The sequence below is a fragment of the Sinohyriopsis cumingii genome, chromosome 8 (genome assembly GCF_028554795.1).
Source record: "Sinohyriopsis cumingii isolate HCF-2022 chromosome 8, ASM2855479v2, whole genome shotgun sequence".
Lineage (NCBI taxonomy): Eukaryota > Metazoa > Mollusca > Bivalvia > Unionida > Unionidae > Sinohyriopsis > Sinohyriopsis cumingii.
The window spans coordinates 9610073-9682161 of record NC_142968.1 but is presented as its reverse complement, the minus strand read 5'-3'; the positions used below and the strand labels follow the sequence as shown (position 1 = coordinate 9682161).

General features: G+C 35.2%; 1 protein-coding gene across 7 annotated transcripts; it reads right to left on the bottom strand.

Annotated features, from left to right (window-relative positions):
• Positions 1-40832: 40832 nt before the first annotated feature.
• LOC149792954 (uncharacterized) lies at positions 40833-60758 on the bottom strand. Of its 7 annotated transcripts, none has more exons than XR_016422679.1 (3): positions 58931-58998; positions 47838-49636; positions 40833-45652 (listed from the first exon to the last, which is right to left on the bottom strand). XR_016422679.1 is itself a non-coding variant. In XM_089966818.1 (3 exons), the coding sequence occupies exon 3, from the start codon at positions 49456-49458 to the stop codon at positions 47977-47979; it is 1482 nt and encodes a 493-aa protein (XP_089822944.1). In that variant the 5' UTR covers positions 49459-49636; positions 58209-58389; positions 60722-60758; the 3' UTR covers positions 47412-47976. The 7 variants fall into 7 exon arrangements, 6 of the variants coding, with proteins under 6 accessions (XP_089822944.1, XP_089822942.1, XP_089822943.1 ...); XM_089966818.1 differs by lacking the exons at positions 40833-45652; positions 58931-58998 and adding exons at positions 58209-58389; positions 60722-60758 and having other exon boundaries at positions 47412-49636; XM_089966816.1 differs by lacking the exons at positions 40833-45652; positions 58931-58998 and adding exons at positions 58291-58389; positions 60722-60758 and having other exon boundaries at positions 47412-49636.
• Between the last annotated feature and the right edge of the window lie 11331 nt (positions 60759-72089).

Genomic DNA, 72089 nt, shown 5'->3' with positions numbered 1-72089 from the left:
AACGGCATCGAATTTTCTTTGCAACGCTTAATAATGTTGAAGCAAGGGCAATGTTTGCCGTTACAACGATACATTTTACGGTTGCAACAGTATTTTGTTAACACTGGTATCGTTGCTACGATTTTCTTATACCATTGCAACGATACTCACCAGCCGTTGTAACGATACTGAAATACATGTGCGACTGCATTATGTGTTGTTGCAACGGAACTTGTAGCGTTTAGACGACAAAATTTACTTTCATAACGGTAATATTAATATTGTAACAGTTATGTATATTTTTAGCGTTGCGACAAATAAAACAATATCTTTTTAAAATTCCGCTACAGCGTTACTATTACCGTTACAACGATAAAATATTATGTTACAACATCAAACAAGCATGTGACACTTTTGAATGACTATCATTGTTATGCTTTTAAATATCACTGCAACCATACCAGTGTTAAAAGTAGCATTGCCACAGAAATTTGTATCGTTGAGTTTCAACAATAATTGGGTATCTTTGCAACGATATGTGGATAGGGTTGAAACGGTACCAGTAGTTTTGACCCTTTGGGTACCATATGTTCGAGGGAGGTTTTATTTAGTAGTAGTAGGAGCAGTAGTAGTAGTAGTAGTAGTAGTAGGGTAATGTGGTGATGCTTGAATGGGGTATATTACTGGTTATTGTTGTAATTGTCGCGTTCTTAAAGCAAATGTAGTGTTTGCGGCAGATTAACAGTAGTTGTAACCTTTCCATTTCAAAATACAAAACTGAGAAGGTTGTGTGTCTATGTGGAGTTTCCATAACATTTTGCGTTTCTTTCCTCGTTGCTTTTATTTTCACTCCAGTATGGATCTGTAGCATTGCCTCTGGCATTCCAAGGATTCAGTGTGCAATCGAAAATACGTTTTCATCCCAGATCTGGTTAAAGAGAAAATATACGCTTAGAAAAAAAAATACTAAAAGTGTGTCTATTTTTGCAAGCCGTGCTTTTTTAAAAATCATTTCGCTTAATCATAAATTAGTGGAGCAACGCTTTGCAGGAATCATATGTGGTTTAAATATGTATTCGCACACAATTGGCGCGATAGGCGCAATAATAAGATTACCTGGAAAACAATTATACGTACGCTTAAAGTTGATGGGAGCACGATCACTTGCACAACCTTTCAAAAATTCTAACATCAATTTTTATTAGAAGGTATATTTGGTCCTGTCACAAATGATATATTATCCTTATCCATTGCCATCTCACCTATGTCTGCGTGGGTTCTAGTCTCCGACTCAGCCAATGTGGGTATGTGGGTGGGTGGTTCATACTGAGATTTTTCCAGGTACTACTTCCGCCAGTTGTACTGGCTGTCATGTATAGCCAATCTTGCGCTGAGAAATGGCGTTAAACCCAAAACAACACCAAAAACATTTGTATATATACAGTTATGTCTGTTAGAGTCAGTGGATTCTTTAATTTTGTACCATCATTAATGTCACATCATCGATCAGCGGGCTTCATTGTCATGAAGTGTTTTGATTATAGCTTGTAAAATACGTAGTAAATGAGTCCTTAAAATCGAATAACATTATAAAAAAAGTTCCCCGACTTCAAAAAGAAACGATACATGGCATAACGTATATACAAATATTTTTGTCCAGAATCTGAACTTTTTAAGAATTTAATTTAATTTTGTCATAGACTTAAAGCGAAGTTGATCTTTCAAAAGTACAGATTTCACCGACACAATATAGTTTTCAGTTTAAAAAAAACCCCAAAGTTTGACAAGGTCGATTTCAGCCTAAAATGGTTCATGTTGTGTTATGAAATAAAAAATGAAGAACTGCCGATATATGGTAAGAACCAATTTAACTTTTAAAAAATGTGGTAAATATGGCGTTTCAAATTCACTCGGAACTGAAGACTGCTATGTAATTATCAAAGTGGATGATGAAAAAGAACAGACGCTAGAAGTAAAAATATTGATTTGAATTGGATTTTGTCTAGACATATATCCTTCAATTTTTGCAAACTAAGAAGCGTTGCCAAGAATTTAATTATACGCGGCCGCTAACTGCATGAAAATACATGTGTTATGACATATTGTATGACAACCGAAAGTCACGCAATATTTGTTTGGCAATTTTGCTTAATAAACTGGATTAGGATATCCATTTCAACGAGATATTTTATCACTGCTGTCATATTAGCAAAAACCGTATTTTTATTTTTTTTTATTTTGTTTTTTTCTAAAACCACTGAGCACATTATTATATGTTTCATGACGAAGGTATATGCGCTAAGTACATTTCCCAAGGACACATAGAGGTAACGGTAATAGTACTGCTGCGGTTCCCTGGCAACATATCACTCTTAGATTATTACAATAACTTGGTTTGTACGACGAGTTGGGGTCAGATTGGGGTGATAAAAATCACGATACCATGGGGAAGCGAATGGTATTTATCTATGATGCTGCATTATAAAAATGGTATACAGATAAATCACCGATTTTCCAGCAACGGCTGGTCCGGCACCTCTTTTAATCCGGGCAAAATTACGAGAGGGCGTTTGAAATTCCCGACACCGCCAAATTAGTTACCGTGCGCGCACTGACTTGGATTGTTTACACTGCAGTTGTTGGTGGTGATACTTGTATTATGTTCGATTCTTAGCTTATTTTACTTACATTTAACCCTAGCTATGGTTTCTAAGAAAGGTGCAAGTGTCAGTGGTGGTGCCCGCGTAAACCAGTCATTATCGATACAAGATAAAGTAGAACTGTTGAAGAACTGGACCCTGGTGTTTCCGTGCGAAAGCTGTGTGACACCAGTAGTATTGGTTCATAAACTGTTTACGATATAAAGAAGCACAGGGACAAAATATTGAAATTCCATTCAGACAGTGATTCCAAGAAGCGAATGAGTGGTAGAAAAACTATGAAAAATGGTAAGAGTACTGAGCATGACCGAGTGATGATGGAATGGTTTCGACAACGTCACAGTGACGGAGTGGACTTATGGGACTCGCGGTAACAGTTCAGTTCCCATAATAAACCTATGCAAACATCATGATATTAAAATTCAATAACTTATTTTTTTTTTATCAAACCTATATTTATCAGTATAGATGAAACCTGAATGTCAGCTTCTGTGTAGAGGAAAGATATGAGCCGCGGCATTTTCTGGACCTGATAGTGGTTGAAACATGTGCTTTCAATTTAGCACCAAAGAGTCAGGTGCTAATTTTGGTAATGAGTGTTCCAAACTCAAGACTGTTAAAGGACTGAAATTCCATCAATAAAACAATGTCTATATTCTTTTTTCACTTACAACTAGGATAAGCTCTCAAAAGAGTCTTTATCCTAAAACATAACTTACATTATTAACCAATCCTGGTCAGCCAGAATGGTTCCCATTTTTCGATATCGTTAGTACCGTGTGTCCTGTAGAGCAGGATGGTAATGGACCAGACTCAGTGGTTTCGTAATTTGGGGGAATTTGTAGCAACCTTCGTAAACAAGTTCTATTTTATTTTAAAATGATTGGTTATTTCCATGGTCACGATGGGACATTGTCTTTAAGATATAAACAATTTTTTATTTTTTTCATTTCTTAGAGTAAAAATGATTGGTTTTCGTCAAAGTCACACTAGGTAAACGTGATATGTAACAAGTATTTGATTCTATAAACTTCCAGAAGATGATCACGTGACCCTTGTGTATGTTTTAGAAAGCCCATATAACCCATGTTTTGGAGATTTAATCTCAGTGTAAGCTGGGCTGTTAAACTGTTGGTAGTATTTTGTGTTGTTTGTAGTTATTTCAAATTACTTGGTTTGGAGTTATTTCAAATTACTTGGATTCAAAAGGATTAATTCCATTATTTTTCTGAAAAATACGTGTGCTTATGTAATATTGTGGAACAATGACAGTTTTTTTTATATAAAAATTTATTCAGCTATCAGAAACCGCAGTGATAATTCTTATTTCTACAAGGAACTGAGGACTTCAACACTACATATTGTAGCATACGTCATCGTCTTCCATCTTGGATTCTTCGTCGAGATTCGAACGTGAAATCAGTAGAACATTTTGTTATTATGACTGCTAAAAATTTATTCTCGCATTATTTTTGGATTTGATTCCATAAAACAGTAAGTTCATATTTTTTTTTCATATTTTTTTCATATTTACAGAATTTTTCCAGGGAAATAAATTATTGTATGTTTTAGAAGCTTGTTGTTTTCACTCTTTCTTGTGTTACTGTTTATTCGAGCCTTAACAAGTGACATAACAATATATATATATATATATATATATATATATATATATATATATATATATATATATATATATATATATATATATATTTTTTTTTTTTTTTTCAACAGACATGAGACCAGTATGTTCGACGCTTGCGTATCGAATAGAGAAAGGCTTTATCAATGTAAGTATTGAATGGAGAAAGTTTAGTACCATTCAATACGTCCAGAGATAGAAAGTCAATAAATCATATTCAAGAAAGCTTTGAGGCATTGGATTTCGAAATCAAAAGATTTACAGATATGTACTGACTATTGAAAAGACAAATTTTATATCTCGTAAACCCATATCTCAGCTGAAGCACGGTGGTTGTATTTGGTGATCGTTATGGAGAATCCGCACAGTACATATAGTCGTGATGGAGGATCCACACAGTACATAGAGTGGTGATGGAGAATCCACATAGTACATATAGTCGTGGTGGAGGATCCATACAGTACATATAGTCGTGATGGAGGATCCACACAGTACATATAGTGGTGATGGAGAATCCACACAGTATATATAGTCGTGGTGGAGGATCCACACAGTACATATAGTCGTGATGGAGGATTCACACAGTACATATAGTGGTGATGGAGGTTTCACACAATACATATAGTCGTGATGGAGGATCAACACAGTACATATAGTCGTGATGGAGAATCCACAGAGTACATATAGTAGTGATAGAGAATCCACACAGTACAAATTGTCGTTCATAGATTTTTGATTTACAAAAAGGCAGGTAATTACTATCATGATTTATAAATAGTAGGTAAGTACTTTTCAAAGTAATAAGACCAACATACATGTCTCCTTTTCAAAGTGATTAAACCAACATACACGTATCCTTTTCAGTGTGATAAGACCACCATACACGTCTCTTTTCCAAAGTGATACGACCAATATACGTCTCCTTTTCAATGTGACAAGACAACATAAACGTCTACTTTTCAAAGTGAGAAGATAAACATAATGTCTCCTTTTCAAAGTGATAAGACCAACATACATGTATCCTTTTAAATGTGATAAGACCAACATACATGTATCCTTTTCAAAGTGATAAGACCAACATACATGTATCCTTTTAAATGTGATAAGACCAACATACATGTATCCTTTTAAATGTGATAAGACCAACATACATGTATCCTTTTAAATGTGATAAGACCAACATACATGTATCCTTTTAAATGTGGTAAGACCAACATACATGTATCCTTTTAAATGTGATAAGACCAACATACATGTATCCTTTTAAATGTGATAAGACCAACATACAAGTCTCCTTTGCAATGTGAAAAGACCAACATACACGTCTCCTTTTCAATGTGATAAGAGTCGTCTATGATCTTCAATATGTGCAACTGTTATTATTTTTTTAAAATGCACATTGGACAATTGGCGACTGGTTACTTTTTCCAATAAGTTTATATGTAATAACCCTTATTTTGAAATAGAGTGTTGCGCAAAGGTCTTGAACGCCAACGTGTAAATTATAAATAATTATAGATCGTTCTGATCCTGTGTAAACATGCAGCCTCGAGACCTTTACTCGGTGAGAGAAATTAAGTAAAAATTACTTTTTAATTTGTTTTCATTGTATATCTATGTTTAAAATCATTACTAATAGGTCAAACGCTCTCCGAATTACGTTCCATAACTAGCTTTGTCATTTCTAAGTTCAGTTCCGAAGAATAGAAAGACATGGAATACATGTTCTGGAAGACAGAAATCCGGAGAATTCCAACCATTTTAAATGTTTCCCCCCCCCCCAGTAGAGATGCAATAATATCTTAGTGAGAAATATTCAAACACTTTTACGTTCTCAGATGTGGATTAAATGTTGAGGAAGACATTAGAGCCAGAAAATTCAAATATTTTGTTAAACATAATTGTTTCCAATAGAGAAGTTATAACTATTCTAGACCTTTATGAATGCTTTCTACGTACAAACAACTGCTACAGTGTAATTTTGAAAAAGAAAGAACTGTACAGTTTATCTATTTTAATATGATAGATAACAGAGTCAGCATTTAATGTAATGAAAAATTTATGGACTCATTTATTTTTTTAACAATGGGTGTAGCAACATTAATAAATATTGTCAGCACAATCTTTGGTTTGCTTAAGTTTAACCTGGACATACCCCCTTTAATAAGCAGTCCCATCATACGGAGTCATCTAAAGACAAATATGACCTTCTACTTTATCGCAATCCCACGTTCTCGTTAAAACATTTTTGGTGTTGAGCTAGGTGCGTAATTGGTAAAAATGTTTGAATACATTTGCATCGTTTGAGATAGAAAGTGCCAAAACACATATTTCAAAACTAAATCAATAACACAAAGTTTTAAGAACGTGTCAAAACGTGTCAAAATTCAAGAACACAGTGTACAAATCACATACATTCGTTTACACTAATATATGTGCTGTTGTCGTCTCAAAGATAAATCAAGCTTTCGTACTTCCCTTTACATCTACCTACATAATTTAGCTGCATAAACGAGTCATTGTTTTCCATTCACAAGGACATTTAATTGAGTTCAGCTTTTGTTTTTCTGGACCTTTCTAACGTAAGAATCTGTGACTACAGGATTCTGCCCGTTCGCCCTTTCACGTTTGCATGTCCCGAGTGGTCTAAAGCGCGCGCCATAAACAGTGTATAAATGTGCACATTTCATGGCGATTCATTAAATGCAATTTATAATTTGATTATATAAAACTTATTGGATGAATGTTTCATACGTTGCGAGTTCAGGAAAAGCTGTTACTTTTGAATTTGCTGACGGAAGCAGAAAACCGTACCACATACTCCATATCAGTCAGATCCACCTGAAGAAAACAAAGACCCGGATGTGCCGTCCCATAAGGCACCAGCAGATCTGTCCCTGTGAAATTTGTCGGAACAAATCACTTGAAGACAAGTATTACACCGAACTTCTGGCGTCTTATGACATGGCAGGTCTATTTGTATGTGCAAGTGGTATTGCAATAGGGATGGTCTTATACACCGTGACTGCCTACAGATACGTACAGCATGCTGCGTATGTCGTGTGTGTGCGATATGCCTATTTTATTTCAGAAATATTTCTTTAATGTCTATGAAACGGAATTTAAGCGCTTCTATCAATTATACAAAAATGGATGACTATTGTGTAAAAGTAAAACCTACAACATTCAGCAGTAGTTTGTATGCACAAAAGTTCTATGTAACTTTACACCTCAATCATACACCTACGCTCATGTAAACTCCGAATGATTATACCTTAATTTGCAGTAATTATGGAAATAAAAGTTGGAAACCATTTTCTGAATAATTAACGTGTTTTTACAAGATTTCTTGCTGAAACATTACATATGGTAATTCTAACCAATTAAATCCTTGCCTGCTGATGTAATTTGTAACCCTTATAGTAAAATAACTTGGATATATTTGTCCTTCGTAAATCAACGTTATTTGATATCTGATATAGAATGGCACTGAGACTAATTACATGAACCCTTTTTACAGAAATTAACATTTTTACAGAAACATTACTTTCAATATATCAGAAATACACAGAACATATTTTTTAATTGTTTTATGTGTGTGCGTGTGTGGTCAATAGCAGGTCATCATTACTGATACAGGCATGTATGTTTGTGTGTGTGTGTGTGTGTGTGTTTGGTCAATAGCAGGCCATCAGATTGATACATGCATGTATGTGTTTGCTCAACAGTAGGTTATCATGCTGATGGATTTTTATCATAGCTTTAACAATCTTAGTCATACCGATATGACATCTGCAGTCTAGCAATTTATAGATGTCTATCACTGGGGCATCTTGCCGCATACATACTGCATCATGTCCCACGCAGTCACATTATCTTGACCCAGGCCTATCAGTCCTAACACTTAATGCTGAGCGTCAAGCTAGGCACCTGCGAGTAATATTTTGATGTCTTTCGAACCCGCGACCTTCTGCATCCGAGTTGGACTTCTATCCACTGAGGTCACCCGGTCGTGGTCTCATCAGGCTGATACAGGTGTGTGTGTGTGTGTGTGTGTGTGTGTGTGTGTGTAAAAAGAAGGTCATCAGGTGTATGCAGGTGTGTGTTTGTGTTATGGCAACATTAGGTCATCATGCTGATACAGCTCTGTGTGTGTGTGTGTGTGTTTTGGCAACCGTAGGTCATCAGGTTGATACAGGCATGTGTGTGTGTGTGTGTGTGTGTGTGTGTGTGTGTGTGTGTGTGTGTGTGTGTGTGTGTGTGTGTTTGGGCAACTGTAGGTCATCAGGCTGATACAGGCATGTGTGTGTGTGTGTTTGGGCAACAGTATGTCATCAGGTGATACAGGCGTGTGTGTATATGTGCGTGTGTTATGGCAACAGTAGGTCATCAGGCTGATACATGTTTGCGTGTGTATGTGTGTTTTGGGAACAGTAGGTCATCATGCTGATACAGGCTTGTGTGCGTGTGTGAGGTTTTTGGACAACAGTAGGTCATCAGGCTGATACAGGCGTTTGTGTGTGTTTGTGTGTGTGTGTGTGTCTTATTGGATCGCTAGGTCATCATCATTAGGCTGATACAGGCTTGTATTGCACTACAGTGTTAAATACATGTTAAACATATGCTTCATACCAGAAAATCTATCAGTCATGTATTGCATTATGCATTATTAGCAAACGAACAAAACAAAATCTAAATTAGATCAGGGGTTTTAACAAAATAATTTAATATATGTGTGACAAGGGCACGTTACCTTTTGTTACGACCTCTCCATTTACTATTTGCTTATATCTAGGTCTTTGTTTTTACCGAGGAACACGTATATAATTAACCAGACGATTGATTTTGACAAGGTGTCCAAAGACTGGTGGGATACTTTTGTATAATGCCGACACTCTATAATGGTTTTCATTGTGTCAGTGAAGAGACTAATAATGAAGACAGAAGGTTCCTTGACTTGACACTACCGCATTACATGCAGCAGTACTGAGACTCTTTGCATATATCATGTTTCCATGTGTCAGAACGATTTGATTAGTATCAGCTATCTATGTATCCATCGGTACGTATGCACGTACCTTCTACATACATACATACATACATACATACATATACATATACATATATATATATATATATATATATATATATATATATATATATATATATATACATACATACATAGACTTACATATTACTGTAAATGTGCATTTACATATTTTTACATTCTTCCATTTTCTAAAATATCCGTCGATGAGAGAGAGAGAGAGAGAGAGAGGGGGCTTTCGATTTAGTTCGATGTTGAAGGCCACTAACACAACGAGGTTAGAAATGTCTGCATTAAGATTTAAAATTTTTAGAATTGATCTTAAGTTAGCGGCTGATGAGTTGCAAAACTTTCATCTCATCGATGTTCAATCATCAGAGCTTGTCACACAATACTAAATTAAAGTTTAATGAAGGGAGTGTTTGATTAACTAGGTAACGCCAAGCCGTCAATTCCCTCTTGTTTTATCTGAAAGAGAGAGAACGGTAATTAAAATGGATTAGGTATCTTTATGTGGCGGATATTCCAATGAGTTATTTGCTTTCTGTCCTTTTAAGTCTGAGAGTGTTTTTCGGGTGTCTTTTTACATGAGAAAGCCAGCTTAGACGTATCAAGGATTTTATGCATTATTTATGACTGTCGAAAGCACTTTACTACGTCAATACGACCTTCTTGTTTTGAAAAGGGGTTTTAAATTTGAATGAATAATTTAGTTTTATTGCTTCTTTTACATAAAACGCCCCAGAAATGTCTGTCTTTAAGAGTGGGTTGATGCTATTTGTCATGGGATTCAAGAATAAATGAGATAAAAAGTAGCACTGCGTGTACGATGATAAATCAGCTGTCAAACGAAAACCAAAGCACAGAACGTCTCTGTGATTTCATGCTATTTAGGTTGGATAACTTCGTGTCATTTAAGTAATCAACGCGAAAATCAGCAATCTCCAAAATTCGTTATTTTTATGAAGCCCCTCTGTGCACGCTATCAGATCTATATGTATTCAGCCGACAAAATAAACAAATCTTCAAACGTCCTGCTTAAGTATTCGTATAATTGTGTGGTGGTTTGTTTTAGGTTTAGGTTTTGCTTACCGTTGAGTATTAAGAAAAACAAAAGCATCAACATAAAATGTCTCTATAAGTGTTGTTTTTTTTTTTCTTCTTACCAGTGCAAGCTTCTTGCGTGCCAAAGAAAATTTGAATCATGTCACTGTGTGAATCTGTTTGTGCCAAATGATATTATTGGTCCCAATTAAAATAAATTATGCTTATATTGATGTCATTTTCATTCCTGCTAAGCTAATTTTGCTTTACTTGCAATGCAAGCGTTGAACTTCAGTGTCTTTGTCGAATTTTGTTCTGTCAACTTCTCTTTTTCTGTGTATTTTCTGACAGGTAAGTAGATTTTAGAGTTGAGGTGGACGCTTCCGAACCCGTGCACCCCCACCCCCCACCCCCGCGTCCAAACAAACAAAGCAAACTTGGCATGGCCTAAGTTTATAAACCGACAGTCGGCGTATTTTACATCACTGCAGTTGCATAGTGATATTGGCGCTTGTACTGAAACCATCCTTGTGCTAAAAATAGACCTTGGCATCACTGTGCCCAGCTGACGCCATGTTGTTTTCGGACAAAGCACCGAGAGATGCTTCATAACACGTCGTAATTCACGACATAGAGGCAGAAATAAAGTTGTTTCTGTTTGCACTTACCTTACTATGTAATGTTTGATATATTCAGCTATAATATATGAGTGTGTACAGTAATAATTTTGTACATTTTATTTTTGTTACGTGTATAAACAGTAACGCAAGAAATAGTGAAAACAACAAGCTTTTAAAAAAAATAATAATTTATTTCCCTGGAAAGATTCTGTAAAAATGAAACAAATATGAACTTACGGTTTTAAGAATCAAATCCAAAAGTAATCCAACAAGTTCGAGTCCCGACGAAGAATCCATGACGGAAGACGATGAAGTATGATGTAACATGTAGTGCTGAAGTCTACAGTTCCTTGTAGAAACAATAAATATCACTCTGGTTTAGGAAATCTCAATAATTTTTTATAAAAGCCGTCCTTGTTCAACAATTTCACATGAGCACACGTATTTTCCAGGAAAGTGTTTTTTTAATCCTTTTGAATTCAAGTAATTTGAAATAACCCCAAACAGCACAGCACACAACTTCCAGTTTAAGAGCCCAACTAACACTGAGAATATCTCTCCAAAACAAAGGTTATATCTTATTCTAAAAACCAAAAAGGGGGTCTAGTGATCATGTTCCAGAACCTCGTCGAAATTATGTACTTGTTAAAGATTATGTACACCCAGTGTGGCCCTGACGAAGGTCAATCATTTTAGTAGTCCCATCATGACCTCGACAACAACCAATCATTTCAAAATAAAAATAGAACTTATTTACGTGGATGCTACTAATTTTTAATCAAGGTCAGGATCTAGGTCAACACCCACTGTTTACAAAATGAACAGTCAAAGTCAAACTATTTTCTGCAAAAGATATCATCTCTAGTGAATAAATTTACATTACAATACCTGTAATGAAAAGTTTAACAAAATAAAACTGACAAACAAACAATTAAGTTGAAATAAATATATATTAGATTATATATAATTAAATAAAATATGTCTGTGTGTCTGTGTGTGTCCCAAATAAATATGTAAATATGTTGAAACCAATAATAATACGATTCATTTATATCTACTTTGTTTCCTTTTCAGCTAGTTTGTGTGTGTACAATGTGTATCATTTTAAGGGTGGCTGTCGTCATTAGGGACAGCAGTTTTTGTATTGCTGTTTCCATCAATACGTTCATACAATTACGCTTCCGGACAAAATGTAATTGTATAGATCTTTTAATTAAGGAAATGTATTATCCACGTAGTATAAATATAATCAACCAGTGCTGCTTTTTTTCAACACCATAGCTCTAATGAACATAATGCATTCGTATATGTTTAAAGTATCATTCGTAATTACGATTTGTTTGTAAAACAGACATTGAAATAAACATACATTTTCTCTCCTCTTTCCTTAACTTTGTTACCGATTAACACATCAAAATCAGAAAAGTATAATAAAATCATTAATGCATAATACCAAAAAGATCAAACACAAACAGTTATCCTTTTGTATATTTACATTTTATTTCATTGTCCTCCTTTTGTATTGTTTTCAAATCTACTTTAATAACACTTTTGTATGTACACATGAAAGGAGTATATATATATATATATATATATATATATATATATATATATATATATATATATATATATATATATATATATATATATATATATATAGTTTTTTAATTTAAGAAACATATATGCACTATTTCTAGATTTTACATGCTTCGGTGTTATTGCCCGGATCGAGTAAACTTTAAGGTGGAATACATAGACATCTGAGCAGATATATAGAACAGAATGACTCGAGTCCCCGTACATAAAAATAAAAAATAATCAATTACATAAACAACGGTGATAATAGAATACATTAGGAAGATGCACTTCTTTTTGGAATATATCTTTCACTGAATTTCAAATGACAAATATATCTATAAAAATTGCCGATCTGTTTTACTGCATGTGACGTTTCACAGAGGTAAAAAGTACAAGCGCCATTGTAATAGACTTGAATCATGGTTGAGTTAATATACGTTTGCCATTATTATCATGGGGACTTATCGTTGAAGCCATCATTATTGGGGCAAGGTTGGCAAGGGAAGTTTATATTTTGAAAGCAACGCTGCTGACATTGCCCCATTCAATATTATCGCCCAGATACGCTTGCCTCAAGTTCGTAGATTTAAGGAAGGATGGTAGTCTTGAAATAAAGAGATTAGCCATTCAAGTTGATTTATAAAACATGCCATGTCCGTTATGTAAAACATGAACCATATTTTGCATGTAAAACACACAAATTAGCAGAGCTCGATGTTAACTCTTAATCTTGCACTTAGGTTTCAAACATTTTCAAACGTTTACTCTGATTGGTACAAGTCAAATTTCTGACCAGTCGAACTCACCTTTAACTTAAGTCTGATTCCCGGCTTCTTATGGTCACTGCGTTGCACTGTCCTTATGAAGCCACGTGAATGCCGACGACAAAAAAATTGTCATGTGATCAAAACAAAATGGCTGCATATATTGTAATTAAAACCTTGCTAGTTTATTCTCTCAATTTTCTATTTTCTGTTTGCTAGTAACACAGTAAAACTTGCCTAATACTTACGGCTTGATCTATTGCAGTCGATAGCTTGTGTTCAACTTTAACCAGCAATCCAGTGATATAATTAGTTCTACATTTTTGTAACTGAAGGAAACGAGTGCACACGATACTTTGTTAATATTACACAGTTATAGCTGCGTCATCTAAACAATTACTTCTCTAATCGATTCCTCTATACATAGTACATCGAAATTGATGTGAAGGGATATATGACAGCCTTATATTCCCCAAAGATTAGGTGAAAATATCAACCCTCTTCAACGAGAGGGTGAGGGTAACGAATGTTTTCAAACAGTGTATATTTCATACTGCAGCATCTATTTGTACCTAAATGCCAATCATCTTCTCTAATGGGGTGAGGATGGTGGCAATTATTGGACATTTCTTACTCTGTCACCTAAAAGGAAGTTTTAAAAAATTTCCTTTGATCATCACATAACATTACGTCGTCGGCGTTCACCTGACTTCGTTTCGATGAGTGCAATGCAGGAAGCACAAGAAACAGGGAACCAGACTGCTAAAACATTTACTCTGACTGGTGAGTTGTAAATACCTGACTAATCAAGCGCCAGAATTTTTAGCTGAATTTGAGTGCGTTATTATTGTGTTCTTGTAATCTTAATTTCTCAGTTATGAAGTTCACACCTGCTACCAATCATCACATATTCACTTTTTGACAAAATCATCAATTCGTATTGCTGTATTTTCTCCGCGTATGGTGAACTTATTATTTTATGCTGATGATCTAGAAAAACGTTACAGGTATAACTGTAAACAATATTCTAAATATTCCTAACGTGATACGCTTTGCCATAAAGAATCAGCATACGCCTAATGAAAAATTACTAATATGCAGTTTCGGAAAACAGTTTGGGTCTCCTCCGGTACCAGACTTTAGTGACGACGTAGGCCCATCACAACGTACATATGTCTGTTCTACAGTTAGTATTCACTTTGATAAAGCTAAACCAAGTAAACAAGACCAGTGCCGTACTGAGGCTAAATGGCGCCTGGGGGTTTTGGATCCTCAAGATCTCTGGCGCCCGGGCAACCACCACCACCCTCCCGTTTGTACGGTACAGGGCAAGATATCCATTTCCTTGGAAGACCTCTTGGATGAGCTACTACGTAACACACAATGCAGTCTGCCCAAGTCCATTGGAACGACGATCGCTTAAATGCTTCAATTACACGAGTTTCTTTCTACGACGATCGCGTAAATGTTTCAATTACACGTGTTTCTTTCTATACGCAAATCGCTTTTATACGTGGGACATGTTAGGCAGGATTGAGTAAATGAATGACTAGACGATAGAAATGGAATTCCTCAATATATTGTCTTCATATCCCTCTACAATCGTTTATTTTGCTTGTCTTGTCGAGGATAGCATGCTTTCTCCAATAGAATGGAATGATATAGGGTTTTAGCCATGCTAAGTCCCCAGCGGGTTCGGGATATGAAATAGAGACATGGCGACTAATGAAGGCAACATTTTTGCCCGTGAATGCTTCCTATGATAATGTATTTTTAAAAGGTATTGAACGTTAGGGCTATTTTTAAACAAACGAAATGGAATTTACGCTTGTTTGCTTATTTTTTTCATTATCATGCCTTTTTGGAATTCTTAAACTTAATCGGCACTATATAGTCAGTGATTGTTTTAAGGTGCCATTGAACACCATACATGCATACATACATACATACATACATACATACATACATATATACATACATACATATATACATACATACATACATTAACAGAGCGAGGCTCCTCATTTCGTCAAGTGTTTGGAAAGTTCACGTTCATTTAAAAGAATGATCTCTCTGCGTATGCGCACAATCGTAGCTCAGTAACGATGGGAATAGACGCTCATTTCTAATATTAGAGAATTATGAACTGGAATCTTGCATTTAGTTGAATAAATACATTGCACAAGAAATAATAAAAACTTATCTCATCTGTGTTAATTCCGACAATAGAAAGGCAAGTTCTTAAGCTCTATATTCGCTACAATTCATTTGAAACTTGTTTTTACGCTTTTCTTACATTTTTCAAAGCGAAATCATTTGACAGCAAAGTCCCTTACATCATAGTCAAATAAAACACATTAATCGGAGACCCGTGCGTGAAGGAATTCAATTTTAACGAGATTAAATCGCACGGTCCATGCCCTAGTTCAAAGTATCTCACTTTAAATATCACCCTGTTTCACAGAGATAAATAAGTGTGAATTCCTTGATTAATGAATGTTTACAAACCAAACCATGATTTGCGTTAAAAAGTAATTGATTGTCAGAGGGGTTATTTAGAGATCAAGTACACCTTTGAAAGGTACAGTTCTTTTCCATCAGTGGTGAAATTGACGTTCGAGATAGGCAAATGAAAACTTTTTTCAATGCATTCACTATAGACCAACATTTGAATGTATATTCCGTCAAGATGTGCTTGTAATTATGGCTTATAATAATGCACAATTAGCATCAGAACGTTTCCGACCTTCTCTCTTGATAGCGACGATTCGTCCATCCGGGGTAACCATTAAAATCAGTGTTTGTCGATAACTGTCTAACGCATAGCATTACTTTAATAGAAAATTTACGTTTTTCACATGTTTGGTTAAAAGTGCCTCGTTTTCTATGATCAAGAAGTATAGGATCTATACTCTCGTTGTTTGGGGAAAGGCACCGAATCAAATATTCTCTTAACCAACCACACGTTAAAAATCTTGTACAAAATATTTATAAAAAGAAATATTAAAAATCCTGAATTCGATAAGTATGCTTGTGTCAGTCTTTGATTACTTCAGTTAATTTTCCCTACATAGGATAAATCTATTTCAATATTGCTCACATCAAACGAAAAACTTCCTGTTCCCCAAGAGGGGTCAATTATATACGGAAACTGTTATTTAAGCAGGATGTTATTGGGTACAAGCATATTCATAATAAAGCTAATTGACGTAATATAAAAACAGTACAAAGCAATTTCCGGCTTCTCTTAAAAATAGGCTACCTTTCAATTTATATAGAGTACCATTATAACGTAATGCCCATTCGCTATATATATATATATATATATATATATATATATATATATATATATATATATATATATATATATATATATATATATATAATTTGGGGGGTTAATGTGTACAGCCTGTTTTATAACATGAAAATATCCGTCAATGCATTGACCGATACAAAGCATGAAGCCTTTAGGATAATGAGAATTTAGAATGCACAAAATGACATATAGACAGGCCGATAGAGGCAGACAGAAAGACAAATCCATAAGCGGATAGATAAGATAAACACACACACACACACACACACACACACACATACATATATATATATATATATATATATATATATATATATATATATATATATATATATATATATATATATATATAATCTTATGTTACTAATGAAGTACATGTACGGGTACAAATTATATCGATGATGCTTGTTTGCAATTTGCAGAGTTGTTTACTTTTAAACTTGACTCTGGATTCTAGAGAAGAAGTACAGACACATGCACAAGATCATCGACAAAATAATATATTTGATTTCCTTTATATGTGTAAGGTACGTGACAATTTCATCTTCAATAAGCAACTTAAGTCTTTACTTACCATTTCTACATTCCCAATTTTTTTCTCGATTAGTGGATGTTCTAACAATACACTGCAGAAAGCTATTTAGACAGTTCGCCGTCTCGCCTGTTTAAATTAACAGTACAAAGTTTAAACAACACAAATATGTTAAAGGTAAAATTACCTGTCAGGTAAGGTTATCCACCTGTATGGAGGTACTTTAGATCAATGAGATAGCTGAATCTCTATGTAATCTGTTTTCCCAACAGATATTTTACATTCTTGAAGTCTCGACAAGAGCTGAAGGCCACGTGTTACAAACAATTTGTGGAACATGTTTGCACGCATACTCACACACACAGACATATGAGCGCGTGCTGTCATATGTTTCATAAAGATTGCAGTCTAGCCAACTAAATTTAATTTATTTGAGATTGCTTGATTCTAGTTTGAAGTATATCAATTTTTCCTCAGACCATAATCCGCTGTTTGTTTGCCCGCTTTTGTCTCTTATTAACCTCACTGTACATGACACCTCTATACACTAATATTGGAGAGAGAGAGAGAGAGAGAGAGAGAGAGTGCTTGGAGCCCACTTGTGGTATATTCGACCTATAAGTGCGCGTGTCATTCTAACAATTTAGAGAGTTGTTAGAAATGAAAGCTGAACACGACACTAAATATCAAGAAATGATCAATTAAAACTGTCCCCATGAAAGCGTGTATATAATGATCTGCGTTTACTTTTGAAGTCAGTCGTTTAGATCAATACAGGATCAATAAAAATATAATTTGACAGACACCTCACCAGCACGTTACCCATAATAGTTTCTCCTCCATTAACCTCAGAGAATACGTCAAAGACCGTGCGATAATTTTCATCGGAAAGGTATGTTTATTAATAAATGTAGGAAAGAAAGGAAATGCATTTTTAAAGTCGTATCTTTTGCCAAACAAAACCCGCTCGAGAGGTTCCCAAGCATAACTGACCATATCTTTTCAAATTATGCAGTTCTATGATGGGTTTAGTTTTTTCTGCGCGTTAAGAGACGCAGAGGACTGAACAATTCAACTGAATAACGAACTAAGGGAGATAATGAAAACGAGTAGAAAATATAGCTCAGAATGATAGGAAGGAGGCTCTGTAGGTAACGAATGAGCATAAGTTTGAAATGTAAGCGCTGTCTGTCTCTCTGACTCTCTGTATGTATGTAAATATATATATATATATATATATATATATATATATATATATATATATATATATATATATATATATATATATATATATATATATGCCGCCATTAACTAAGAAACAAAGAAACGTTAAGCTTAAAAACGAACAGTGACACTCTTATTAGCGAACACATATCTTTAAATAAACGCCGACGAGCGGCTGGGGACTGTTTCATTTACACACACACACACACACACACACACACACACACACACACACACAGACATACATACATACATACATACATACATACATACATACATACATGCATGCATGCATGCATGCATACATACATACATACATACATACATACATACATACATACATACATACATACATAGAGGGGCTTTCGTGGAGGATTGCCATGAAGCTACACACACAGACACACACACACGAACGCTCGCGAGCACGCGCGCATTGGTTCAAATTGAAAATTGTGCAAATCGTGACATCTAATATGGCTGCCACAGCGGACATCGTGAAACTGTTGTTATCCCTACTCCTCCTGCATGGATGGTCATATCAACATGGGGTTTTCGCTGAAAGACTTCGAAAGATATCTAGCTGGTTCTAAATGAAAATCATGCATGTCAGGCGCCCATCATAGTCGGCGCAGCGGCCGTCTTGAGACTCTTGCTATTGGTCTTCCTCCTAAACGGACTGTCATATCGACATGGTGTTTTCACTTAAAGACGTATTATGATGTCCAGCAATGGGATTAAATAAAAATGGCGCCGATCTGAAATCCAATATGGCCGCCACAGCAGATATCTTGAAAACCTTGTTATCGCTACTTTTCCAGAACCGAAAGCACATTGCATCGAGTTTTCACCAAACGACTTCTTGTAATGTCTAGTTCCTCTTAAACGAAAATAATGCCGATCTCACGTCTAATATGGATGCCATTGCGCCCATCTTGAAAATATTGTTATCACTACTCCTCCGGAATGAAAAGTAATAGTGGCATTGAATTTTCACCAGAAGAATTCTTGTGATGTCTAGTTAAATAAAAATGGTGCTGATCTGATGTATTACATGGCTACAAAAGTTGTCAGCTTGGAAATCGCATTATCATTCTTATCCTGAATGAATGTCCATATCAGCCGAAGGTTTATATTAAAAGACTTCTGTATAATGTTTTGTTGAACCTAAACTAAAATGGTTCTGATCTGACGTTCATTATGTGATCATTTTGAAAATCTTGTTCTCGCAACTACTCTTAGAAGGAATTTTAAAAAAAATTTTATGGAATTTTCACCGGAATAGCTCCTATGGCGTAGAGTTGGTCGTGGATGAAAATGAATATTCCTCAATATGACCACCATGTTTGCTATCTTGAAAACACTGTTATCTCTATTCATCCCAAATGGATGTCTATATCAACATGGCGTTTTCACCAATTGGCTTCTTTTGATACCTTGTTGGTCCTAAACGAAAATGGTGCCAGTCATACATCCACTGTGGACTATCTTAAAAATCGTGTTGTCTGAAATCCTGGATGGATGATCATAATTAAATGAGGCTTTCATCAAAAGACTTCTAACGATGTTTGCTTTTGTCTTAAATGATAATGGTGTCAAGCTGATATCCAATGTTTGCAAAACACCAAATAATTTGAAAATCTTGAAGAATATCAGAGATGTTTTACACACAGCATTTAAAAGGAAGAAACGGTATTTTCTTGAATTAATGGAAAGTTATTTCACCCAATAGAGCGTCAGTCCCTTCGAACTATGTTTAATATTTATTTTACTATTTGCTTCTATAATTTTGTAAACTTGGTAATTTTGTTATTTTGTACTTATTTTTTTGTTGAATTGCCTCTTCAAGAATTTAGTTGCTTTTAATTGTGTTAAACAAAATTATCTTTGATAATTTAATTTTTTAAAATATATTCTTAAATATTTGAAAAGTTGTGAATTTTTTTTATATTTGACACTCCTGATAAGTTTAATTTTTTTGTACAATCAGATATTGTATTTGTTTCAAATTGTAAATTGAAATTTGTTTTGTTACAAATATTATGCAGTGTTTACTCTCATTACAATTTGTTAATTTGTTTTGAAATGTTTATCATTTCCATCTCTCTTATGGTGTCTGGTAACTTTCCTGTCAGTTTCTGGATTTTTCTGTATTATCTTTAGTATCGGCCATTTTGATAAATTTGTATAGATTTTTATGTTACACTAAATTTCGGGTCATATTCGTAACTTAAATGTTACTTTTAGTCTGGATCATATTATTAATATTTTCACCAGGTTTGTTTAATAAGTTCTGAATATTACTGCGCTGTACAACAAAGTTCTTAATTAGTGAACAGTTCACCATTGCATCCCCTCAAAGTACTCCCCATGCACCTCGACACACTTTCTCAGTCTGATTATCCAGTTATTAAATGTCGTTTTGTATACACATTTTGGTGTGTTGATCATATACTGTAAAAGTACACTTCTAATAGCACAGACGCTTTGACCGAATCTGTGGTAACAAGATTCGGCCAAGCATCGCATGGAGCTAGATCAGTGCTGTTGGTATCACGGTACAAAATATAATCTAGAGCAGAATTAACATAATCTCACATGTTGCCAAGAGGCATGACTTTTTTGAAGCCTAACAGAAAGTACAACTCTTACATAATGCACCAATCACAGCTAGTGTTGTTCTTTATTTCTGAATGCAATCTTCCTACACCTTAAGCCCCGCCCACCTGGACTTGCGCAATTGGTACCGTTATACCTAGATCAGTGCTGTTTGGAGCATGTACCTACGTTTGGATGCTGTGTTCTTTCAGGAAGTCTGTCATGACGGCGGATTTATACGCCGGTGCGTTTGCCTTGGTTACAGTTAACTTGGGTAAATGGTACACTGACGTGTAATTCGATAGTGTTCCACAAGTTTTGGTAGCACTCTGGAGACATTAAAGTGTCCAGTTATACTATCAGAGTCAAGTACAGATACCTGGATGACCGGGCATTTTACACTGAAAAAAGTGAATATATAAGTCACTTTACAGTCGTGCTACTTCGAGCGACTTGCGGTCTTTGCACGTTTTCTCCAATCCAAACTTTATTCGGATTGATTGAAGCAAATCAATGCTTCATCACCTGTGACTATCTAATTCAAGCGCCTCCGGTTAATTATTTAGCGAGTTTGGCGATTTCAACCATTATATTTATTTTATCAGCCGTCATCAAATGAGTGATCCATCTTGCACAAATGTTTCTGATTTCCAAATGATCCTTCATTATATTAAAAACAGTTGCCGATTTAATGAAATATCTTCCAATGTGTATCGGGCATCTTTATCAGTTGCATCCTTCACAGCAGTCACTCCCTGCTCACCAATTGCAGACAAGTCTTCCAGAACGTGGGTCAAATTCCAGGGATTCGCGATCATCTGTAAATCGACAAAACCAATTCAAAATTGTAGGATGTGACAAGGAATTACATCCATAAACTTTAACCAAGCAGACGTTGATTTCAGTTGGAGAGCACCCTAAGGGCTCCAGAAAATTACCCTAAGGGCTCCCTTTACTAGGAAGCAGAATTGTTCTTCGACTTCTACATTTTTACGTGGCTGTCATTTATCTAAGTTGCATAGCAAGCATATGTATGTATGTATGTATGTGTCCTTCATACTTTACGAGCACTTGCAGATCTTTTAATTGAACGTTTTGTTGCCTGTCGGTCAGCATTAATAATACATGTTCAAAGAAACAAAGAGGTGATATGAAAAATATTCAGAAATTTGTAAATACCCCTCGTTTAGATGGACAGCTTCCTGTCTAGATGCTCTATCTGCCTCGTCTTGTCGCGAAACCCTGGTTTTAGGCGAAGGGGGCTTCCGGTCAATCTACTGCAACAGATAATTCTTTGACAAACTCGAAATTTGTCTTTGAATGCATTTTTGTCATCATCTAACTTGGCCGGGAACCAAATAATAATCTTTGAACCGAGATACCCATCTCATCTCATAAAATGGATTTCTTGGCTTCAGTGACGTCTCGTGGGTAATCGCGAATAATACCGAATTGGAGAGGGGTGGGGGGCGGCCTAATTCGGATGCGTTGGACAATATGCAGTCAGCATCTTCTAACCTATGATTGCCCTATGTTGAGCTGGCTGCCTGTTAGAGTTTGTCTACTCTCAGTACGGTGAGTCATGTGTAGATATTGCGCCCCATGGGTCGAGTCTAGGACTCTGGGCCAGGAAATCAGGTACAACATCCAAGCAGTCCTCATTCGCGACCTCTTTAGTACCTAAACTATCATAATATGTTGCCTCTGGCGCGCTTCAAGATTGACACACTTGCACTTAAGCGTTTCTGATTCTGTCAGAGTTAATGTAGGTCATTGACTGCACGGGCTTGATGCTCGATTATGGAGATCTTGTCGCTGACATTTTTAAAATATAAAAATAGATATGATTGATTCTATTTTTCGTCTGTAATACAAATCTTATATTATTCAATCGAATTCGCTATTTCTTGCAGCAATATCAACATTTTTTCATTCCTTTCTTTGAATGCATGACTATTCTCTGGCGCTTCTGCAATCGGCATTGTGCTTTCCATAGTCATTTTGCTCTCCTTTTGAAGTGCACCTTTCCTTCAACCACTACATTTCAGCCACAAAAGAGTAAATCCTGTCCATTCCTATAATCTTAATACCCAAAGTGTAAAGTTATACCTTCAATAATTAGAAACCAACGTCGACTCGTGTATCTGAAGCTAATGATTCGGTTTTCAAGAACACAAGAACACGATTTCTCACCCATGCGACAGAGAAATCTAGCTGTATTGCTAACCTTGCTTTTCTTATCTCAGTCAAGTCATCTCAGGCCAGTCGTCTCAGTCAAAGTGTCCACGCGCTCAGAACTACTTAAAAAAAAAGAAACCCTTGTTGTCTTCTGCTCTGCCCGACGTAGTTGTACTAAAATCAAACAACAACAACAACAACAACAGTAACAAATCTATAACAAAAACATAGTAACAAGGTAAATCCATCTTTGAGAACACACCATAAAAACATTTTTTGAGAGACAAAGACACAAACGCATACGATTTCGAACTTTTTGGTATTATGCTATTTCGTTACACACAGCATGGTCAATTTTATCTATATGCAGGCCTAACTCAGTATATTTTTTCAGGTCAGCGTCATTAAATGTAGCTAAAGCTACCTGACTAGTTTTAAATACTTCGTGTGAAACAAATTATATACTGTTAGCTACATTTAATGACCTGAAAAATGACTGTGCTACATATAGGATAAAATTCTCAATGCTGTGTGGAATCATCTATAACAGAAAACACTGATCCATGCACATATAATATAGACCTATACACTTCATAGCCTCCCAACTCTCCTAACAACTACGGAAAACTTAGTAACAGCCATAAAAGTGTTATATAAAACATGCTTTATTCTAATTTTGTTAAGAATCACCATTGTGCCCCGGTTGAATCAAAAATATACCTACACTATTTAATGACAAATAATGCACTTACCAGCCAGAAGGAATCATTTATCCGTCAACACATTAATCCATAAGCAAATTTCACTGTAGTACTTGCCATATTTCCAGGACAGAAAAAATAAATGTTCAAAGAATCCTTGAACTTGAAAGTTTATCACATGGTTATCAGCTAGAGTCCGTTTTTGGAGGGTCTATTATACACGTGGATAATTTTACAATCAATATCAAGGACAACACAAGCATGTCACACACAGTTTCACCTCCTCCAAAGAAATGAATAGTTATATACGATAGTGACACAGATCTCTAATTACCCATGAATAATCTAAAGAAAGATGTTACTCTTCGCTACAGCTTGTACTAAGTATAACTACAGTAGAGCTGAGTAGCCAATATCGTTTTATTATTTACAATATAACTTTTCAAAATTGGAACTGATGAAAATAAAAGTTTCTTGTAATAAATATTAATTATTTATTGTCAATTTCATATAACATCCATATATTAAATGTGATAATACCTCATTATTATGCTACGTTTTATGTTGTTATTTTTCTTTGCTTACGCTTATAAACTGTGTACTTCGGACGCAACGGTCACACCAAAGCCCTAATTAACATATGTATATTAATGGGCAGCATGTAAACATTGGACGTGAACACTAGTGCAGAATTCTTTTTACTTTAAAGGAAAATATTGGGTGAGAAAAATAATCTACGTTGGGGTTTGGACCGAGACAAGGAATTCTCAGTCGCGGGTTTATATTATATGTCTCCCTACGAGGCTTGCCCGAGTGGGGAGACAAATAATATAAACCCTTGACTGGGATTTCCTTGTCTCGGTCCAAACCCCAACATAGATTCTATATATCTGGTACAACGCTCGTCTGACCAATTAGATTATACATGTCATAATAACGGAAATGCATCCAACAGTTTTTGCTTTATAAAATTTATACATTCAGTTTGCAATAACTTCATTATTTTTCAACCAATTCGCGCTAAAATTATCTTTTTATCAAAGTGGATTAAAAGCATCTCTTAATACTTTCAGGAGAAACAAACTGTTTTCAGAAGAAAAAAAATTCGAATTAATAAACATCCGTGATCATCTGGGTTTTGAGATTCGTTAATAAACTGCGCCCCCACCTTCGGCATGCCATGCAGCTGTCTATCAACTCTTGTATCACAGACATTTCAATGACCCGCTGATCAACGATCCAATCGCTCGCTGGAGAAAAATTTAATCGTCCAGATGGGTGTGAATGTGTAGCAAATCCACATCCTGAGGGTCAACTATGCGACTTCAACTTTTACAACATTTATTTTTTAACATCTTGAAAACTTCAACATCTTTCGCCCAATTTTCATTAAATATCACTATATACTTTAAAATCAGTCTGCCAGTCACCATGAAAATCATAAGGCTAATGTTGAGGTGGGGCATTTTTTCTGCGAGTTCAGTTTATATACGTAAATAAACCCGCTAATAGTTGATAAAAATGACATATGAGAAATTCTTCATTTAGGTGGACTTGACAGAAATATGAATCATGATGTTATCTATAATTGAATTCGCTCCTTAATTTTTGCCATCAATCTCACTCGTATGTCTTGAATGTGCGAGTCGACGATTGATTAACCTTAAGTAGAGATGGTAACTTGATAATAGGGCAAGGTAAAGTACAATGTAGAGTGGGGCATAACGTATCAAATAAGCCATAACAACAAAGCATGAAGAAAATCACCGCGAACATCTGTACTTTGGCCGTACATAGAAATAAAATTGAGCTGCTTTCATATATGTATCCAATTAATTATTCTACCGTAAAATCTTGACACCTGTAACACTACTTACTCGAACAATCGGTATCAATAGAATGACACATTCGAGCCTAAAGTTTTCTCTTGTCTACAAACCCCCAAAACTCGAAATAAATGAAAACATTATCAAAAGTTTTGGCCCACAGCACAACAGATTTTCGAAGTTCCTCATTATTTATTAGCAGATCGAAGTACGTTCAGTGTTGACTTAAAATAATTCATGAAGTATACAAATATTATAAGAAATTGGCACTGTTGTAAAAAAAATAAAGACTCTAACCTACCGCCGAACCTTAAAACATAAAACAAGAGACCGAAGTGGGCATGCCAACTCAACCGTTAATCATTTCACTACGCGGGCTTATACAGCATTGGTAGAATACAACCCTATGTAAACTCTCAACCTTTACACAATCTGTATTTCAATTATTTTAGTGTTAAATATAGTTTTCAGAGATTAGGAAATGATTAATATGCATAGATAACACTCGTTCAAGATCTAAATGACATATTTGTTTGCCATGTTTTATTGAAACTGGGTGAGAAATGATGTCCAATGAGACTAACAAGTTTACCAATCATCTACAAGGTTACCGTATTAATCTATCCGGAGTATTAGAGAGTCTATAGAACACAGTGATGATCCATGCTTTCTTTTTAAAACCAAGTTGAAACAAAAAATCGTAGCGAAATTTGGTCCCCAATTTGGCAACAAGCTTAAGCAATTACACGGTTGGAGTGCGAACAACAAGAACATTCCCTAGTGCAAGTTTTCTTTAGAGTCACATGTCTAATAGCATGTCCTTGAGATGACGTAGAATTAAATGGCTAATAGTATGCCTTGAGATGAGTTAGAGTTAGATGGTTAATATTATGCCCTTGAGATGAGTTAGAGTTAGATGGCTAATAATATGTCCTTGAGATGAGTTAGAGTTAGATGGCTAATATTATGCCCTTGAGATCAGCTAGAGTTAGATGGCTAAAAGTATGCTCCTGAAATAAGTTAGAGTTAGATGGCTAATAGTATACTCCTGAGATCAGCTAGAGTTAGATGGCTAATAGTATGCCCTTGAGATAAGTTATAGTTAGGTGGCTAGTATACCATTTAGATGCATTAAAAACAAGAACGTCAGGGGGCTTCGCTCCCTGGGCTATCAGTATGGGTTCCATCTCGAAGACGCTCCCCTCACCCGATATTCCCAAATCTGATCCAGAATCACATACAAGGTTACCTTAAAAAATAAGCGAAGCTGTTCGTAATCAAATTCAAACAACATATTGATGAAATAAGAATATTTACGACATTTGAACAAAATATAATTAGAGATAGATACGACAAACTGTTCACAATCTCAGCCTGTGAGAGAGATGATTACCCCATTTATAAGTGTGGATCTTGCTGGTAGTCGTTTTCATTCGAGATCTTGACGATATAAGCCTTTTTAATTTTTATCAAACTTTGCTCAAATCCCCATCAACAATACTGTCTCTATAACGGCTGCGGACTCAGTTAAATAGATGAGAGATCACCCCATTAGAATCTATAAGTTTAGTTCATTATCAAAATCGTCCCACATATTGCAGTTCCTGGCCCATTTACAAAGTTTGATCAAAACCAGATCAGAAATTCTGGCTCTAAACCATTAAGAAGTTCACCCATTAGGCGCATGACTGCCTTGTTAATATCACTGGTTTTAGTTCTTTATTTAGGTCGCCGGAGATCTTGATGTTTTAAGCTTATATTTAAAATGTGATCAAACGTAGCCGGAAATATGGCCTCCAGAAAAGTAACAAGATCTTTCAATCAGATACAAGATCACCTTATTAATATGGTTGGGTCTCCCTCATTATTAAACTCTTCCAAGATCATTATAATATAAGCCTATATTACAAATTTAAATACGCGGTAGGTAAGTTGGTAGAGTGTTGGACTCGTAGTTAAAGGAATGCAGGACCAATGCCCACCCGTGCCAGCCCAGATGGGCTGCCTCTGTGTGTCATTGGGAAGGGTAATTATCTCCAATGTCAGCGCAGATTTGCTGCATGTGTGTGTCCTTGAGAATAGTACTTAGTTCAAATTTCCTTGGCATATCAACAATAATGTACCCTTCAAAACTTAACAATCGAACCAGAAATAGGTTCATAGAGTGGTTAAAAGCTCGTCCGTTCACATACAAGATCGTTTCATTAATATTTGCGGATTTCGGTCATAATCAAACTTATGTTCGAAGCTTGATAAAAACCAGATAAAACTTATGAATTGTAGTTGCAACAAGCAATCGTTAGCGGACACTCAATCCAACGGACAGATGCCAGACGCACTGCCATATCATTAACTACCTGGCATTAGGTCTACATGTAAATCAACGAGTCAATAAGGTCGTATGTTGTGGCTTCTCTCGATATATGGGGAAACTATTACTCACGATTCCTCTCAAGGTCACGGAGACGTATTTAATATTTGATTAATAAATACATTGTATTCATGAAAAGGTCAAGAGTATGGAAAGGCGTCCAATAGAAAAGAAGCAAATCTTTGAACACATACAGACCAGAACCACATTTTTAAACACATATAGATTATGACCTCATCTTTGAATACAAATAAACTAGAACTTTATCTTCGCACACACATAGACCAGAACACCATCCTTGAACACATCAGAAACAAAACCCCATCTTTGTGCACATATAGGCGAGAAACTTATCTTTGAATACATCTGAAACAGAACCCCATATATGAAAACACATAGACCAGAACGTCATCTTTGAACACACAGACCAGAACTTCATCGTTGAACACTTACAGACAAGAACCCTATCTTTGAACACACATAGACCAGAACATCTTTTTCGAACACATACAGAAAAGAACATCATATTTGAAATACACAGATCAGAATTTCATCCTTGAAAACATACAGACTAGAACCTCTTCTTTGAAAACACACAGACAAGAATCTCATCTTAGAACAATTACAGACAATAACCCCATCCTTGAACACATACAGAAAAGAACCCTATCTTTGAATACATACAGACAAGGACCCCATCTTTGAACATATCTAAAACAGAACCATATCTTTGAACACATATAGACCAGAACATCATCTTTGAGCACATCTAAAACAGAACATCATATTTGAACACATACAGACAGGAACCCAATCCTTGAGCACAAACAGACAAGAACCCCATCTTTGAACATATCTAAAACAGAACCATATCTTTGAACACATATAGACCAGAACATCATCTTTGAACACATATAAACCAGAACATCATCTTTGAGCACATACAGACCAGAACTTCATCTTTGTACACATACAGACGTGAGCATCATCTTTGATCACACAGACCAGAACTTCATATTTGAACACACAGAGACAAGAACCCCATCTCTGAAAAAATCTAAAACAGAACTCTTTGAACACACACACAGGCAAAAACAAAATCAATCTTTGAACACGCATACACCAGAACTTCAACTTTGAACACATACAGACAAGAACCCCATCTTTGAACACATCCAAAACAGAACCTCATCTATGAACACACATAGACCGGAACTTCTTCTTTAACACATACAGAAAAGAAATTCGTCTCTGAACACATACAGAAGTGAGCATCATCTTTGAACACAGAACATCATATTTGAAACCAGAACATCATATTTGAACACATACAGATAATAACCCCATCTATAAACACACACAGACCAGAACTTCATCTTTGAACACATACAGACTAGATCACCATCTTTGAACACACAGAGACACGAACTCCATCTTTGAACACATACAGACAAGAACCCCATCTTTAAACACATAAAAAAAGAACATCATCTTTGAACACACAGACAAGAACCCCATCTTTGAACACATGCAGACAAGAACCCCATCTTTGAATACACACATACCAGAACGCCATCTTTGAACACATACAGAAAAGAACATCATCTTTGAACACATATAGACCAAAACCTCATCTTGGCTCATTTATAGACCAGAACACCTCATCTTCAAACATATCTAGACCAGAGTCTCATCTTCGAACATAGAAAGACCGTAACCTTAATGCAATTATTTTAATGCATCATATCATTTTCTTTGCATTATTGTCAGTGGCGTGTTATTTAAAGAATAGAACTCGATTTCAATTTTGAAACTGTATCTTGTCGTAGAAACAGCATGTAGAACGAAGTGGTGGGTAGGGGAGAAACTAAATATTAAGGTAGCACTTAAGGGTTAATGATTTTTTTAAATCAATCCACGTATGAGGAAAGATAGAAAGAAAGAAACAGAACTTCCTTCCTTACTTTGGGTACTGTCCTTCATCTTAGTTATCACGCAAGATTGTCCTGTGCTGGATTGAGCATGTCCACCATCATTAGATTTCCAATTATTTTCCTCCTTCTCTTTATTATTATTATTATTATTATTATTATTATTATTATTATTATTATTATTATTATTATTGTTATTATTATTATTTAATTTTTAAATCGAAAAAGGTATTGTTTTGCTTCGTTGTTCTGTTTGTTCTCTTAATTCTTTAATGGATGCGAATATAATTTTTGGAACATTAAGTTAGGAGGGGTAAGTAGGACACGTTCACCCTGACATGCAGGAGATACTGCATAAGTGGGATTACTGCAGAACTTCTTTTGATATCGGAGTGCTAAAAGTGCATCATTTAGGCCGCAAGATCAGTTTAAACTCTTCAAATAAAAAATAAATTAATGTATGGATTTGATAGGGACTTATTCCAAGGGAGAGTAATCCCGATAAATTTCCTAAGAAGACTTACATAGTTCTTCCAAAGACTTCGGATTACTTCCCTTATATCACTGGAACACTTCGTATAACCAATATATCTAGTTAGAAATTTCCATTTTCCTGCAGTACAGGACAATTTCAGAACTTGACTGTGCTAGTGACATTTTACCGGTGTAGATGTTACGATAAAGTATGAATGGTGTGTAATGTGTGAAAACGTTTCGACAAAGTACGAATGGTGTATTACATTACTTCATTACTTGAGAAGAAATTTCGATAAAGTATGAATGACGTGTAACGTGTGAAGACGTTTTGATAGTGTATGAATGGTGTGTAATGTGTGGAGAAATTTCGGTAAAGTATGAATGACGTGTAACGTTTGAAGACGTTTTGATAAAGTATGAATGGTGTGTAATGTGTGAAGACGTTTCGATAAAGTATGAATGGTGTGTAATGTGTGTGAGACGTTTCGATAAAGTATGAATGGTGTGTAATGTGTGAGACGTTTCGATAAAGTATGAATGGTGTGTAATGTGTGAGACGTTTCGATAAAGTATGAATGGTGTGTAAAGTGTTTAGAATTTTCAATGAAGTATGATAGGGAAATTTCGTTTTTTGTGTCATTTTGTAAAAATCACAATTCTTGATACAACTTTTTCGACAGCATCAATCCATTATACATATGTTCTGACCAACCACCATCACCGCTAATGCAGAAATGTAATTTTATTATAATAATGATGAATACATAACAACCAATTATGAAACCGCAAATGATGCTTCTTTCCAAATGTAATGCTAATATGGTATATAAAAAAATTAAATACTGATATATGAGAAAATGCCAACACAATATATGGACCAGAAGATTTACGATTTATTAAACATAAATCATGTAATTCCAACCTCCTATAAAATTAGACAAAAATTGTATCTTTATGACACGAATATCAAAATGATGCAATATAAAGACAGTCCAAAGTCAAAATGATGCAATATAAAGACAGTCCAAAGTCAAAGTGATGCAATATAAAGACAGTCCAAAGTCAAAATGATGCAATATAAAGACAGTCCAAAGTCAAAATGATGCAATATAAAGACAGTCCAAAGTCAAAATGATACAATAGAAATAGTCTAAAGTCAAAATGATGCAATATAAAGACAGTCCAAAGTCAAAATGAAGCAATATAAAGACAGTCTAAAGTCAAAATGATGCAGTAAAAAGGCAAAGTTTACAGTCAAAATGATGCAATAGAAAGGCAAAGTTTACAGTAAAAATGATGCAATAGAAAGGCAAGGTTTAAAGTCAAAATGATGCAATAGAAAGATAGCCTACAGTCGAAATGTTGCAATAGAGAAGGAAAGTTTATTGTCCAAATGATGCAACAGAAAGACAATAGTCTAAACTCAAAATGATGCAACAGAAAGGCAATAGTCTAAAGTCAAAATATTGCAATAGAAAGGCAGAGTTTAAAGTCAAAATGATGCAACAGAAAGGCAATAGTCTAAAGTCAAAATATTGCAATAGAAAGGCAGAGTTTAAAGTCAAAATGATGCAACAGAAAGGCAATAGTCTAAAGTCAAAATGATGCAACAGAAAGGTAAAGTCTAAAGTCAAAGGCAAAGTTTAAAGTCAAATAGAGAGACTATAATTATGTAAAAATGTTGTCAGAAATATCAGAAATAGTGATAATCAGACTTGACCTAGAACTTTGTAATTTAAAGCCTTTTACTGAATTTGGTTTCAGTGCATAATTCCTTGAATTTAAAAAAAGAAGAACTTTTGATGCAATTGCAAGGCAAATTATATCAAGTATAACACTATAAAACTGACGCTGGAAAATTCTCAAAATCTACAATGGCCTGGGTCTTTTTAACTTGAAGGCTTATACAAAACTTGGTTTCAGCGCATTAAGTCCTTCAACAGTTACTGAGTGTAAGTGAAACTGCATCTAGAACAAAGTTTCAAGGGACATAACTCATTACATTTCATTGGAAAAAGTGAAAACTAAACTTATTCCCGGTCATCTTTAAATGAAGACAAATTTGGTTTAAATCCAAGAGCCCTTCAAAGGTGGCGCTCTACAGTTTCGTATTTTGCATAAGGGTTAGAATTTTAAAGAAAAAGAATTGTCCTGGCTTTCCTCACTGGTTATACTGGCTAGTTAACAAAAGACCTTGTATAGCTTAGGTATAGTTCAAAGAACCTTTAATTCCATTTATTTTGGTGTATGATTGATGGGTGTAATATGGGTTATAGAGTATACAGCTTGGACTTACTCCAGATGTGCACCTTTCAAAAAAGTACTATCTCCACTTGGTCATTTTCACTTCCTGAACTTCAGAGATAAATTGTATAAAAAAGAGCCGATAACTTTTTTTTACATTTTACATATTTGGTAATTCATTCATCGCACTTTCAGAAGCTGGTATTGTCTAGTCTGGCAAAATTCATTTCCCCTATTTTAATTGCTGTTATGGATAGTGTACTTTAGACTAATTCAGGCTGACTTTTTTTAGCACAAGGGAGCAGTCATTTTAGTTAGCAGTGTGCTTAGATCATGTACAATTTCTAAAAGTACAATATCCAATGAAATATCATCCAAATTACATTCTCTCCATTGTGCATGTTTTAAATTCAAACAACTTCATCTTACATACGTCACTCTCTCAAAAGTAGATAATAATTGGTGAGCGCCCCCAAAAGCTATTGACCAGAAACTCACAAAAACATGTACAATTATAATGTAATAGAAGGGCAATGTCCTAAGAAAAACAAGGACCATAACTTATGAACAATTTGTTGACAAATGATATCAAACTTGGTCTTCTAAATGTATAACCTCATACCAATTTTAGATTTAATCAATTACTGAGCAGAAATGAAATTGTAATGCAAATAAAGGGTCAAATTCAAACAGGGGCCATAACTCTGTAAAATGTTGTTACAAAATGCCGAAAATTGAGCCTCATTTAGCTCTTAATTTAAACCCTTCAAAAGATGTTGAGCTGAAACAAATTTGCAACGTATCATGATGGACATGGATTGATGTACATGTTCCCTAATTAGATACGAGTCAGAAAATCATTGCAACTTGTAACTAAATTGTACACTCAGTCCATACACATCATTGCAAAAGACAAAACAATTGAAGTTGCATGCATTTCAAAGTTTTCTATATATTCACAATAAAGGTGACGTGAAGAATGATCTAAAAAAAGATTTGACCAATTTCACGATACACAAGTTCATCCAGTACAAGACTATACATTCGTTTAACATATCAGGATCAGAATGTATTTTCATGAACCAACTATTTACAGTGCTATTAAGTGACACAAATATTAACTAATTTTCAAGTAATTCATATGAAATACATATCTGTACTTACACATTACAGTATGTAAAAATAATTTTTTTTATAATACGCATCATTTATCATATACTAACTGTATTATTTCGATCAATACAACACTCCCTCACAATAAGTCCCTTCATTATAACACCATTAATGTATAAGGTAGGCATGGTCATGGATGCAATTTCATTTTGCAGTGTTGAATTGTAGGCATCATATAATTCATTATAAGGTTGTCTCACTATAATACAGTATACTCTATGGCTTCCATGACAAGCATTACAATGAGGGAGTACTGTATGCGTCACACACTTCATTATATTGTTGTTTCTATTGTGCACTATATTTTATGGCTCTATGAATATTCCTAGGAGTACTGCACATCATTATAAGGTAGCCTCACTCTAAGTTGGAATACTCTATGGCTCTATGAATAGTACTAGGAGTACTGTACTTCATTATAAGGTAGCCTCACTCGAAGTTGGAATACTCTGTGGCTCTATGAATAGTGCTATGAGTACTGCACTTCATTATAAGGTAGCCTCACTCGAAGTTGGGATACTCTATGGCTCTATGAATAGTACTATGAGTGCTGCACGTCATTATAATGTAGCCTCACTCTAAGTTGGAATACTCTATGGTTCCCATTGACAGTCATAACGAGAGTAGTTTATACATATTGTACTTTATTATATTGTGGTCTCACTGTATTGTAGTATAATATGTGGTTCCTATGGACAGTGTTATAATAAGGGAGTACTGTTCATATAATGTACTTCATTAAAAGATCGTCTCACTATAAGGAGGTATAACATGTGGCTCCTATAGTTGTATAGCGAGGGAGTGCTGTATTTCATTATCAGGTAGTCTCATTATAAGGCAGATTATTCTATGGTTTTCATGAACAAAGTTACAAGAGTACATACATAAAATGCTTGTCACAAGATCAACGTGTGTGCGTGCGTGCGTGTATGTCTGTGTACGTGTGATTTGGATTTTTAACGAAGTTTTAAAAGTTTTTCAATCATATCGCTACTTTGCGTGGGTACGTGAGAAAGCCTGCCAGTAGCTTCTCGTGGGTCGGTGGTTCTTCACGGGGATTTCCAGGGTTCTTCCTCCACCAATTATACTGGCCGCCATGTATAGCCTATCTTGTGCTGAAAAATGGCGTTAAACCCTACAACAACAACTTTGTCTGCAGTGAGGCAGTTTATAGCGATATCTAGCACTGGGGCATCATGCTACATACATGTACCACGATGTCCCACCCAGGCACGTTATCCTAACACCTGGCCAACCAGTCCTAACACTAGCCTCTTAATAATGACAGCCTTGCGAAACAGCTGTTAGTACCATTTTTATAAATCTTTAGTATGACTCAGCCAGGGTTCGAAACCACGACCATCATCAGTGATGTAACGACTTCAGGCAAGGTCAAAGAATAGTGTGAGACTATACCGAATGTATTTTCGAAGCAATGTCTTGGCTTTATGCAAGGCCAAAGAACTGTGTGAGACAACGTCGAATGTATTTTCAATGTGACGTCATGACTTCAGCAAAGCCAAGGAAGTGTGAGACAATACCAAATGTAATTTCATCACATTTTTAATCATATTAAATAGTGAAATATTCCAAACGAAATTTATTAAAATTATTTATTTTACAATTGTACTATTTTTATTGCCATTAATGCTTGTAATAAACTATGAACAAAAATTAAAATGACAATTTTACATCTAAGTCGACATTTATTTGTCTGCCAAACACATGTCAGTTAAGAAGTTTTATGCATATTTAATTTGCACTGTGTGAGTGGCTTTGTACAAGTTTGGGGCTAACTGATTAATGTTTTTTCTTTTTGCGAACAACATATTAAATAGCAAATTTTTGTCTCTGCAGATTACGTATTAAGATAATTCTTACTTGTAGGTAAACATGTTTATTTGAATTCGAGTTCAGGACATATATTTTCCCCTCTAGAATTCCAAGTGCACTTGGTATTTAAAATGTTCTGACGAAAGTTTTAGTAATAGACCTGATCTTGTTTATAAATTAGAATGTTCTAGAAATGAACTTTTCACCCTCATCCTGGTTCTCTTATTGCATTGTATGTTTTTATATTAAAGTTGTTTACATCAGAATTATGTATTCCTACTTTAACATCTGACTGGTAAATCAGTCTTTAAGTTGTGTTCAGTTTTAAGTTGAAGATTTATTTATTTAAATTATTAAGCTAAATTACAAAGTGTTCATCAATACTTCAAACTAAATTAATATTGTGAGATTATTGTAAATTCATTTAGAGACATTTTGGATTATATCATCGTAATACACCGAGACTGTTCGCAAATCAACACTATTCCAAGCTACTGGTACATCCGTGTATTTAAAATCGGAATTCATACGGAACACCACATGAATTCATTTGGAATACTACATACTTTTGGACCTGTTACATAATTTTAAGGACTAACTGGGATTTAATTCACAACAGTGTAAGTTTTGCATTTTTAATTTTTAGTCTAGAGAAATAAATTATTTGCTTGTTGCTTTTCGATCTTTACTATTTCTTGTTTTAAGACAACAGAGTCGTAACAGGAAGTATCACTTGGATTTATTCCAAGCCTCCCTCTGAAAATCAAATTTATTTGACGTATCTCAAAGAGACAAGGATTTCCAAATGCCAGGCTGGACTTTCAGCAGTAGAGCTAGGTGCTTTATAACTGTCTAGACACTCGTTATTGCTTTAGTTTAATCTTCAAAGGCCCCGAGTAGCCGAGTGGTCTAAAGCGCTCTCCGTTACGGACCACTGAAATCTCACTTCTGTCTGCGTGGGTTCGAGTCTAGGATTCGGCCAATGTGAGTATGTGAGAAAGCTTGCCAGCAGCTTCTCGTGGGTCGGTGGTTCTTCCCGGGTTCTTCCTCCACCAGTGATACTGGCCGCCATGCATAGCCTATCGTGTGCTGAAAAATGGCGTTAACCCCCCCCCCCCCAACAACAAGTTTAATCTTCTTATTTCATAGGAAACGCAGCTTTAGGAATAAATCATTTCAACACAACAAAAAAAGAAATATAAATGTCTCCAACTCAAAATATATTATATTAAATATCTATGTGTCCACCTTGAAAAATCTTACATTAAATATATGCACACAGCAATGTTTAGGAATGTAATAATTTTGAACATACATACCAGAAAAGAGACTGATTAAGGGAAAAAAAAGGATGAATAAAAACGAATTGGCTGTATGCAGGAGGACACAGATAAATCACCACTTTAGTAGCCGAGATCAGAATTGTTCATTAGACATTCAATAAACCCTAGAAATAGGCCATTGGGATGATCATTCAATAAACCCTAGAAATAGGTCACGGGGATGATCATTCAATAAACCCTAGAAATAGGCCACGGGGATCTTCATTCAATAAGCTCTAGAAATAGGCCACGAGGATAATCTTTTGATACGAAAAGTTCATCCCCAAAATTACCAACACTGCACCGCTTGTGACAATAATAAGTTAAAAAACAGTAGAATTTTAGCCTGGGTATGTAGATAAAATTACAATATCCAGTTTTCGATTGCACTAACCAGTAACAACACATTCAATTTGGTCTTCATGTCTGGGTTATACTGAGATAAAAATCAATACATGACAAGGATGATAGATGATGGATGGATTCAGGCATGGTTCGAGTAACAAATTAATGCGAAAAACTGACCACACCTTCAACAAGGATATTATATATAATAGAAAGAAACAACATAAAAAAATTGGATGACCATTATATGATGTTAGAATAATCTAGCATACAAAACAAGTGTGTTGAATAACCTGGTGTCTCATCCATGTCTATTATTAGCATTTTCCTCCTGTCATCGCAATTTCTGTATGTCTGACTCATGTAACCAATGAATTACAAAATCAGATAGTCTGAAGTTCTGTTTGGCATTGTTTTATAGAAAAATCTTTTATTATTTACTATATTTAGTAACATTGGCCATGTTTAATGATGGATCAGTATCGTCAGTATGAACTGGAATGACGTTATACCAGGATACTCTCGGCTATGTTTGAACCGAAAATGAGCCACTGGCTTTTGAGCAGTTGGAAAAACCAATTGCTGATGGATAATGCACAACACTGCTGAACAATGCCTGATGCGAGACAGTACATATGTACCACAAGTTCACTTCATTATAACCAAAAGGAATTCTCTCGTTGACAAATTTGTACAAACACTACGTTTTTAAGTCATGGACAGTCCCAGGGTCATGTGAAATAAAATAATATGTACAAACACTATGTATGTAAGCCATAGCAAATTCCATGATCATGTGAAATAATATAATATGTACAAACATTTTTTTTTCTATAAACTGTAGGAAGTTTCAAGGTCATATGGTAATAAAATAATATGTACAAACACTATGCCTGTAAACCATAGTGCTATGTATATTTAATTTACATTGTTTGTTAGTTACATTTTTAAATTATAGATTTATTTGATTACATGATGGGGCCCCGAGTGGCCGAGTGGTCTAAAGCGCTGACCGTTCTGGATCACGGCCATCTCACCTCTGTCTGCGTGGGTTCGAGTCCAAGGCTCGGCTAGCGTGGGTACGTGGGAAAGCCTGCCAGTAGCTTCTCGTGGGTCGGTGGTTCTTCCCTGGGTTTTCCAGGGTTCTTCCTCCACCAGTTATACTGGCCGCCACGTATAGCCTATCTTGTGCTGAAAAATGGCGTTAAACCCTAGAACAATAACAACAACATTACATGATATTGTAATATAAAATTGTATATTGGACTTGACCTTGTTCAAAATTGAGTTCATTTCTGCTTGACCTTAATTGACTTTATTCTGTATAAACAACTACTAATACATAGCTAAATTATTATATATGTGTATAGGACTAAAATCAGAATTATTATTAATAGAAGAAAATATGTTTCTTTGGGTCTTGATCTAGGTTTTGGAATTTCCTTTGTGTATTTTACATAATCAAGGTTATGGATTTTATTTTGTAAACATTACGATTATTCTAAAAGATAATGAGTTCTTTTAGATAATGCTAATTGTGACCTGAGGTCAAGTAGCGAATGTTGTAGCTGAGAGGATTTGTCAGTTGTGCTTCAAGATCTCGAAATTCCAAGTTGTATTATATGATGTGTCCAGTATTTCATTTTTGGGCTGGAAATTTTCTTTCTTCCTATTATTTAATTCTTCTCTGGAAATACAAAAGTGCTCTGATAAAATTCTTAGAGACATTCACTGGAATGTACAGTGAATTCAAACCTGGAATTACAATACTGTGATTCAATAAAAGACACATCAACACTTTATAAGCTTCCACATGCACATCATCGCCTTCTGATTTTGGATTTATTCTGGACTTCTAAGACTAATTAAATGTTTTCAGGACTTTAAATTACTATGACTTGTGTCTGTAATTCTTGGATTATTTCAGAATTTAATTCATAATACCATAAATTCTTTTTTCTCATTTTCACTTTGTAATCGAGGGTAATATATTTGTTGAATTTTACAAAGCTTGTTGCTTTTCACTCTTTTCTGTGTTTTATTTTAGAGCATAGACAATAGCAAGTTCTACGATTATGTGAAACACAATATTTACAAACACTATGTTTATAAACCATAACAAGTTCCATGGTCATTTGGTATAAAATTTAATCTAAAAACACGTTTGTAAACAATAGAAAGTACCAAAGTCATGTGGAATAAAATACAGTAAAAATCATAGCAAGTTCCAAGGTCAAGTGGTATATAATAATATGTACAAACACTATGTTTGTAAACCATTAAAAGTTCCAAGGTCATGTGGAATAAAATAATGTGTGTGTGTGGTTTGGATTTTTAATGTAGCTTTAACAATTTTTCAGTCATGTTTGTTAAGCATGGAAAGTCCCAGGGTCACGTGGAATACAAATAATGTAACCCCTTGACCAGGATTTCCTTGTCTGTTTGCAAACCCCAACATAGATTCTATTAACCAAAACCAGAACATCATTTCTTGAACTCCTGTAAAACATTCAGATGAAGAGAAATTTGACTTACTCAGTTAGGGTTAGAGGCACCTGCCACTAGCTAGATTTACCTTCTCTGGTGATAGGTGCCCAAACTCTTTGAATCAACCCTCCATAGCATTATATGTGACAGGAAAGGTGATTTGTGACATACTGTAGAATAAGGCCACAGGCACTTGATTTTGCACACACACACAATCACATGTATACTGACACCTGTATACCATACAGAGAAGAAAAAGAGTTTAATAAAACAGGTGAGAGAGTTAATTTGTTCAAAACCAAGCAATAACTGAACCTGTGACACTAGTAATAGCACCTAATGTCTAGCTCCCAGGCACCAGCATCTTATCCAGCATGGCCACCAGCATCATATCCAGCATGGCCACAGCATCTTATCCAGCATGGGCCACCAGCATCGTATCCAGCATGGCCACCAGCATCTTATCCAGCATGGGCCGCCAGCATCGTATCCAGCATGGCCACCAGCATCTTATCCAGCATGGGCCACCAGCATCTTATCCAGCATGGCCACAGCATCTTATCCAGCATGGGCCACCAGCATTGTATCCAGCATGGCCACCAGCATCTTACCCAGCATGGGCCACCAGCATCTTATCCAGCATGGGCACATGCTCATTTATCTTATAGGCTTGGAACAATGTCTAACATATAAAGACTCGAGGTGTACAAGAGCTCTCAGTTGGCAAATGAAATTAACAGTTATATACACATATGCATTAATAGGAATCTGTTGTTTTAGCAACCTAATAACACCCACCCCACCCTGTTATGTTGTATTAGCGACCTAATTCCACCCACCCCACCCTGTTATCTGTTGTATTAGCAACCTAAGAAAACCCACCCACCCTCTTATCTGTTGTATATGCAACCTAATAACAACCACCCCCACCCTGTTATCTGCTGTATTATCAACCTAATTCCACCCACCCTATCCTGTTATCTGTTGTATTACCAACTTAACTTTGCTGACCTGACCCAGTTATATGTCATATCACCAACCTAATTTTGCTGACCTGACCCAGTTATTTGTTCCATTACTGCATTCTAAGATGTAACTATGCCTAATGGCGTAAATACTAGTTTATTATAAAATGTTGAAACACACAAACACAGAAAGCACATCTATAAAACTTCACTATCTCTGTCTCACTCTACTCCCTTTCATCCCAACTCACATATAATGGCTAAAAATGACAGCACTGTACAGTAACATTTAAAACAAACACTCAGTACTTCTTTAACTGACATTGTGCTGGCTAACACAATGCAAAGTGAGTGGCAACACAGATGGAAATAACTGAATAATAGCGATTCCTTTATTGCCTATGGAATTTTGTATTATTTCTGCAATCTTCAATTTCTTCACCACTACCGTTCATTAAGTGGTGCATACCTGGCGGCGTGTACATTTTTTTGTCCTTCTTAAGCAGGGTCCTTTTGTCCTTGTTAAGCAGGGTCCTTTTGTCTGTCTTAAGCAAAGTATTTTTGTTCTTATTAAGCAGGGTCCTTTTGTCCTTTTTAACAAGGTCTTTTTGTTATTCTTAAGCAAGGTCTATTTGTTCTTATTAAGCAAGGTCTTTTTGCTGTTATTAAGCAAGTTCTTTTTGTTCCCAATAAAAAACAAAGTAAGCAAAACATACTGTATTCTGTCAGAAATTGACATCAAAGAGTGATATGGTTCAAAATCTAGTGTGATTTTTTTTCTCACACCGAGATATCATAGGTAATGATAATGTGTTGATTTTTTCTCTTACTGTAATTTATCATACATAATTATCATACATAATTATAATGATGGATTTTAGTTAATATCAGATGAGAGACAAATTGATGTAGAACATTCCATTGTTCTTTATTCAAAATATTTCAAAGGACTTCTAAAAGTTTTTAAGAAGTATTTATTTCAAGGAAATTGAACTTTCTCATATTTATCACTTCAGTAACAGGTACCAAAATGTTTTGAAAAACCACATAATTGCACCACAAAACCAAAGGACACTACTCCACTTTATAACTACTGGTTTTGTGTCTTTTGCACCACAAAACCAAAGGACACTACTCCACTTTATAGTTACTGGTCTTGTGTGTCTTTTGATCTTGCCAATCTTATCTCATTTTATTTATTACAATTATAGAAACATAAATTATTATTTTTAACATATATTTTTTTCATATGCACTGCTCTATAAACCTTTGAATAAATTCAAGGAGTTTTTTTTCCAAAATAAATCAAAGAATTTTGTCACTAAATTTAGAGACTTTGCTAAGATAAAGACAACATTTTTGAAATTCAAGTTTTCAAGGTTGACTTGAAATCTGACATTGTTTAAGAAATGTCAACCTCTGGTCTGAGATAAGAATCAAAACTTATTCATGTGATATGATACATATTCATGTGAGACAATTATATATATATCTATATCTATATATATATATATATATATATATATATATATATATATATATATATATTCATGTAAGACTAATATATATTCATGTGAAATGATGATACACATTTATTCAGACATAAAATATATATAAGATAAGCATACTGTATATAAATAATGCTTTTACTATAAACTGTATTTACTTGCCTGTAAGTCTGGTCAAACTACAAATGCAAGGAACCTGATCTCCCATTGCACTATGTGCCAAACAATCTGGCTTTACACAGTTTGTTAAGACTAATCATAAAAACTACATTGACCTGGATCTGCAAGCTCATTATACGACAGCAGTTCAGAGTCAGTTGCATTTGTACCTGAATTACAAATGAATATATACAGCAGTTATAAACAAATCTTACATCACAGTAAAACATATCAAAATTCCACAAACATTAAATCTTTAAAGAAATAAATAAATGGCATACGACTCTAATAACATCATCTAAATGCCCTTCTGGGCGTATGCTAAGTAAATCCAATCAATCAATCAATCTAAACGTAAACACGTACACCCAACCTTGTTGTTGCTGTTGTTGTTGTTGTTGTAGGGTTTAACGCCATTTTTCAGCATACGATAGGCTATACATGGCCGCCAGTATTAATGGTGGAGGAAGAACCCGGGAAAACCCCGGAAAGAACCACCGACCCACAAGAAGCTACTGGCAAAATTTCTCACATACCCACATTGGACGAATCTGAGACTCGAACCCACACAGACAGAGGTGAAATGGCAGTGATCCGTAATGGAGAGCGCTTTAGACCACTCGGCCACTCGGGGCCCCACACCCAACCTTATTTGTCTACTTAAGTTTCTGCATTCTATATACACTTGCCTGTAAGTCGGGTCCCATTGCAAAAACACCATAGACCCTGATCTACTGTCGTTTAATGTACTGGTAGATAAGGGTCTCTATTTCTACTTATTAATCATAAATTGCATGGACCATGATCTGCCAGTGCATTATGTGATGACAGATCTGGGTCTATGTAGGTTTGACTTAGATCTGACTTTTACATGAACATATGTCATAATGGTGCCTCTAGGTACACCAACATACCTTTATTTAAAAGTCAGAAAACTTTGTAAAATTTATTTGTCTTTCAATACCAAATAACAATATTTAACTGGTTGTTTCAGTATCATAAAGAAGTCAAGATGCAGTAGGTAAGGGTCCTTTTTTTGATGGGGTCATTTGTTGCGAGTCGCACTGTCATGACATTTATTATTTTACATAAGAATTTACATAAATTTTTTTCTTCTCAAATTGTAATCGATTTCTACTGAAATGATTAATTTACCATTCAAATATTCTTCGTGAAATGTGCATTTTAAAATTTCTCTAGATTTTGTGTTGACAAATTTTCATGCAGTAATGTATATGCTTGACTGCACAGCTCCAGTAGTTTGTATACTGTACAGTCAACAGGCAAGTTCTAGTACAGTTTGTATACTGTACAGTGAACAGGCCAGCTCCAGTAAAGTTTGTATACTGTACAGTCAACAGACCAGCTCTTGTACAGCTTTGGCTATACAGTCAACAGGCCAGTTCTAGTACAGCATGTACACTATATAGCCAACATGTCAGCTCTAGTACAGGTTGTATACAGCACAGTCAACATGCCAGCTCTAGTACTGCTTGTGTACTGTACAGTCAACAGGCCAGCTCTAATACAACCTGTATACTGTAATTGAGTAACAAATCCAGGCCAAAAATAGAATGTGTTAACCCACTGACGCTACTGTGTGTACTCTAAACTGTTCTAACCATGTTCTTGTTACACTGTATCAGACTTATGCAAGAGGGGGGTGGGGGTGGGGAGAGAGCGGTAATTTATCTCAATTAGTTACAACAAAATTTAAACAAATCTGTATGATTACTACACATACATACTGATGATGAAAAGAAGGTATGGTGGGTGTGGTGCTGTATTTGTTGCTGACAAACTGGAAAAAGGTGTACAATGTCAGAATAAACACTACACATAAGTAATTTTAACTCACAACATCAACTATGCTGTCAAATTACGATATACTACAATGGTAAAAAAGAGAAATTTTTAACATGCAAGTGATGTTACTCTTCTTCATGATGAGTTTATTTCATCTACAGGTTTAACTGATGTAATATCAATGGCCATGGTACTACTTCTATTTATTATTTCATAATGTATTCACAAAGTTAAATACCAAACCCAGCTATTTATAGCTAAAGCACTGACTTTGCACTGAAATTAATCATAAAAATAACTGTTTCTTTAAGAGCTGTTGCTTACCAAAAAGAAAATTGCTATTTAGTTGTGATATTCAACTTTTTGTCATTCAATCTGGGAAAGTCGACATTTTTCAAACTGTTCTTTGAGCTGCAGATGTAAATCGCTTGAACAACTACTGTGAACTGGTAAGGTTTACAGTAGCTGCATTCGAGTTTTTGTCATAATTTTTTTTAAATGGCTCATTTCGGCTTTGACATCTTTTCCTTAAAGTGTCGGATAGAAGAATCAGAGTAAGCTTTGGTGAGTGAACTTTAATGAGACGGATGATTCTAAACAAACTGGATTGATTAAGCTATAGTACTGCCCTGACAGATGATTCTAAACAAACTGGATTGATTAAGCTATAGTACTGCCCTTACAGATGATTCTAAACAAACTGGATTGATTAAGCTATAGTACTGCCCTGACAGATGATTCCAAGCTGGATCGCTTTGGTTACAGTAATGATAGCTGGATCGCTTTGGTTAGAACAAGGCACATATAAAAGGACACAAATGTTCATAAATTTGCTACTTGGCAGCTGATGAAAGCAAATGGAAGCAGGCTTGCTAACCCTTAAGATTTGATCATACATATTACTGGAATGACTCTTAAATTATGGAAATTATGGAAAAATGCACAAATTATAAACATACAACCAGTCAGGCTGAATCCGGATACTGCCTTCTCAATGTCTGACCTGGATCTGGGTTTCATGTTAGATTCAGTGGAGTTCATTAGGGACTTTACAGGGGTACCAGGCTGCTAATATTTTTAATGCGAAAGGACTGCATGATTGACCTGTTGCTTCAATAGCATTTTCTAGAAATGGTGTCCAGTGAATGTTTACACATGTAAAATATAGGTGACAATAATCTTTTATACAGTTTTAAATATCTGCACATAAACAGAAATATTTAGATTCTTGAAAAAAACACAGGAAAGGTGAAAATTATGTTAATTACATATCATATCATGTTGATATGAGCAGGTCTCATGGCAGGACATATTATTACCATCAAAACCTGAAAATAAAGAAAAATAAAACAAAAATTACGTCAGGTTGAAAGATTCAGCAAGAGGTTTTTAAGCTCCATGGAGTCTGGAACTGCAGTTACAGGAACTGAAAGTAATCAAGGTTTAAGAGTTCTTTAGAATATTTTTAGATAAAATTAATGCCTGCCTTTGCAGCATTAGTCTCAGATTAATGTGTACCTTGGCAGCATCAGTCTCAAATTAATGTGTGCCTTAGCAGCATCAGTCTCAGATTAATGTGTGCCTTGGCAGCATCAGCCTCAGATTAATTTGTACCTTGGCAGCATCAGTCTCAGATTAATGTGTGCCTTGGCAGCATCAGTCTCAGATTAATGTGGACCATTGCAGCATCAGTCTCAGATTAATATGTACCTTGGCAGCATCAGTCTCAGATTAATGTGTACCTTGGCAGCATCAGTCTCAGATTAATGTGTTCCATGGCAGCATCAGTCTCAGATTAATATGTACCTTTGCAGTATCAGTCACAGATCACAATTCTTAACTTTTGTAAAGCATGTCTTTTATGTCAACAATAGCAATACAGTGGTCCCCCTCTTATATGGCCACCTCTTCTGCATGGGAAAGGGGCCATATAAGATGGGTGGCCTTTTCAGAGGGGGACTATATTTATGAGATGTATGTGTATGTATATGTATGTGTATATAGTAAGAACTCTACATATAACTTAAAGCAGTTAATATCTTCATTTAAAAGCAGCATTAATTATTAAAATGTTCTTCTTGTCTTAAAAACAGACTTTTTTCAAGGTAACTTAAATTAATAGTTCTTATTCTTAGTTGGGTATTGTTGGCATGCGCAGTCCAAAACCATTCAAAAACATTATTTAAATCTAGGTACATAGACTGTTTCATCCTTAAAATAATTCTCTTTCCATTTACTCCACTTACCACTGCTACAGAATATTCTCCTTATTTTTACGCTCTTGGTTATTTGAGTCTTCTCTAAATAAAATGTATTGGCCAAGTGGGACAAGTCAAATAACATTTACTTTTCCTTCTGCAGTTCAGGATTTGTAACAATTTATTCCTATGTTGCTAAGTGTACAGTACTGCAATTTAATTATGCATATGAAACTTTTGTAAACAAAATTCCTCATTTATCAAGGACGTGATACATGTACTCTCACTTGATTTTATGGTCTTTGTTGGTACCCTATTTTGTTCCAAGTTAATTTCTCTGTGTGCATTAATCCATAAAATCAATATTTAGCAAGTGCTGACCATGTTCTGATCTTGACAAGTATGTCCAGTCGTTTCATAACATCGTTGACCCCATTACCTCTAAACGTCGGCATTAATAATATTAACCTTAGTGGTACATGTACTTTACACATCATTTCTTTGAGTAACGAAAACCTGACATCCAGAAACAGACATTAGGAAAGATGATCAGATTACTTTTCTCACCGAATGAATTAAATATTGGTTCTGGGCACATATAAATAATAAAATGTGGCCACTTATGAGAGGTAAAAATTACATTTTTGTACTAATAAGCTGTCCGCTGAGCATGCTAGAGGGGTGGCCTTTCTTGAGAAGTACTTTTGAACACAAACTCGTTTGTGTCAAGGGATTATGGTTGTAAAAAGTGGATGGCCACTGGTCAGGCCATTCATGAGGGGACCACTGTATATAATATTTTTGTATACCTTGTGTAAAATTGGTTAAGTTTTGGAAAAATATTGACTGCCTTACTGTGTTAAAACATACTGATTAAAAAACACAAGAGTGCAATTTTTTAACACTGTATTATTCACCTACTTCTACAGCAGTTCATACCAACCCTCACTGGTTTAAGAATGAAAAGCCTCAATGATATAAAAATCCACAAAAGTTGGTAATTTTATTCATCAATTTATAATTTCTGACCTGATTGTCATCACGGGTCCCTAATGCTGTCATGTTTGCATTTCAAACCAAACAAGATTATCTTTTCTAATGAGGCATCCATATTTGAACATGCAAGCCTGTTTTGCAGACAACAGGAGTGATGCAGTACACTGTCTGCAACAAGTTCCAATTAATTCTGTAACTTTGGGAGTTACATCCCTTTGAATCCATGTTCCTAAGAGTTATGGCACTTGCCATTTTATTTTTTTCAGAAATATTAAAACAAGATACTGGAAATAGTGGATGCAGATGAAACAGGTTTTACCTTTTATGTATGTGTAGTTCTAAGACTCTCACCCCATTCACTGAAAACAGTCTTTTCACGAAACCCGAAAAGGACAGTAAGCCCTTTCCTCTTATTCTCTAGAAGATATTTTGAGGTAAAGTGACTTTTAAAAAAATGACTATTTAAGACTATTTAGCTTAAACAGTTGAGAAAATTTCATAGATTGCTCTTGACTGGGCATGGTTTCATCAGGATGCATTAACTTAATGTGACGTCTCATGTAGCTCTTCTCCCGGAACTTTTTGCCGCACATTTCACATTCATGCTGTTTTTCACCTGAGTCAAAATGAAGTCTCTTATGAATGGTTAGGGACTTTTGCTGTTGAAAGGTCTTATTGCAATGTTCACATTTGAAAGATTTTTCTTCACTGTGTGTCAACAAATGTTTATTCATGTTGCTTCGAGATCGGAAAAGTCGTGCACAAATTCTGCACTCGAAAGGTAATTCCCCGGTATGCAATCTCATGTGTGCTGATCGAGAACCACTGTGTGCAAATGCTTTTCCACAAATATTACACTTGTACTGTTTTTCTTTGAGGTGAATTTTCTTGTGAAGCCACAAATATTGTCTCATACTGAAGGTCTTCTCACACACATCACATTTGAATGGTCGACTATCGCTATGAGTTGCTTTATGCACAGTCAATTTTCTCTCATTAGAAAATGTTTTCTCACATACTTCACATTTAAATGAGGATTCTTCAGTGTGTGTACGGCAATGTACCTGATAAGTTTTCTCAGTTTTGAAAGACTGATCACAAAATTTACACTTAAATGTTTTGATATCATGACTTTTGACATGCGCTCTGAAACTTGTACTTGAGCTAAATCCCTTTCCACACATCTCACATTTGTACGGAAGGTCACCAGTATGCCACTTCATATGTACTTTAAAACTCCTTCTCTGCAAGAACTCTTTGCCACAGATTTCACATCTGTATGCATTTCCCTGCTCACTCAATTTCTGTTCCCCTTCAAGACGTAACCTGGAACTTGCACCTGCACTATCATCACTTTTCAAACTGTCTTCATATATCCTGTAAGCCTGCTCAATGCTGTGAAAAGCAAGATGTCCTTTCAACAGAGACTTTGAGGCAAGAATAATGCCACAAACTTTACACTGGTATGGTTGCTCATTCTTGTCATCCTCATCTGAGTTGTCTCCAATCTCATCAGAATCAACATCACTTTTGGACGTATCAGTACCATTATTCCCCCCAGACAAAGAATCATTACCATCTTTGTGTATTTCATTGGAACTCTCACTGTCATCTCCATCACTTTCCATTATGTCAGAATCGTTGCGTTCTGAAAGATAATCACCATAGTCTGTGGATTTTGTATCCACCTTAATATATTGGTCATCATCATTCTCTTGCATTAAGAAATTCTCAGTATGTTCCATGCTTTCTTCTTCACTGGACGATCTCTTTGCCAATTCTAAATCCTTCTCTTTTCTTGTCAATATAGCAGATGATGCTACATCATCATTTCTAAAGGAAAAACTCTGTGGACATTCCTGAAAATTCATATGAAAAGATGATTCCCTGTCTCCATCTCCACTAGATGAACTATCAGGCAATAATTCCTCTTCATCCATGCTGTTGTTTTTTTATTTCAGTTTTGGTCTGGATTTTATACTACTTCTTCCTCACAGCAACTGTATATTCAATTATCACTAACTCATTATTTATTTCCGGAATACAGAGTATCACCCAAAACAGCAGCTATCTTTGGAGAGACCCTCTGGCTAATCATGCAATCTGAAATCATGCAATCTGAAATAGAAAAAGCAACGTTCTTTTATCTCAATACAAAAATACTTTTTAGCAATTGTAATCATTTATAATTGATTACTGACTTTTATAAACAGTAACAAAAAAGTCATAAATCATACATGTTTAAAAAATCAGTTAACTGTAATTCACAGTTAGTCAAAAATAAAACACTCATTATAATGCTTTTAATATAATATACTGAAAGGTGTTATATCAGGCACTATCAATTTTAAAAAAAAAATGGTTTTTGGAAATGAAATGGAGATAAGAGAAAAAGCATCACCTTGTTTTCTTTCCATATTGTTACAAACTGGAAAGATTTTGGGCAAAGGGTCCAGTGTTATGTGCAGAATTGCATTATAATGAGGTACATAATAATGGGGGAGAGCTGTACTGCTTTATAGAGTGACCAGATTATAATGATGTACACTATACAAACAGTATTCCCTCATCATACTACTGTATAGAGTATACCACCCCATTATAATGCTATACCAAGTACATCACCCCATTATAATGATGTACTGAGTACACCACCCCATGATAATGCTGTACAGAGTACACCACCCCATTATAATGCTATACTGAGTACACCACCCCATTATAATGCTGTACAGAGTACACCATCATAATTACAATGCTCTAAAGAGTACACCACCCCATTATAATGCTATACCAAGTACACCAACACATTATAACGCTGTATAGAGTACACCATCATAATTACAATGCTCTACAGAGTATACCACCCAATTATAATGCTATACCGAGTACACCACCCCATTATAATGCTGTACAGAGTACACCATAATTATAATGCTGTACAGAGTATACCACCCATATATAATGCTATACCAAGTACACCATCCCATTATAATGCTGTACAGAGTACACCACATTATAATGCTGTACTGAGTACACCACCATATTATAATGCTGTACAGAGTACACCACCATATTATAATGTTGTACATGGGAGTACAACACCATATTATAATGCTGTAAAGAGTACAACACCATAATATAATGCTGTATAGAGTACACCACCCTATTATAATGCTGTAAAGAGTACACCACCATATTATAATGCTGTAAAGAGTACACCACCATATTATAATGATGTAAAGAGTACACCACCATATTATAATGCTGTAAAGAGTACACCACCACATTATAATGCTGTATAGAGTACACCACCCTATTATAATGCTGTAAAGAGTACACCACCATATTATAATGCTGTAAAGAGTACACCACATTATAATGATGTAAAGAGTACACCACCATATTATAATGCTGTAAAGAGTACACCACCACATTATAATGCTGTATAGAGTACACCACCACATTATAATGCTGTAAAGAGTACAACACCATATTATAATGCTGTATAGAGTACAACACCATATTATAATGATGTAAAGAGTACACCACCATATTATAATGCTGTAAAGAGTACAACACCATATTATAATGCTGTACATGGGAGTACACCACCATATTGTAATGCTGTATAGAGTACACCACCATATTATAATGCTGTAAAGAGTACACCACCATATTATAATGATGTAAAGAGTACACCACCATATTATAATGATGTATAGAGTACACCACCATATTATAATGCTGTAAAGAGTACACCACCATATTATAATGATGTAAAGAGCACAACACCATATTATAATGCTGTATAGAGTACACCACCGTATTATAATGCTGTAAAGAGTACAACACCATATTATAATGATGTAAAGAGTACAACACCATATTATAATGCTGTACATGGGAGCCATATAGTGTATACCTTATAGTGATATTATCTTCTGATTACTACATTATGTACATTTCCTTAAAGTTTGATTAGTGTGATTTTAGATTTTATGTAAATGATGAGAAAAAAGTTATATTGCAACATAAAGATTGTTTACATTCTTAAATATTATTTTTGCTTTTCTTTAGAATCTAAAACATTTCCATTTATACAGAATGTAAACACACCTATTACTTTTAAAGAGTGTAATACATTGCATGAAAAAATATATTTGATTTTATATGATAAATTGAAGGTCTGCACCACTTGCTATAGAGAACTAATGCTCATTCTGAATTCTGTGCAGTATTTTCAATGTTACATATAGAAGTGTTACGTATATCTGATTTAATATATATTTATTTAATTGTTTGTCAGTTTTAAATTTTTTATTCTATTATATGCTATTATAATGTAAATTTATTCACTGGAGATGACATTTTTCCAGAAAAATGGTTGACCTGAATTCTTTTCATAAACACCAGGTGTTGGCCTGGATGCTGACCTTGATTCAAAATTAGTAAACAAAGTTCTATTTTATTTTAAACTGATTGGTTGTTTCCAAGGTCATGATGGAATTACATTTAAGATGTAAACAACGTTTTTTAAATTATTTTATTTCTTAGAGAAAATTATTGGTCTAATCAAGGCTATATTCTATGTATGTGAAATAAACATGATCACGTGACCCCCCTTTGATTTTGCAATTCTGGTTTTTCCATAACTACGCATTTGTTAGTTTTAATAGAGATGTAAAGAGACAGATTTCTCAATTTTTGGGCTTTTACACTTGGTATTAAGTTGTTTTCTTTGTTGTTGCCAGATTTTGAGTTAATTATCTTCAGATCATTTGGATTTCAAAAGGATTAATTCTTTATTCTCTGGAAATATTTTGAGGAGTGCTCACACAGAAATTTTGAAAAGACATTGCTTACAAATTTAATTTGGATTTCCAACACTGAAGCGCCATTATCTGTATTTCTACAAAGAACTGTAGATAAGCACAGTACTGACTACAGCGCAAGTCATCATCGCCCATCTTGGATTTTCCATCAGGATTCGAACTTGAAATTGTTAGAACATTTATTGCTAGGACTTTTGCAATTTAATTCATGGATAATTCTTAGATTATTTTTGGATTTGATTCTTGAAACCGTAAGTTCTTCTCTATTTTGCATTTTTTACAAAATTTTCCAGGAAAATAAATTATTTGTTAAATTTTAAAAAGCTTGTTCTTTTCACTCTTTCTGTGCTACTGTTTATTCGAGCCTAAACACGTAACAGAAGAATTCTTTACAATGCAATGTTTATTTTATCTTCTATCAAAACTATCTACTTTGCACAATCAAGAAACAAATAAACACTGTACAGCAAGCATAATCCAAAAGTAACACATTATTGTAGTTTAAGCATTTTTTTAAAAACTAAAATCATAATGAAACTTTTTAAAAATAACTTAAAACTGGTAACAATAAAAGCATCACAAAACCAAAACTGCTAGCAAAACTTGAAACTCTCTACAATTTGCTCAGTGGGTCTTTTAAACAAAGAACCTTTTGTACTGAAAGAAAAAAAAAGCATGGTGTGAAGATAGGCAATCACAAGCTGTAATTCTTCTAAACGATGACATGAAATGCTGGAAACCCCAACTTAATCAATGATGCATTAATATAAATGTGTGCAACAATTTTGCCTTTATATCCAACCACTAACTATTAATAAAGTCAAGCCACAGAAAGCTAATTTAGGAAAATGGGCAAATTAACCCTAACCCTTAAAAGTCAAGCCATGGAAAGCCAATTTAGGAAAATGGGCAAATTAACCATAACCCTAAATAAAGTCATGATGTGGAAAGCTAATTTAGGAAAATGGAAAAATATAACACCAACCCTTAATAAAAAATCATGCAGTGGAAATCCAATTCAGGAGGATGAGCAAATCTAACCCTAACCCTTAAGTCTTCAAAATGAAACTACAGGATTCTTTCAATCTGAGGCAATATGCCAAATCTGGTTTAAATCCAACAAATTTTAGTAAAATTAGTTTGCAGAAACCAAAATCAGGATGATCAATCAGATAAACATAACTCTGCTAAATTAGACTAAGACGATACAAGGCACGAGCAAGTCTATGAGACCAACCTGATAAAAGGCACATGCAATGATGCATGTCTATGCGACAGTGTTCAATTGGAATATCTAAAGTGGTTCCCAAGCTATGCCAGTTACAACAATATCCTATGAAAAGATCTGATGTTAATTGTTATCGGCCATAACTCTATCCAAAATGTAGTTGTCAAGGCAACACCCACAAATGGCACATGTAATTCCATGAGACAATATACATGTACATATCAAATTGAATTAGAATATTTTGCATGGTTCATGAACTATGTTGGGTACAAGGATCTTCTGTTGTGAAGATGAAATAATGATGGCATCAACTCTGTCAAATTTGGACCTGAAAAACTGACACCATGAAAGGCACATCTATATGTCATAGTGAATACAAATAGCAAACGACATTCAGTTATGTCCAATGGTTCTAAGAGTTGAAGATCTATGCTGGTTGCAAGCAACATCCCATGTGAACATATCAAGTCAATTGTCAGGGGCCATACATTCTATCCAGAAAGATGCAGACTCCAAAGCTCCTAAAAGACACATTCCATGTATATGTGAGTGAATTTATGTTCCAAATTTCATCAGAACATCTTGTGTTGTTCCTTATCTATTTTGGTTACAGGAATCTGCTGTGTCAGAATGTAACATTAATTGCATAAAGATTATAACTCTATCAAAACCCGAAAAGACGAAACCTTTAAAATGCAGATCTACATGTACAAGACAATTAATCTACCAAACAGCACCAACTTATTCAAAAGGATTCAACTTTATTTTCGTAATATGACACAAAAATGTGTATCAACTGTGGTTTCCTTGTAAACATATTTTCTACAATTGTTTCAAGCATTTCTGGATATTGTTCCATTAATATCCAGGGTAGATAACTATCATCAGGGCTAATCTTTTAGCTGAATTTGATTTGCCACCCTTTATATAAAAACTGAATTAAAGGCTAGTGGATCTATACTTTGTAACTAATTCTAATAAGACCATAATGTGTGCTAATACTACAAGTAACACCAACTATATTTGGTAAATATTTATTTTATAAAAGAGAATGGAAGCTACACCAGAAGCATGGAAAAACTGAAAGCCATCCAAGTCAAAATCATTGTTGACCGTGACAGATTATCAAATATACTGTTTGGGCAATACTCACAGTTCCATCTACTCAAAGGTTAATCTAAAATTCACAGAATAAAATGGTTGTTATTATAGGGTTAAATGCCATTTTTCAGCACAAGAAAGGCTATACATGGTGGCCAGTATTAATGGTGAAGGAAGAACCTGGCAAAACCCCCGGAGAGAACCACCGACCCACGAGAAGCTACCAGCAAGCTTTCTCACACATCCACATTGGCCAAGCCCAAGACTCAAACCCATGCAGACAGAGGTGAGATGGCAGTGATCCGTGACGGAGAGCGCTTTAGACCACTTGGCCACTCGGGGCCCCTGAATAAAATGGTACTGATGAAACGTCACTTACTAAATTTTACTATCTTGTTACATTTTAAGAAATCTGAAAATGGCTGTCTGTGTAGTCATTAGCAGCTGCATCATAAGCAATGTGATCTTCACATGACATAACTTTAAAATAAATGTAAGCAATACAGTTCACTCCCTTAAATCACTAAACTGAAAATGTTGATAATGCACAGTACCCTTTTACAAGAGGCCTTGAGTGGCCAAGTGGTCTAAAGCGCTCTCCATTACGGATCAATGCCATCTCACCTCTGTCTGCGCCGGTTCGTGTCTTGGATTCAGCCAATGTGGGTACGTGAGAAAGCTTGCCAGTAGCTTCTCATGGGTCGGTGGTTCTTGCCGGGGTTTTCCTGGGTTCTTCCTCAACCATTAATACTGGCCGCCATGTATAGCCTATCATAATGGCATTAAACCCTACAACAATAACAACAACTCTTTTACAAAACTAAACCATAAGTATATCTGAACTGTGTGCTGGAAAGCAGCCACAATCCTACTATACCACTCTCTTGAAACACCTAATGTATGACATAGAGTTTAGAACACAGCAAACCTACTACACTAATTCCTTGAAAAACCTAATGTATGACATAGAGTTTAGAACACAGCAATCCTACTACACCACTCCCTTGAAAAACCTAATGTATGACATTGAACTTAGACCACAGCAATCCTACTATACCACTCCTTTGTAAACCCTAATGTATGACACAGAGTTTAGACAACAGCAATCCTACTATACCACTCCCTTGAAAAACCTAATGTATGACATAGAGTTTAGACCACAGCAATCCTACTACACCACTCCATTGGAAACCCTAATGCATGACACAGAGTTTAGACAACAGCAATCCTACTATACCACTCCCTTGAAAAACCTAATGTATGACATAGAGTTTAGACCACAGCAATCCTACTACACCACTCCATTGGAACCCTAATGCATGACACAGAGTTTAGACAACAGCAATCCTACTATACCACTCCCTTGAAAAACCTAATGTATGACATAGAGTTTAGACCACAGCAATCCTACTACACCACTCCTTTGTAAACCCTAATGTATGACACAGAGTTTAGACAACAGCAATCCTACTATACCACTCCCTTGAAAAACCTAATGTATGACAATGAGCTTAGACCACAGCAATCCTACTACACCACTCCATTGGAAACCCTAATGCATGACACAGAGTTTAGACAACAGCAATCCTACTATACCACTCCCTTGAAAAACCTAATGTATGACATAGAGTTTAGACCACAGCAATCCTACTACACCACTCCTTTGTAAACCCTAATGTATGACACAGAGTTTAGACAACAGCAATCCTACTATACCACTCCCTTGAAAAACCTAATGTATGACATAGAGTTTAGACCACAGCAATACTACTATACTACTCCCTTGAAAACCCTAATGTATGACATTGAGTTTAGACCACAGCAATCATACTATACCACTCCCTTGAAAACCCTAACATATGACACTGAGTTTAGACCACAGCAAAAAAGTAGCCACAATCCTATTACACCACTCCCATGAAAACCCTAAAGTAAGACATAGAGTTTAGAACACAGAAATCCTACTACACTAATCCTACCTTGAAAACCCAATTGTATGACAGAGTTTAGACAACAGAAATCCTACACCACTCCCTTGAAAACCCTAATGTATGACATCTCTTTTGCGTTTTAGTTAGTCTTATAACTGATGTTATCATAAATGAATCATTCAGGCTCCAAGCATACCAAACCAGTTTGAGCTGAGATTTTATTTTATTGAATTTCAAGTGATTCTTTTCCCTGGAAATACATATGTGCTCCTACAAAATTCTTGGACAAAAACATTCACTGAAATTTATATGAAATTCAATACTGGAATACTATTTTCTGTGATTCAACACAAAACTATTGACAATACAGCACTTTGCAGGTTACAACATACATCATCATCTTTCATGTTGGATTTCCACGGGATTTGGACTCAGTTTCATTCTGGACTTTTTATTACAAGGACTTCTATTTTTCTAATTCTTTGGATTATTTTTGGATTTGATTTGTAAATCCGTAAGTTTTTATTCATTTTTAACTTGACATTCTAGGTAAATAAATTATTTATTACATTTTACATAGCTTGTTGTTTTCACTCTTTTCTATTACTTTTTGTAAGAGCCTAGACTCATAACAGAAAATTGGGGATTCGTCCTTGGGATATAAGAATTTTGGCTAAAATATCTCAGAAAACTTTATTGCTTTTTTACCTAGCTGGAGATAAGGTTGTGGTTAATCCACTTGTAAATGACAAGCCTTGATTGGATCAGAAAGTCAATCCTATTGAAAAAGAATTCCCTGAATATACCCAGCTTGTGCAGTTACTAGAGCTATGGCAAAGAAAGCTCTTGAGGATGATGTTGATCAGGAAAGTATTCCTTTAGCTGACACATGTATTCCTCAGGCTTTTGATGAGGTCGCTTTTGCTTCTTGTTTGGATCAATCAAAAGGTATTGATCACAGTTATCCTGTTAACTACTTGTTCTCTTTACTCTAATCAGGGTGACAAATGACAATCACTAGTCGTCGAACAGGAAAAAGACCATGAGATCTCCTGTTTTTTTCAAAAGGCCATTAGTGAAACTGAAGCCACTCAAGTACCTGCCTATTATTTCATTAAAAATGGGATTCTTATGAGAAAATGGAGACCTCCTGAGGTACCTGCTGGTGATGAGTGGTCAATGAACTATCAAATTGAAGTATCATAATCCTACAGACAGGAAATTCTTAGTCTGGCCCATGAAACTCCTTTGCCTGGTCATTTAGGGATTAATAAGACTTATCACAAAATCTTGAATCACTTCTATTGGCCAAAAATTAAAAGTGATGTTTGCAAATGCTGCAGATCTGGTCATACTTGTCAAATGGTAGGAAAACCCAATCAGAAGATATCGAAGGCTCATCTGCAACCTATTCCTGCATTGGACAAACCATTTAGCAGAATAATGGGAGATTGTGTTTGTCCCTTACCTAAGACAAAGTCAGGTAACCAATACTTGTTGACCATAATGTGTGCATCAACAAGATTCCCAGTAGCAATTCCTTTGAGGAATATTAAAACTTAACCAAAAGTAAAAGCTTTGATAAAGGTTTTTACTTTGGCCTTCCAAAATCTGTCCAATCGGATCAAGGGTAAACTTTCAGGTCTGGAATTTTCCAGCAAGTTATGTATGAATTACCGTCACAAGATAAATCACTTTAGTTGAAGATTTGCCATCATGATAAGGTCAGTACTTGCCCTAGTCAGGCCCCAATATTCTTGGTCTCTTTTTCAGACCCTGGAATGACAAAGTGTTACAAACAAATGCCAAACACAAAAACAAGTAACTAAATTTATGAAAGAAATCATTGAAACATGATTCATTCAAGTCTTCTGTAAGGGCAAACAGTGCAACCTAGTTTACCTACCTGACCACCAGTAATGAATTTACCAGGTGCACTAATACAATGAGAATAATTGTATTAATTTTCAAGATAAAATTCATAATTTTCATTTGTATACAAATTGTCCTTTCAGACAGAAAACTATTTAATATCTGGATATTAAGTTCAAAACATTACATGCAAAGCTGCATAATTATGGCAATCACCAAATAAAGCAATGCCACTACAGCATGATTTCAGTTAATAGTTTCAACAGGGGGATGCACCTTCCACACAACTGTCCATATATCTAACATGGGGTTTGAAAGGTCAGATAAAACTAACTGTATGTAAAGGTCAGTCAACAATTGCACCCGTTTTAATCTGAGTACATTTTATATCAAAAGACAAATTTTGTTTTGCTATAATTCAATCAGCTCATTTATAATTACTTACTCACTGCCCAGATCCTGAATTTCTAAAGGATTACAGTCTACCACTGAAGCTGCTGTTCCCACAACCCAGTAATGTAAATTTAAAAAAATTAAAAGTCATAGAAACTTGTTGGTCCAAAATAATATAGTATTCACATGCATTCCCATTTGCTTGCATCCCCACCCCTACTGATTTAAAGTCATCAAGAATATAAAAAAATACAGAAAACTTAGTCATGTAATTTATTGATTTATACTTTCTAACCTGATTGTTGCCAGGCTTTCCAAACACTGTAAATTTGTTCGAGTTTTTAACCAAACGTGAGTTTCTTTAGTAGCAAGTCACCATATTTGATTGGGCAAGTCTGTGTATTTCAAGCAACAGATGTTATGTAGTTCATGGTCTTTGATAATCTCAATAATTCCGTACATTTTGGATCAATATCTCTTTGCACACATAAATACAGGAGCTCCTGGTTTTTTATATTATTCAATTTGTTTTCAAAAGATTCAAACAAGACATTGTAAATATTGGTCACAGCTGAGTTTTTACTGAAATGGACTTCTAGAAAAACCAGAAATGGACAGTAAGCAGTATGTTAGTACTAATATTAGTACCCTTACTCCTACCTCGTGGACTGGGTACTAACATAAGCATATATTTGTCAATGGAGCAAGCCGGGTGTGATTCACACCTGGCGCTCTTTTAGCCCAATAATAACAATATGAACATATTCCTTGTATATAATCCAATAAATTGAGTAGACCTCTTATTTAATACTGGAAATATGGAAAATAATTTTAGAAATAGTTGTAAAATCTCGTTTACCTTTTTTATCCGATATTTTCGTTTAAATCGTCTGCTATATTAGTTAAAATAATGATTACTTCCATTCTTAGCCTCGTTTGTTTGTGTGCCAGATTAGGACATTGAGGCCTTTTTTGGAAACGTAAACAAATCGTAGTAAAAATTTTGGCGTGGTTTGAGTCAGAAACTCTGCGCATTAAAAGTAAATACAGCTTATCGGCAACTTTGAAATTCCACCAAGAAGCGATTATTCGCCACTTGATTGATAATAACATAGTGTAGAATATCCAAATATGGTCTGGCAAGCCTTACATAGAAAAGGGGTCACGGTGCGAGTCTCGCATTATCTGTCATGGCGAACATGGTAAGGTTAGTGTAACCATGCCAATTTATTTTATTGTGTAAGGGCTTAATAAATTCAAAATAAGCCAAACTTCTTTCACAACATGATTATACTTATGTAGTCGATTTCTACACTGTTTCTTTTTCGGACTTTAGTGATGATTTTTTTGTTTTGCTCCATTACATGATATGGGATCAGTTCGTAGCCTCAACCACAACAAATCAAGTTGAGGCTACGACATCGTAGCTAGCAGTATGTTTGCTTGTTTACATCAAGAGCTTTACCGTCTGGATTGAAACGCCATTAGGTTGACAATTAGGGATCCCCTTGTGAAAATCAGTTTAGAAATTATAACGTTATGAACGAAACAAATTTTTGCATTTTTGATATCCTTGGTGATTTTCGTTTCTAAAATCGGTAGGGGTGTACAAACAAATGGGAGGGTGTGCGAATAGTATAAGATGACCCACTCCTCCTCCCACACGAAAATAGGTTACGTAAAGATGACCCCTTTGTTTGCCAACGAAATAGAGTTATTGCTTTAATCATTAACTGTAATTTCATAGCATACTACATTTTGCATTAAGCAGGAACAATACATTTCGCAACAATGACCTAAAAAGAACATAACAATTTGAAGCAGCTCATACCAAACCACTCACAAAGAAAAAAAGTCCATCCGCTTTGTTACGTTTCCGGAAAAGCTAGACTACTGAACAAACATGGTTGCGGGCTGATTCCGACCGCGGATGATTCGGATCCAGTTACGGACTGACTGCGACCAAACGTCTGGCTGTTTCAGACTGCGGCTGATTCAGACTAAATTATGCGTTGATTGTGACCAAGTGTCAGGCTGATTCAGACTAAATTATGCATTGATTGGGACCAAATGTCAGGCTGATTCAGACTAAATTATGCGTTGATTGGAACCAAATGTCAGGCTGATTCAGACTAAATTATGCGTTGATTGGAACCAAATGTCAGGCTGATTCAGACTAAATTATGCGTTGATTGGGACCAAATGTCAGGCTGATTTTGGACCAAATTACAGGCTGATTCGGGATATGTGAACTATTATTAAGCTATGTCTTAAGATTAAATGTGACATTTTCAATTTACATTAGAAGTCTGTAGCTATTGGCTTATTTCTCAAGTTTAAACCTTTTCACCTGTATGAAAATGAAACAATTTACATTTTGATATTTTTCCATGTTTCTAAAGTACACAGATCAGTTCAAAACTTCATTTAAAGAAGTAGAATCCCGATTTTATGTGAGTTAATGGCATTGTTCTGTATGCAGATCAAATAAAATAATCTTAGCCTATTTATCCTATACCGACGATTTAAACGTGATTTTTTTTTATAGCAGCCAATTCACTTTTGTCCAAAAAAGTTAGTTTATAGAGAAATAATACAACTACTAAAGCTGAAAAAAGTCGTGAAAACTGGGTCCATGCAGTAAAAAGGTTGTCTTCATATATACATTTGAGTATGTTAATGCTCTTGCTAGATTTAAGTAAACTTTATTCTTGTGTATTATCAGGCCCGGCCCCAGGTCAAGGCGAACGAGGCAATCGCCTTGGGCCCCGCGCATCTCCGCAATGCAATTGTTTTGCTTTAGTCCCTGCGCTCATTGCTTGCTGTCTTGAGCCCCGCATGCTGCCTTGGTCCCCGTACATTCTAATGCCGAGCTTGTGTATTATACTAGTAATACTTGTGTAATAACATTCATAAACTATATTTAAAAAAAAATGAAACGGGGTCACTCTCAATGTGACGATTTAATTTAATACAATATCATGTGTCAATATCGTACGTTTATATTCCGCTAATCTTGTAGACCTTGTAATAAAACATGATAACGTAACGTAAATTTTGGCGTTGTCTCGGCTGAACGACTTTGAGGATGTTGACGAAAATCTTCCCCAGACTTAAAGGAATCATTGCTGCTATAACTGTCTAATCATATTATCACCGTCTATTTAGTCCCGTGCTTAATTAACACACCCTTAATTAATTTAATTGCAAGCAATATTAGTGACATCCTATAACCATTAATTTGCAACACATGTTTAATCATTGCCACATATAAAAGGCACTTTTGCTGTCATTGTCCAGTTTACCGAACTTAGTACAATTCTAGAATACGAATTGTAATGTTGACTTTGCGATCCTTGGTTATAATGTGTGTGTTAATATATTCAATTTTTTTATTAAAAAGACAAGCCTTTAAAGCATTTAAAATGTAATTAAAATTAAATATTTACGTTCAATAATACTGTCAAAATTTTCAAAGGTTAGAATGGAGATAAATTAGATTACATGTTTGAGAGTTTACTCGAGAGATAAAAATTCAACAATAACAGTACAGTAAGATGTCGTACTCATCAATAACTTTTTACATAAAATTTATTTAGTAAATAATATGTGAAGAAAATACGACCATTGTCAACTTCAGGGTAAAAGCACGTGTGCGTGTGCGTGGACGAGTGGGGGTGGTATTGTTAATCTGGGTCAAAAGTTTAGGTATAAAGGGAAATTAACATTAAACCGCCATGTTTAAAATTGAGTTTTGTAATATTATAGCGTGAAGAAATGGTCTGTACTGAAACAGTTGTTGTTGTTGGGTTAAACTCCATTTTTCAACAGAAGATAGACTATACATGTCGACCAGGGACGTCATTTCAACTTTTTTCGGGGGTGGGGGGGGGGACAAAACTTGATTCATGCAAATATCGACGCGCTGACTCGGGCTGAATAACATATTAGAGAGATAGTAGTAGCAGGGACGTCATTTAAATTTTTTGGGGTGGGGGCAAAACTTGACGGGCTTGTTAATTTTCGTATATAGGCTACAACAATTTTGCAGCACATGCAATGCGGGTGGGGGTGGGGGGCTAATTCTTTCCCAGAGAAAAAATTATTGGTTTTAGTCAAGGCCATATTGGGAGTAGGTGATTTAAGGCATGTAAAAAGCTTCTATGTTGTTCTAGAAACATGATCATGTTACCCTCATACGGATTTCTGTTTTGCTCTTAAATTAGTGTATGACTGTTTCCTATAGAGAATTTAGTCAGTCGGGCTTTAAACCATTGACACTTAGAGGTGTGTTGTTGTTGTTGTTGTTGTTGTTGTGTGTGTGTGTGTGTGTGTGTGTGTGATTTGGATTTTTAACATAGCTTTAACAGTTTTTCAGTCATATCGCATGTCTGCAGTGTGGCAGTTTTTAGTGATGTCTAGCACTGGGGCATCATGCCGCAGACATGTGGCATGATATCTCACCCAGTCACATTATCCTGACACCGGGCCGACCAGTCCTAACACTAACCTCTTAATGCTGAGCGCCAAGCGAGGCAGCTGTTAGTACCATTTTTGTAAATCTTTGGTATGACTCGGCCGGGAATCGAACCCACGACCTCCCGCATCCGAGGCGGACGCTCTAACCACTAGGCCACCGGAGCGGTGTTTTGTTGTGAGCAGTTTGAGTTGAATTTTTTAATTTTTCTTCAAATTATTTGGATTCCAGGAGATTTTTTTCCTGGAAATTCTTGTGCTATAAATTAATTCTTGGATAAGGACAGTTATAGAAATTTACAATTCAAACACTGGAATTATATTTTCTGTGATTCAACAAAGAACTGCTTACACATCAGTACGACACTGACCACAGCATACGTCATCGCCTTCCATTTTAGATTTCATCGGGATTCGAACTCAGTTTCATTAGGACATTTTATTACTAGAACTTTTATTTTTAAGTCTTGGATTATTTTTGGATTCTATTTGTAGAACCGTAGGTTCTTTTTCTCATTTACCATGTTTTTCTAGGAAAAAATATTATTTGTTAAATTTTACAAAGATTGTTGTCTTCACTCTTTATTTGTTACTGTTTTATTGAGCCTAAAAAGTAACAAGGAAAATTGAGCGCTCGTCATTGGGATATATGAAATTTGCCTAAAATATTTCAGAAAACTTTGTTTTTTAAAATTTAAGTTCCCATAGTTTTTTAAATGTTTTAAATCCCAAGTATTATTTTACATTTTTGAAATCTTTAGTGAACTCAACAAGCTTTTCTTTTTACAATGTCATCAAATGTGTAAATCTTTCTTTCAAATCCTATCCAGGAACAATTAGACCTTTTGAGAAAAGATAAATTGATTCAACATGCCAGAAAATATGATCTTTCTGAGGCAAAGGCTTCCTTAACGAAGCAAGAAATAAAACATATTTTGGTCCAGTATAAGGTGGAAAAGAGCGTTTTGGATAAAAGTGCTTTGGTTTCTATCAGTAAGTCTGTATCAGACTCTGACATAAAAGTAAAGGAATTTAAATTAAAATACAAGATGGAATTAGAGTCAAGGAAGTTTGAACTTTAGAAAGTTAAAGAAATAAAGACAAATGCAGTTGCAATTGGAGAAAGAAAAAGAATAAATGTTATTACAGAAAGAACAAATGCAAATTCAGTTAGAAAAGGAAGAAAGAGAGAAAGAAAGACAAATTCAGTTATAGAAAGAACAAATGCAGTCACAAAATGAACAAATTCAATTAGATAAGAGAGAGAGAGAGAGAGAGAGAGAGAGAGAGAGAGAGAGAGAGAGAGAGAGAGAGAGAGAGAAGGAAGATAGGGAATTTCAATTTAAAATAAAAGAAATGGGGCTGGCAAGTGAAAAGCGTATTCCCACTTCACCCACAAATTCAAGTTTTGATGTCACTAAGTGTATTAGCTTAGTGCCCCGTTGTCTGAAAAAAGATACAGACAAATATTTTCCTTCTTTTGAAAAAGTTGCTGAACATTTGAAATGGTCAAGGGAGCATTGGACTCAATTTTTACAGTGTGAGCCTTTTGGCAAAGCCCGAGATATATATACATTCCTGACAGCACAACAGAGGGCTGAATATGATTTGGCGAAGGAATGCATCTTAAAGGGTTATGAGTGAATCCTTGAGGCTTATCGGCAAAAGATCAGAAACTATAAAAAGAAGCTGGACAAACTCATGTCGAATTTATAAGAGAAAAAGAGCAGTTATTTGATAGATGGTGCTTTAGCCAAAAAAGTTGATCAAGATTATGAAAGTCTCAGACAACTTGTATTACTTGCAGAGTTCAAGAACTGTGTCCATACTGACATTAAGACTTATCTTGATGAGCATAATGTCGAAACCTTGGAAAATGCTGCTCGTGCTGCTAACGAGTATTCCTTAGCTCGTAAAGTTTCTTTTGTAAATAAAACTTCCACTCAGCAGTCTTCTGGCAGAAAAGTATTTCAGCCTAATACAAGCCCTACTAAATTCCAAACTGGCACTACTTCTAGAATTCAAGCTTCTGGTAAGCTTGATCAAAGATCCTTGTCTCTTCCTACGTGTACCTATTACAAGAAGAAAGGACACTTTTTTCTGATTACTACAAATTGAAAAATAAGCATCAGATTCAAGATAAACCTATTCCAATATTCCAAATGTTCTTATTCTAAGAGGTCAAGGTCACGGTCATGTATTGTGTTGATTTTAATAAACCCCCGTCTGATTTTATTATGGAGAATTATGAACTATTAATGTCGAAGGGTTCTATATCACTCTTGGGTGATTTGGCCAATCCCATCCCTATTACAATTTTAAGGGACACATGAGCTTCTCAGAGTCTTTTGCTATCATGTACTTTGCTTTTATCTGAGAAGTCTTCTGCTAACGAAAGTGTTCTTATTTATGGAGTAGAGAGCGGCTTTGTTAATGTTCCTCTCCATTGTGTACATTTGTCATCAGACATAGTCTCAGGACCCGTGATAGTCGGGACAGTGATTGCTTTACCCGTTAAGGGTATTCATTTATTGCTAGGCAACGACCTTGCTGGAGATAAGGTTGTGGTTAATCCACTTGTAACTGACAAGCCTTGTTTGGATCAGAAAGTCGATGCTATTGAAAATGAATGTCCTGATTTATACCCAGCTTGTGCAGTTACTAAGATATGCAAAGAAAGCTCTTGAGAATGATGTTGATAAGAAAAGGATTCCTTTAGCTGACACGTGTATTATGCCAGGCTTTTGATGAGGTCACTTTCACTCCTTGTTTGCATCAATCAGACGGTATTTATCACATTGATCCTCTTTCAACTACTCATTCTCTTTATTCTAATCAGGGTGACAAATGACAAACCCTTGCCGTCGAACAGGAAAAAAATCCTGATATCTCCTGCTTGTTTGAAAAGGCCATTAGTGAAACTGAAACCACTGAAGTAATTATCTGTTATGTCATTAAAATGGAATCCTTATGAGAAAATGGATCCCTCTCGAGGTATTTGCTGGTGACGAGTGGTCAGTGAATTATCAAATTGTAGTTAAAAAATCTTACAGACAGGAAATACTTAGTCTCGGCCATGAAATACCTTTGACTGGTCATGTAGGGATTACTAATACTTATCACAAGAAATTGAATCACTTATGTGGACCAAATATTAAAAATGATGTTTGCAAATGCTGCAGATCTTGTCATACTCGTTAAATGGTAGAAAAACCCAATCAGAATATACCTAAGGCTTATTGTTACGTGTTCAGGCACTCATAAACAGTAACAAGAAAAAAGTGAAGACAACAATCTTTGTAAAATTTGACAAATAATTTATTTCTCTAGAAAAGCAAGGTAAGAATGAGAAAAAGAACATAAGGTTTTAAGAATCAAAGCCAAAATAATCCAAGAATAATTCAAGAATTAAAAATTAGAAGTCATAGTAATTAAATGTTCTAATGAATTTGAGTTCGAGTCCCGACAAAAATCCAAAATGGAAGGAATAGCGTATACTGTAGTCATTATAGTACTGAGGTGTCAACAGTTCTTTGTTGAACCACAGAAAATAATATTCCAGTTTTGTATTCCGAATAAAATTTCACTAAATTTCTTTGTCCAAGCATTCTGTATGAACACTCAAATATTTCCAGGAAAAAGAATTAATAATGCCATAAAATAGACTTTCAAGTCAAACTGGTCACAACTAAACAAACACATTGACCCCCAAGTGTTTAAAAGCCCGACTGACTAAATTCTCTATAGAGAAAGGTTATACAATAATTTAAGACGCAATGCAGATTTACGGTATGAGGGTCACGTGATCACTTTCTAGACCAGGATAGAAGCTTAACATCACGTACTCTTAGTACAACCTCGATTTCACTCTATAAATCCCACATTAAGAATGAACAATAATAAAAGAAAGTTGTTTACTGATTCTGAATCAAGGCCAGGAACTACGTCCGAATTTGTCAGAAAGTTTTAATATTAGGTTTTCGAAAAACTGAACTGCATTTCTGGAAAATATCAAATCCAGTAAATAAAATTAAATTGCAATAGCATATAATGGAATAAAAAGTTAAAACTAACAAACAAACAATTAATTTAAATCAAATATAAATTAAATCAAATATATATAACACTCATCTGCAACCTATTCCTGCCTTTGACGAACCATTTAGAAGAATAATGGTAGATTGGGTTGGTCCCTTACCTAAGACCAAGTCAGGTAAAAATACATGTTGACCGTATCGTGTGCGTCAACAATTTTTCCTGAGGCAATTCCAATGAGGAATATTAAATCTTAAACAATAGTTAAAGCTTTAATAAATTACTTTTTTTAATACTCAGTTTGGCCTTCCCAAGTCTGTCCAAGCTGATCAAGGGTCAAATTTCATGTATGGAATCTTCCATCAAGTTATGTATGAATTAGGCATCCATCATTTCAAATCTTCTGACTATCACCCTGAGAGCCAGCTTTAGAAAGATTTCATCAGATTTTGAAAAATATCATTCAATCATATTATTTTGATATGGGTAAAGATTGGGATGAAGGCATTTATTTACTATTGTCAGCTGTTAGTGAATCAGTTCAAGAATCTTTAGGATCCAGTCCCTTTGAACTGGATTTTGGACACACTATGCGTGGACCATTGAAGATGTCGAAAGAGAAGCTTCTTTCTAGTGGAGATACTGAAATTAATCTTCTCGATTATGTTTCCAATTTTAAGTATAAGTTGTCAAAGGCATGTGAGTTTGCAAGAGCAAGTCTTCACTCTTCTCAGTCAAAAATGAAGTTAAGGTATGATAAAAACTCAAAGGAAAGGTGTTTTCGGCCTGGTGATAGAGTTCTGGTTCTCTTTTCGATACCACAAAATCCTCTTCAGGCGAAGTATTATGGTCCCTACACAGATGAAAAGAAAGTAAATGACTTAAATTACATCATAAATACCCATGAGAGGCAAAAACAAACACAACTTTGCCAAATAAACATGTTAAAGGAGTATATTGAAATAGATGGTCAGGTTAAACATGAAATTGATTTAGTTGTACCACTCAGTGAAGATTTAAGTGAAGGAATGCCATCGGACTCTACTGATTTTGGAGTGACAAATTTTTAGAATTCAGACATTATGAATGATCTGGACCAGAAACTTTCACATTTGCAACAGCTAGAAAGGAATGAACTTAAAACAGTTATCATTTGACTATAAGCACTTATTTCCAGATGTTCCTACTAGAACAAACAAAATTTTCCATGACGTTGAAATTGTAAATTCCAAATCTATGAAACAACACCCGTACAGGATGAACCCTCTCAAACAGGAATACTTGAAAAAAGAAATTCAGTATTTGTTGAAAAATGATTTCACAGAGCCCAGTACAAGTGAATGGAGTTCATCATGTATACTTGTTCCGAAACCAGATAAAACTTTCCGTATGTGCACTGATTATAGGAAGGTGAATAGTGTGACTAAAACATATTCATTTTCATTACCAAGAATCGATGACTGCATTGATAAGATCGGAAATGCCAAGTATATCACCAAATTTGACCTTCTGAAGGATTTCGGTAAATTCCACTGACGGAAAGAGGAAAGGAAATTTCGGCATTCGTGACTCCAGATGGAGTTTGTTAATATAAGGTGATGCCGTTTAGGATGAAAGGTTCGCCAAGTACTTTTCAACGTCTAATGAATCAGATCACCTCTGGTCTAGAGAATTGGGATGCTTACATCAATTATGACATCATCTACAAAGACACCAGGAAAGAACATTTATCAACAATTTAAACATTCTTTGACAGACTCAGTGATGCGAGTTTGACAATTATTTTATCCAAAAGTGAGTTCTGCCGTACTTGAGTAACATTTCTAGGACATATTATGGGACACGGACAAGTTAAACCTATAAAGGTTATCCCTGAATTCCCTGTGCCTGTTAGTAAAAAGCAACTGATGCGAATTTTAGGTATGGCTGAATGCAATCGGAAATTTTGTTCCCATTGTTCTATTATTGCTGAACCCCTGACAAATTTATTGAGCAAGAAAAGCAAGTTCCTTTGGACTGAAAAATGTCAGGAGGCTTTTGATAAGTTAAATCCATCCTTAAAAGCGTGCCAGATCTTACAGCTCCAAATTTCAGCCAATCATTTAACTGTCTGTTGATGCAAGGGTTGGAGCAGTATTGATTCAATAAGAAAAAAAATGGTGTTGATCATCCAGAGTGCTTCTGAAAAGCTACACAAAAGGATCAACCTTCATAGAGCTGATTCGATGACAAAGAAGCTGTACAGAAGCCCGGTCGCAGAACACTTCTCCTCCACTGGCCACACTTTCAGTGATATAACACTTATTTCAATTGCTCACAACCCCAACTGGAGTTCCCAAACCAGGAAAGACAAGGAATCTTACTGGATACGCCGCCTTATAACATTGAAACCAAGCGGTTTAAACCAAGAAGACTAGAAAAAGACAGCCCTGCACAAATAAAATTATCTCTTGCAGCCGACACATTTTCTTTTAAATAATTCTCTAAATTTGCTTAATAGCCTATATTGACTACTATAACAATGAACTATCCGGAATATCATTTGCGCTTAGATAAATTTACATAAAATAACAGATGTCGTTGTGGCTCATCGATCTGTAGGTCAAGAAAAATGTTTTCCAGTATCAGCAACAAGTTGAAATAAACTAGTTGAAACATAATACAGCTAAAGGTTTAATTCCTGTAGAAACAGCCACGTAATGTTTCGCAAACATAATCGTTTTTCTGTTTTATTTGTTTGTCATGTCTGTGTTTTGTATTTACCTTTTAAAAAGACTCATTAAAGAGTTAGAAGTGTTCAGGCTAGTTAGATACTAGTTTCGCACTGTTCGTTGTCAGTTAATTGTATTTATCATAATCAATCCCTGACACACGTGATCCCTTGCTCTCTCTCTCTCTCTCTCTCTACATATATATATATATATATATATATATATATATATATATATATATATATATATATATATATATATATATATATATAGGGGTGGTGGTGACATGCTGATTTAAAATAATCAGGAATTTTGTTCAACATTAGAACCAAAATTTGGCCGAATCCCTTTATAAATCTAGTTGATTATTATCATTGTTCCATAACTTTTTGAGTGTTGGACTATGTTATCGGCGCTATACCAGGCACGACAAATTTGAATAAATCTCTGTTGTTTTACCATCCGACCGATTTGAACTAAGAAAATCATTAATGTGAAAAAAGTGAACAGAATGTAGTCAATACTTTCATTAATTTATCATTTCTAACCTGACTGTGACCATTATGGCCCTAAAACTAGCATCGCCTGCTCTTTTAATGATTAAACGAGTGTCCTTACTAACGCCGCGTGATAATGCATGCACTATGGGCGAGTCTATATTCCTAAAACAGCAGAGTGACATAGTTCTTCCTATTTGGCAACTGCCGGATACTTCCGTCAATTACTATAAGGGTGAGAGTTTAGGGTTGTATTATATCGCACACATGTACATATAAATTTCACCGCTTGTTAACTCCACGTGAAAAACAAATTTATAGTTCTCATTTTCTTCTTTTGCTTGCTTCGAGATTATACATATATGAAGCAGACGACGTAGTATTTTCCTTCCTTGTACAAACATGCGTAAATCGTGCCCCACCCTTTCGATGAAAATGGACATGTCCAAGAACTGGAAATTACAGGCGAGCAAGGTCATATTTTAAACTGAAAACTTCCGTTTAGTATGAAACGCTTAGACGATATAGGTGTTAGGGCCTACCTGTTGTTAATCAGGTTTGAACTTATACATCAATGAATGAACTATTAATCTTATATAAGTGGGTTTCTGGCCAAAACCCTATTTTGTATTGGACGACAACGTGATTCTTTCCCTCCATAGCCCCTTCAACTTATTCTAAACAACTATGAAAACATCTTTGTTGAGGCAACACCCTTTCGATGAAAATGGACATGTCCAAGAAATGGAAATTACCGGCGAGTAAGGTCATATTTTAAACTGAAAACTTCCGTTTAGTATGGAACGCTTAGACGATATCGGTGTTAGGGCCTACCTGTTGTTAATCAGGTTTGAAATTATACATCAATGAATGAACTATTATTCTTATATAAGTGGGTTTCTGGCCAAAACCCTATTTTGTATTGGACGACAACGTATTTCTTCCCCTCCATAGCCCCCCCCCCCCTCAACTTATTCTAAACAACTATGAAAACATCTTTGTTGAGGCAACACAATTTACTTCATGATCGTCTACTCATCAAGGACACATTATTGAATCGTCGCCTTTGTTCTCATGTCACGCGAACATGCGAACCCGCGAACATTGGACACAAGCGAAGAGGCGTCCATGCATGAGAAAGGAGTATTCACTAAATTGTGTTAAATCAAAGACTGCATTGATGATAAAAATAAAGAGTGTTGCCATGGAATGTGATCCTTGTAATCTCACATTATTGAATCAAATCTGATACACCATTTCTTCTCGTCAAGAAAATGGTGTCATCTTTCAGAGAAGGTAATCGGTATGAATCCAATTATTCCACACTATGATTGTTGGCATATTACACGACTAACCATTGGTGTTTTGACCTGTTCCTCCTCTGTGTTGATTACATAAACTCGAACGTATTTAGGTTTGCGATCGAGAATTCTGTTTTTGGCAGACACCATATAATTCCAAGACGCTGTAAAAAAAATGTGCTTCTGAAGGT

Coding starts and splice junctions, on each gene's coding strand:
- LOC149792954 (XM_089966818.1), bottom strand. CDS start 49,458: ATGGATGAAGAGGAATTATTGCCTGATAGTTCATCTAGTGGAGATGGA.